The 72,089-nt window shown below is 37.3% G+C and overlaps 2 non-coding genes across 2 annotated transcripts; both read right to left on the bottom strand.

The window, feature by feature from the left end:
* Positions 1–17,684: 17,684 nt before the first annotated feature.
* Positions 17,685–17,792, bottom strand: LOC112725875 (small nucleolar RNA R71). The gene has a single exon (XR_003164956.1). It is a non-coding gene; the product is annotated as a small nucleolar RNA R71 (small nucleolar RNA).
* A 37,830-nt stretch (positions 17,793–55,622) lies between these two features.
* On the bottom strand, positions 55,623–55,726 carry LOC112724472 (small nucleolar RNA R71). The gene has a single exon (XR_003163633.1). It is a non-coding gene; the product is annotated as a small nucleolar RNA R71 (small nucleolar RNA).
* Between the last annotated feature and the right edge of the window lie 16,363 nt (positions 55,727–72,089).

Genomic DNA, 72,089 nt, shown 5'->3' with positions numbered 1-72,089 from the left:
ATTACATCTTGGAGATAAAGAAATATGGATTTCCTAAAGCAACCTGGAGTGCAAGTAATAATAAAGAGTTCACTAAATATAGACCACATCTAACTAAGTTGGTTGGATTTAGTTCGGATATGAAAATTACTTAAGGTGCAAACATTCAAGTGGAAATAGCTACATTGTTGGATTATATCAGTATTATTTCGAACTTATTTATTTAGATTTAAATTTGATTTATTATTAGAGTTTGTTAAAAGATTTAATTTGTTTAGTTGTATCTTTTGGAGTTTAAAATTTAAATCAAATCAAATCTAATCTACTAATATCAAATCTAATTTAAATTAATTATCATATCTTTAATATTTTAAATTTAAATAAAATCTAATATGATCTAATAAGATTAAATATGATTTAAATTTGTTAGAGTTAATTTTGGAGTTATATCTTTTATTTAATTTCATATTTTATTGTTTCATTTTTGAAAGATTTGGCCCACTACTTTTAAGATGATCAATTATGAATCTATTTAAGCAAGTTTGTAAGACGTTTTATGTAGTTTTTAATGAATAAAGTTTATAGGTACTTTTCAAGCAATGCTATATCGACACGTATCCAAAAGGTGGTCATCAAGCTCTGTATTAATGTCAGATGGATCAGAGTCACTTTAGGATTTAATGTGATGGAAGAAGCTAGCTTGTTATGAGCCATTGCTGGAATTGTACCGCGTAACAGGATGGATTGGTCCTAAGATCAGTATGTCCATATGAGCTTATGGAGTGAGTGACTATGCTTTCTTTGGGCCTATTAATTTTTGGAATCCGTTATGCTTCCCTTTAAAAATGATTTCAGGAATATGCATAAAGGATCATTGTAGAAAGGGGAGCACTATGGTAAAGATGTAAATTGGTACAGATTTACAGATATTCTCTCACTTTCATTGTTGTATTGACACGTGGGTTTACTGTTTCCTCAGAAGTTGTCTCAAATTTTTAAATGGCTGGATCATTTGGTTGTGGCTAAGCCAAGCCTCTCCCATGCAACAGTGGTGGTTGTCGTAGGGGTTTTTGAGTAGTAACTAGTAAGAGGTCTTTTTGTTTAAATGGCTAGTCTGGATTGATAATTTCAAAAATTAATGAAAATAAGGTACTTTTGGGTCTACTAGAAAAATAAATGAAATTAGGTCAAATAAATAAATACGAGAACAATACTAACAAAAAATAATAATAAACATGAGAACTATTTAATAGCTATATTTAATTATTTATAGGCTTTAGCCAAAAAAAAAATAAAAAAAAAGTTGTTTCATTTGCAGGCTAAATATTATTAGATTTTATTTATTATTTATATTAGCTTAGTAGCTTTTTTAGGATTAGTTCAAAGAAATAAAATTTAAATATAAAAGGTTCATAAAATGTTTGTTGTACTCTAATTTTAAAAAGAATTGCTTGGTTGCAAATTTTAACTACTATTATAGCATTTTTTCAAATATAATAATTTTTATAATAACTTATTATACTTTACTAACATTAAGGACACTATAATTTTCAAATATAATAATTTTCACAATATTTCTGTTGCATTTAGACATGTTAGAATTTTTAATTTGAGAAGAAATACAAATTGAGAAAAAATAATAATAAAACATCTGAAGAAAAAGACGCATATAATGAAAATTTTAAGAAAAAAAAATTAACTTTCCAAAGTAACGAATTTTAAAACAATATCAAATACATAAACCAAAAAAAAATATCAACTGTAAAAATTTCGAACAAATTAAAATGAAATACTAATAAATAGAAGATTCAACCGACATTTAAAAAATTTATTTAAAATAAAAAATTAAACTTATATAAAGATGTGGTGAAATATGAAACAATAACATCTTTAGAAAGTGTCTAATAATTTTATTTATTTTTAAATATTCAACAATTAAATAAAAAGTGACAAACGAGTTATACCTTAAATGACATAATTTTTTCATGCTCACTTAGAGATTGCGAGTTCGAGTCTCCTTATTTTTAGTAAAAAAAAAATAATTAAACAAAAAGTGACACATAAATAGTTGATGAAACTAACTCTACAATGTAGCATAGGGTTGACAATACATACTTTATCCGTGGCTACCCAACCCCGCCTAATCTGGTCGGGTAGGATAGACTACTCGATCCATTACGGGTATGGTAGAAGGTAGAGATCTAATTTAAAGTATTAATTTTTTATTTTTTATTTTATTAATATGTATGAAATTTGGAATGATTGAATTTTATATTTTCTTCAAAAAAAATTTGATATTTATGCAGGTATGATAGGGTAGGGTTTAGAACTTTAGAATACGGATAGGGTTAGGATTGAGAGATTTCAACTCGCGAGTAGAATATGATAGAGTTTTAATGAAATTTTCAACTCGCGGGTAGGGTTAGGATAAGATCCAAATTCTATCCTACCCTGCCCATTGCTAGTCCATTATAGGACCAATAATGACAGAAAATACATACACATCAAATATTAAACATGATAATTATATGTCATTGTAAAATTTATATAAGACTATCATATTTTGGACAATTGCAGAAGTTATAATTTATTAAAAAAATAATTTTATTCTAAATCAAAAGTTTTTCTTTGTAGAAATAAAAAATTTCTTTTTAGGTGTTCGTATAAATATTTATAATTTTTTTATAATAAATCTTTTTTCTTTAAATTTGAATAAGTAAGTCTTTATAAAAAAATCTTAATATAAGCAATGCACATGTGCATTTAAATTTGAATAAGTAAGATTACAAAAAAAATTAACCAAATTAATTTAAATTTATTGAATTCAATTAGATAAATAACAAATTATTTATTTTATTATATACTTTATAAATTAATAAACCAATTAACCAATATAATAAATTATAATTAATGCAGTATATTTAATTAATTGATATAAATTATAATAAATTATATTGACATTTAAATATCTAATTAAATCAATTAATTGATATAATTAAGTTATCGTAATAAATTATATTTAATGAGTTAAAATAAATAAATTAAAAAATATTGTCCAAAACATCAATACTATCATTAAATACAGAAATATAATTTTTATATAATATAATAGATTAAAAATTCAATTGTCACTTTTTAAAAATCAGTAACATTTAATTTATCAAGAATTAATATCATATTTTAAAAGATTAAATACTAATTTATCAATTATCGTTAGAAAATATCTAAAACTGTCCTATGGACATTACCTAAGTAAGCAAGGGTCTTAGTAGGTTTAAGTGTATTGGAATTTCAAGATACCTGAGGGGTCAGTGTATTTATAAGTGATGAATCAATAACCACCGTTAGAGTAGTTCCACTTCTGGTAGAAATAATCGCCCTTTTATCTTAGAGTTGTCGAGATCTCTTTTTTAGAAGTGGGCGAGAAATATTAGAAGATAATTACAACTTCCTTGGAAGTGTGGATTGGATGACGCGGCGCCTCGGTCCGACCTGTTAGGAGGTCGGTTATAGGTGGGTGCTTTTTGGGGTCTTTCTATTTTTGGGCCGGACTCTATACTTTGGGTCAGGCATGAACAATAATACTTTTCTTTTTTAAAAAGGTAAAAACAAAAACTTTTTAATATTTAATTTTTTTTAAAAGAATCTATCCTAATGTGCAATTGTTTTTTTTTTTGTTTATCAAAAAGAAAAAAAATACATTTTCAAAAAACCAAGATGACCCTCATTTTTTTTTACTGAAATTAAGTTCTTAGATAAAAAAATTAGTAAAAGTTATTTTTAGCATAGTTATTAAACTCAGTTTAATTTTGTTAGCCGAATTGGTAAATCCAGTTTGGCTTAGTTGATTGAATTGAAAATTCGGTCATAATCTTGTTAGTTGAATTGGTAAATCCAGTTTGACTTAGCGTGTGTTTGGATTGTAATTTGTCAAATTAGAGTTTGAATAAAAGTGATTTTATAGAATTGATTTTGGGTAGAAGTAAATTTGTGTTAACATGATTTATGTTTGGCAACTCTATACCAAATTTGATTTATGTTTGGTTTTATGAATAAAATCACTTCTGCATTTGTAGAGAAGAAAACTAGCTAAACAAAAAATTAAAGCTTTCAAGAAATTCTAATTAACATGTTTTTTTCCCTTCAAACGTATTTACCAAACACACTCTTTAGTTGATTGAATTAAAAATTCGGTCATCAATCTTTATTGAATCATTAAAAATAATAACAACAACATTATTTATTACAACTTAATTTTTCAACGACAACAATAACAATAATAACAACATTAATATTCGAATACAAGAAAAAAAGATTCTTTTTTAAATGTGGGGTTATTTTTACATGCATTATCTATAAGTTAATTTGATTAGTATTTAATTAAGTGAGGTTCTAATACTTTTACACATTCAATTAGCATTAAATATTTTAACTTAAAAAAATCTAATTTTATATCAACTTGACAATGAATATATAGTGTTTTTGTTAAAAACGAGTCTTTAATTTTTAGTTAGAAACAATCTTCCACCATTAATTAATTTACATACGATTAAAAAATATTATAAGAGAGTTAAATTGTATTTTTTGGTCTAAGAATCAAAGATAATGTATAATATAAATACATAACTCTCCAATTTTTTATTCCAAATTTTTTCACTCATGTAATTATTTTATTTAATTATAAATAAAAAAAAATCAAGTCAATTTCACTACAATCAAACCCAAAGACCATTTACATATAAACATTGCATAATTAGACTCTTCTTATATTTTTTTTTAGTTATTTTAATACATGTATTAAGTATATAAATTAGATACTATTAGAATTTAAAAGTATTTAACAGATTAATAGAAAAAATAGTTAACTAAATATGTAAATAATTGAAAACATAATGCCAATTTTTAAATATACTTCATAATTGATTAAAAAATATATTATTATTATTATTATTATTATTATTATTATTATTATTATTATTAACAATTTTAAGCATTATATATATATATATATATATATATATATATATATATTTGAATAATATATATGGCATATTATAAATAAATGAATAAATAAATTTGCAAGTAATTAAAAGGGATACTGAATTATGGACAGAGAAATTGTAAGTTGAATTAGAATATGAGCAAATACTACATAGCGGCTAACAAATATGATTATTTTTTTATAACAAAAATTTATATCTATATTCACAGACGTTTTACACATAAAAGCATATAATTTGTATTTATATTTACTAGAATTTTACATACATAAATCAATACAGTTTGCACCTATATTTTTTAGAATTTACATACATAAATTAATAAAATTTATTTGTTAAAATAATTTAATATTTATGCTGGCTAAATAATGACCAAAATTATTAAAAGTTGCTAGTTCCCAAAAATTTCTCATAGAATATTAGTTTATAAATGAATTAAAGAAAGTCATGCAACTTTTTTTTTCATTTTTGAATTATATAAGAAAAAAACTCTCTTTAATATATATTATATAGAATTAATTATCAATTTTTTCCATCAATTAAAAAGTACATATGCCATAATTTTTATAAAAAATAATTATATCAATTAAAATTAAATTCATATTTTAGCTAATTAATATTTTTTTGTCTTAGCAAATTAATTTTATTATTGGTATTAAAAGTTTAAAATTCTTTTTTTTATTTTTCTTGCAGGACTCATTAAGGATTAAAAAAAAAATTAAGAGAGTCAAAGACCAACTTATATATAAAAAAAGGTCCAATGCAACATAAATGGCTTCTCCTTTATTGTGTCTAAGTAAGCCAAGCCACCAACTTTCTAGGTCACTGAAGCTGGCCAAATTGCTTCCCCAACATAAAGATAAAATAGTACACGTGTTACAAGAAGAGTTATGTGATGGGAATATCTGTAAACTAAAATCTGTACACTATAATTCTCCTTGTAGAAAAACATAAAAAGAAGGGGAAGAAGTCATTTAACTTTACACATTGACCATAAAATAATTTACTGTATTTATATAAAGAATCATTTCTATGTATTTATTGTTAAGAAAAAATACTAGGAGACCATCGAAATTTATTATTTTTGGACATTACTTAACCATCAACTAAATTCTTTTAGTCTAGTTTTTTTAGTCTAGCAATCTAATAACATACTTTATCCTATATTTTTGAATATTAATGACAAAGTAATGGTCAAGAACAATATATTCTGATGGTCCCTTTGTATTCTTCTTTATTGTAATATAAACTTCTTTTAATACACAATACACAATGTCCTATTTAATTAGTATAGTAAAAAATAAATAGTTAGGATATAATATTAAAATAATATCTAAAACTTCATATGATTGAGAAAAATAATTCTAAAAATATAAATGACAAATAAATCTTCAAACAATAAAATTAATTAAAGTTTGAACATTTAAGATTAGAATATATAATTTAATTATGAAGTGTCAAACAATTTGAAACATATACACAAAAGCTCAAAATCAAAATGGTTCTTCTACTTGATGAAGAAGTAATATAGATTTGTATATCTGTTTTATCAAATTTTAGCAAATTAAAAGTGGTTCGATATCTAGTAGTATGGGAGCAAAACCTACTCCTCTTTGTGAGTATCAGTTTTACTAAAGTGCATCAAAGGATCTTTCTATCGAGCAAAATAAAATAAAATCGGAAAGATAAACAAAGTAAACTTTGAAAATAAATTAACTGAATTTTAAATGAATTGCATTCGATTTAAATAAAAGATGTTAACTACCTTCAACAAGATGGAAGGATTTTGAAATCAAAAAAATAAAGTGCTGAAACTTTTAAAAGAAAACAAGAAAGGTAAACGTGCTTGAAAGCTAAATTTGAAAAGAAAATAAAGATTACAGGAAATGTAAAAGAAAAGTAAAGACATGGAAGGAATCCTATAGAAAAAATGACTCGAACACAAACTCAATAAGTCGCAGGGGATATGAGTGTGTTTGAGTATTTTTCTGAAGTAAAGTTCCAACCACTTCTTCATCGATCTTTCATCTATCTATTGAAGTCCTTGACCAATCAGATTCAAAAGTAACTTTCGCGTGTTCTAACTTTCAAGCAACTGTTCCCGCTCTTTTATACATGAGTAACTGCCAAAAATCAACTACAAATAATCTTTATTCCTCGACTAAGTACATCGACTAGCTTTTATCTCTCATTCTCCAACAAACCTTTATCGATACAAACTCCATTCCTCAAAAAAACAATTCGTTCTACTTCGACTATGGTGTTTTTTGAAATCAAATATTTTCGATCAACAAATTGCCCCTCTTAAGATTAACGTGTTTTTCGATATCATTTTAAGAATGAAACACTTAATCCTATCTCATTTGATTACGCAACTACAATCAATAAATTTGATTTAAATGAAATTTATTAATTTTTCATTTACTTGTGCCCACTATGGCACATTTCCCATTGCTAGCCATTTCTCTCTCTTCCACTTTGCCTTCTCAATGAAGTTTTTAATTTCAAATTTTAAAAAAAATGAAATATAAAATGGTAGCGTTATTTACCTTTTATTTTCACTTGAGAAAATTCTCACCGTTACACAATATCAACCTTTTGTCTCCCAACTTTCACCTTTCTTCTCAAAAACTTGTTACTAATCCTTTCTGAATTTTCTTGTGCAACTCTTCCCTCCACAACAAAATCAATGATTAGGAATTTTTTTGCATACTCATTATTGGCTTCTCCTTCTGTTCCAAGAACTTTATCTGCCCAAGACAAAGGCAAACATATTGCAATCAAAGCCTTTGAGCAATCTGATTTGAAGGTATTGAATTGATTTAACGATGTTATCATTGAAGATCTTGAGAATTTTCCTAATGACAAAAGGCTTCTCATATCCTTCACTGCAGATGATGACACTTGTAGCTTTGTTGGTCCTTTACGAACTCTGGAACAAACAAAGAAGAATGCTCATTTCTTCCCAAGCGCCAAAGGAGAGGATTTGCTTATCAAGCAAGATCTTTTTATTGCCCCCTTCATTGACCACAAAAAACCCTTCAGAAACAATTCTAAAATCACCTCCCGAAACGTTGATTTCCTTGCCTGGTATCAATGCCTCGAACCAGAAAAAAAGTGATGTCTGGAAAGTACAGGGCATTCATGACCTTCTTCTCCTCTCTCATTTTACACTGACCACTCATCACTAGATGATTGGGGCTGCACTCTGTTTTTGGAATAAAACCACCAACAATTTTCACCTCCCTTGTGGAATGGTGGGGCCCACACTTTTTAATGTTGCTACCATTACTGGACTCCCAACAAACTATCCTGTTGCAACATTTGACACAAAAACTACCAAATCCCAGAAGATAACCGAAAAGAGTTCTTATAGTGGTTTTATCAATCACCATATGGGCCATGGAGATGATCCTGTGACTGATGACGAAAGTGAGGCTTTTTTATATTACTGGCTGAATGCCATCGTCTTTTGCACAAGAAGCATTCAAATGCAAAAATTATTCCTCCCACTAGCCGCCTTACTCCATGAAGGTCACAAGTTCAACTTGGCCAAATTAATCTTAGGAAATCTCCAAGATGAAATGGGGCATTTAGTTGATTGTCTTCGAAAAAGATCTTCGATCAGTGTGGGGGGACTCCTTTTGGCTTTCACAAATCTGGCTAAACACCGTCTTTGAAAAATATATGAAGCAAGATGGGGGCACCATTTCGGAAAAATAACACATTGAAGGCTTTGGATTAGTTCTCCTCCAGCCAAACTTTCAAGGTGCCACCTTGACTGAAGACCTCTTCTGGGCTGTATTCTCATTACTTCATTCATGCAAAAGCTTTTGAAATGAAGAACTGATATTTACCCCTTTTTTATGCGAAAATTGTGGGTCGGCTTGGTTCGAACGCTTCCTTTTCCCCACTAATAATGATGACGACAATGATTTGGCCAATGAAACTTGGGCCAATTTCCTTGCTGCTCAGGTATTTCCAATAAGAATACCTCAATAAAAAACAGAATTTAAAGTGACCCTCCATGCTCCTCATTATGTTGCGAGACAAATAGGTTTCTCCCAGGCTCTTCTAGCTCCTGTTCCTCGAAAAAACAAAGCCCTTTGTCACGTCGATTTCAAATCGAAGAAAGATATCCAAAGATGTCTCGACGTCAACAATGCAGATCTAAGCCATTATTCTTATTTGCCTTATAGTCGTAGTGAGTTTGTCACTAAGTCTTTCATCAAATGGTGGAACGGTTACTATTCTCAATACAATCGCTCCTTGGATGAAATTAAAGAGTCTTCGATTAAAATCATTCAAGGAGTTGAGGCTTCACCCAAAAGAACTCAGAATAGAAAAATTGAAATCACTGAAACATCCAAACAACCAAAGCAGAAAATCCAGAGAATTTCTACCAAATCTGCCAAATCGATAAAAGTAAGGACTCGATTAACTCTTCTTATTGATCCTGTTTATCATCATATATATTTTAGTAAAACTTTGCACTAATTGTACAATCATAATTACAGAGACAATCATCAAGTGAGAGTACTTCTAACGAGAGTCAACAACCCTCAAAGAAACAAATTTCTTCCTACTCGAATGTTTTTTTCTCATCTTCCAATGAATCTGATTCAGATGATTCATCAGAAACTTCTTCATTCCCACATCTCCAACCTTGGAAATCTACCCAGCTATAAATACATAATGAATTAAACTCTAGCCTCATCAATTTTCATTTCATTTCACTCACAACTATTTCTATATTGACAAAGGCTGGGAGGATCAATTAATCAATCTACCCCTTCTTCACCGATTGTGCAAGTCGATCTAGAGGGGCAAGGAGACCACCATTCGAATTCATCCCCTTCCGGTGATAAAACAATTTCTCATCATACGCATGAAACCCAAAAATCACCATCACCTGTTCAGCCAATAACCACCATTATCACTCCTATCCATGTCATCGATTCATCAGTTGTTGAAAGACAACATCCAATAGAATTAGATAAAGAAAAATATCCTTCTCCTCAACCTGTGAATAATTCTACCCTTTATTTTCCAATTGTTACCAATCTTATCATCAATTCTCCTCCCACACGAACTGTTGACTCACCTGTTCGAGATACCATAGAAATAGTGCCGTCTCTACAAGCAAGTCTAGGAATCAAAGTTCCTTCCGGTCCGATGGACTAATTTGGACCGTCTTTCCCACCAAGTCCCAAATCTGCATAGGACACTTCAGCCACTACTTCAAACCCGTCTAATTTTGTTTTGGCTGAGCTCTTAACTATTTTGAAAGGGATTATCGTCGAAGAAGAAGCATATACTTCAATGGAAGAATTTCCCAAACCAAGACTTCCTAAAGAATTTTCCCAAAGTGCCCTCGATCAATTGACCTCTCTTCTAAAGCTGTTAAACCATTTTGCTGAAGAATGGGTTTCACAGAGTGACTTAAACAGTATCTTATCCGACATTTTGAATTCTTCAATTGAATTCTAGGTTCTGCCTCAATTTTTTGCAGTGGTGAAAAAATTTGAGAGGGTTTCTAATAATCTTTTCATTTCTCAAGATAAATTGAAAGAAGTAAAAGAGAGGTTAACCAACATCGAGTGGAATCTGAAGAAGCTGATGCAATCCACCAATCAGTAAAAAAGTCTTACAAGGAATTTGAACCCGTATCACCCAAGCTGCTAACACTCAAGCTTATTTAGCAAGGCGTAAGGAAGAGCTCGAAAAGGAATTAGCCCTAATTCGAGAAAAACAAGCCGCATTGGCAGAACCTTATGCCAAAGCCCAGAAGGAAAAACAAACATTATTCAAAAGCCTTTACAAGATAGAAGACAAACAAGCTGAGATTAATAGAAGATATGACAGAGTGCAAATCGAAGAACATGATGAAATCGAAGCTTACAATGCCTACAACACGGAAAGAAATCAACTTCGCATGGAACTCGAAGAACTGTTAACACTTTATTCCCCACAAGTTTAATGTATTCTCCTGAACAGATCTTCTTTTCTTTTATTTGTACTTCTTTATATAATTAAACATCACTTTCCAGATATCGATATTGCTTCAAATGCTTTGATGAGCGGATAATTTATACGCTTTTTGGCATTGTTTTTACATAGTTTTTAGTATGATTTAGTTAGTTTTTAGTATATTTTTATTAGTTTTTAAATAAAAATCACATTTCTGGACTTTACTATGAGTTTGTATATTTTTCTGTGATTTCAGATAATTTCTGGCTGAAATTGAGGGACTTGAGCAAAAATCTGATTCAGAGGCTGAAGAAGGACTACAGATGCTGTTGGATTCTGACCTCCCTGCACTCGAAATAAATTTTCTAGAGCTACAGAAATCCAATTGGCATGCTCTTAATTGCGTTGGAAAGTAGACATCTAGGACTTTCCAGCAATATATAATAGTTCATACTTTGCCCGAGTTTTGACGACGCAAACTGGCGTTCAAACGCCAACTTCCTGCCCTATTCTGGAGTTAAACGCCAGAAACAGGTTGCAAATCAGAGTTAAACGCCAGAAACAGGCTACAACCTGGCGTTTAACTCCAAAAAGAGTCTCTACAAATGAAAGCTCAATGCTCAGCCCAAGCACACACCAAGTGCGCCCGAAAGTGGATTTCTACATCATTTACTTATCTTATGTAACCCTACCTACTAGTTTAGTATAAAAACTACTTTTAGTGATTTATTTTATATCTCTGGATGTTTAGTCCTTAGACCATGGAGGCTGGCCATTCGGCCATGCCTGGACCTTCATCACTTATGTATTTTCAATGGTAGAGTTTCTACACACCATAGATTAAGGTGTGGAGCTATGCTGTTCCTCAGGAATTAATGCAAAGTACTATTGTTTTCTTATTCAATTCAAGCTTATTCCTATTCTAAGATATTCGCTTGCACTTCACCATGATGAATATGATGATCCGTGACACTCATCACTATTCTCAACCTATGAACGCGTACCTGACAACCACTTCCATTCTACCTTAGATCGAGCGTGTATCTCTTAGCCTCCATTCTGAAAGATCAGAGTCTTCGTGGTATAGGCTAGAATCAATTGGTAGCATTCCTAAGATTCGGAAAGTCTAAACCTTGTCTGTGGTATTCCGAGTAGGATCTGGGAAGGGATGACTGTGACGAGCTTCAAACTCGCGAGTGTTGGGCGTAGTGACAGACGCAAAAGGATCAATGGATCCTATTCCAACATGATCGAGAACCGACAGATGATTAGCCGTGCGGTGACAGCGCACTTGGACCATTTTCACTGAGAGGACGGACGGTAGCCATTGACAACGGTGATCCCCAACATACAGCTTGCCATGGAAAGGAGTATGAAGGATTGGATGAAAGCAGTAGGAAAGCAGAGGTTCAGAAGGAACAAAAGCATCTCTATATGCTTATCTGAAATTCTCACCAATAAATTACATAAGTATCTCTATCCTATTTATATTTTAATTATATTTTAATTATCAATTCACCATAACCATTTGAATCCGCCTGACTGAGATTTACAAGGTGACCATAGGTTGCTTCAAGCCGACAATCTCCGTGGGATCGACCCTTACTCACGTAAGGTTTATTACTTGGACGACCCAGTGCACTTGCTGGTTAGTTGTGCGAAGTTGTGAGAAAGAACTAAAATTATGAACGTGCGTATTAAGTTTTTGATGCCGTTACCAAGGAAGGAACGATCACGATTTTGCGCATCAAGTTTTTGGCGCTGTTGCTGGGGATTGTTCGAGTTTGGACAACTGACGGTTCATCTTGTTGCTCAGATTAGGTAATTTTATTTTAATTTTAAGCTTTTTGTTTTTATTAATTTTATTTTCAAAAAAATTTTCAAAAAAAAAAAAATTAAATTATTCTATGTTCTTCAGAATTTTTAAGAATGAATTCTAGAGTTTCATGATGATCTGTTGAAGTCTGGCTGGCTGTAAAGCCATGTCTAATCCTTTGGACTGAGGTTTCAACTATCATTAGAGAAGAGCTTCTTTGTATTTCTCAGCAATTTAGCTTTTGTATGTAATGATCTGCTAAAGCTTGGATGGCCATTGGCCATGTCTAGTGTTTTGGACCGGAGCCTTCACTGAAAGCTTAGCTGGCTAGTAAGCCATGTCTAATTCCTGGACCGGAGCTTTAGACTAACATTGCATGATTCATGGAATTCTCATTAGAAATTTTGAAATCCTTATTTTTCTTTTTCAAAATAATTTTCAAAAAATCCAAAAAAAAATTAATAAAATCATAAAAACCAAAAAAAATTTGATGTTTCTTGTTTGAGTCTTGTGTCAATTTTTAAGTTTGGTGTCAATTGCATCTTTTTAATTTCATTAAGATTTTCGAAAACTCTTGCATGTGTTCTTCATGATCTTCAAGTTGTTCTTGATGATCTTCTTTGTTTGATCTTTGCAATTTTATGTTTCATGTCTTTTCTTGTTTTTCATATGCAATTTCAATTTGTTAGTGTCTAAACATTGAAAATTTCTAAGTTTGGTGTCTTGCATGTCTTTCTTTTCTTAAAAATATTTTCGAAAACATGTTCTTGATGTTCATCTTGACATTCAAGGTGTTCTTGGTGTTCATCTTGACATTCAAAGTGTTCTTGCATGCATTGTGTGTTTTGATTCATAATTTTCATGTTTTGAGTCTTTTTGTTGTTTTTCTCTTTCTTCATTAAAAATTCAAAAATCAAAAAAATATCTTTCCCTTATTTCACTCATAATTTTTGAAAATTTGGTTTAATTTAGTCAAAAGTTTTAAAAATCTAGTTGTTTCTTATGAGTCAAGTCAAATTTTCAATTTAAAAATTCTATCTTTATCAAATATTTTTTCAAAAATCAAACCTTTTTCATTTTTCTTTTATGATTTTCAAAAATTTCAAAATAATTTTCAAAAATCTTTTTCTTATTTTTGTTTCATATTTTCGAATTCATTGCTAACTTTTAATATTTTGATTCAAAAATCTCAAGTTGTTACTTGCCTATTAAGAAAGGTTCATTCTTTAAATTTTAAAATCCTATTTTTTAGTTTCTTGTTAGTCAAGTAATAAACTTTAATTTTCAAAAATCAAATCTTTTTAATTTCATTTTTAAATATTTTTCAAATTAAATTTCAATCATATCTTTTTCAATTTCAATCATATCTTTTTCAAAATCAATTTCAAAATCTTTCCTAACTTCTCACCCTTTCAAATTTGATTTTCAAATCTTTTTCAATTAACTACTTAACTTTTTAGTTTGATTTTAAAAGTTTTCTATTTCAATCATATCTTTTTCAAAACTACCTAACTAATTCTCTCTCTCTAATTCTCGAAAATCACTAACCTCTTTTTCAAAATTTCTTTTTAATTAACTAATTGTTTTAAATTTTAATTTAATTTCATTTCATTTTTAGTTTATTTTCAAATTTTAACTTTAATTTTAAATTAAAAATAAAAATATTTTTCTTTTCTTTTCAATTATTTTCGAAAATTCTTCTCTCTCACCTCCTCCTAATTATTTATTTATCTACTAACACTTCTCTTCTTAAAAATTCGAACTCTCTCCCTCTTTCTGTGTTTGAATATCTTTTCTTCTTCTACTCACATAAAGGAATCTCTATACTGTGACATAGAGGATTCCTCTTCTTTTCTGTTTTCTTCTTTTTCATATGAGTAGGAACAAGGATAAGAACATTCTTGTTGAAGCCGATCCTGAACCTGAAAGGACTCTGAAGAGGAAGCTAAGGGAAGCTAAAGCACAACTCTCTGGAGAAAATCTGACAGAAATTTTTGAAAAAGAAGGAGACATGGCCGAAAATAATAACTAGGGGTGTTCATAAAAAAACCAAAATGTGGTTAACCGGTTAAAAAACCATAACCACATTTTGGTTAACCAGTTTAATGAAACAATTTAAAAACCATATCCATATTTTTTAGAATTGGTTAACCAAAACCAAATTAAAAAAAACCGGTTTTTAACCGGTTAACCAAAACCAAAACCAAATTAAAATCAAAACCTAATTTCAAAACCAAATTACATACTCTTTCTCTCTTTCTCTCTCTCTCTCTCTCTCTCTCTCTCTCTCTCTCTCCCTCTCCCCCATCCTCTCTCTTTCTCTCTCCCTCCATTCTCTCTCTCTCTCTCTCTCTCTCTCTCCTCTTTCTCTCCCTTCTCTCTCTCCTCCTATCTCTCTTTTTCCCTACTCTCCCTCCACTCTCTCTCTCATTTTCCTTTTTCTCTTCTCCTTTTCTCTCTCCCTATCCTCTCTCTCTCTCTCTCTCTCTCTCTCTATTCTCTGTCCCCTTCTCTCCTTTTCCCCCTATTTCTCTCCCTTTTCTCTCTCTCCCCTTTCCTTCCCCCTCTCTCTCTCTCCCTTCTCTCTCTAACTCATTTTTCTCTTTATCTCCTCTCTCCTTTTCCTCTCTCTCCGCTTCTCTCTCTCTCCATCTTTTTTCCCCTTCTCTCTCTCTCTCTCTTTTCTTTTTCCCGCTTTCTCTCCTCCTCTCTCTCCCCTATCTCTATCTTTCCCTTTCTTCCTCTCTTTCTCTCTCTCTCTCTCCCCTCTTCCTCCTCTCTCTCTCCCCTCCCTCTCTCTCTCTCTCTCTTTCTTTCTCTCTCCACATTGTCTTTCTTTCTCTCTCCCTTGTCTCTCTATCCTTCTCTCCATCTCTCTCCCCTTCCCTCTTTCTCTCTCTCCCTCTCTCTTTCTCTCCTTCTCTCTCTATCTCTCTCTCCTTCTCTCTGCTCTCTCACTTCCTCTCTCTCTCTCTCTTTCCTTGCCCTCTTTCTCCCCCTCCGTTCTCTCTCTTCCTCTCTCTCCTCCCCTTCCTCTCTCTAATCATCTCTCCCCTTTTTCTATCTCTCTTCCTCCTCTCTCTCTCTCTTCTCTCCTTCTCTCTCTCCCATATCTCTCTCCTTTCTCCTCTCTTTTCCCTTCTCTCTCTCTTTCTCTCTCTCTCTCCCCTCTTCTTTCTCTCTCTCTCCTTTACCTCCCCTCTCTCTCTCTCTCTCTTTTTTTTCTCTCTTTCTCTCTCTCGCTCATCTCTCTTTCCTTTTCTTCTTTCTCTCTCTCCTCCTCTTCCTCTCTTCCTTTTCTCTCCTTCTCGTCTTTTTTTATTACTATCTCTTTTCTCTTTCTCTCTCAACCTTCTCTCAATCTCTATCCCGCTTCTATCTCTTTTCTCCTCTTATCTCTAAAGCGAGAGAGAAGAGATAGAGGAGGCGAAGATAGAGGAGGAGAAAGAAAAAAAGGAAAGAGATAAGAAGAGAGAAGAAGGATAAGAGAGAGAGAAGAAGAGAGAGAAAGAGAGAGTGGAGAGAGAGAGGATGGGGAGAGAGAAGGAGAGAGAGACAGAAAAAAAGAAGGAGAGAGAGAAAAGAGAAGAGGGGAGAGAGAAGGAGAGAGGGAGAGGAGGGGAGAGAGAAAGAGGGAGGGGGAGAGAGAGCATGGAGAGAGAGAGGGAGAGAAGGATAGAGAGAACGAAAGGGGAGGGGGAGAAAGAGGGAAAGGGGAGAGAGAGAGAGATAGATAGATAGATAGAGAGGAGGGGGAGAGAGAGAAGAGAAAGAGAGGAGGAGAGAGAAAAATGGGAGAGAGAGAAAGAGAGAGAGAAAAGAAAGAGAAGAGGAGAGAGAGAGAGAGAGAGAAAGAGAAAAAATTATTTATAGAAAATATTGAAAAGAGATAAGAAAGAAAAAGGAACGAAAGCAATGGAAGGAACTTCATTATTTACAAATATTACTCGTATCATTTAGAAAGAAAAAAAATAGATTAAAAAAATTCAATTAAAAAAAGGTTTAAATTTTTGGGTTTTTGTATGTAAAAATATTAATTTTTGTGTAAAAATCAATTTTTACATGTAAAAACCAATTTTATGGTATAAACACCAATTTTTTAGTATAAAAACCGGTTTTTGGGTCAAAAACCGGTTTTTTGTATAAAAATTTGGGTTTTATATGTAAAAATATTAATATTTGTGTAAAAATCTATTTTTATATGTAAAAACCAATTTTATGGTATAAAAACTAATTTTTTAGTACAAAAACCGGTTTTTTAGTACAAAAACTGGTTTTTTGGTACAAAAACCGTTTTTTGGTACAAAAATCGGTTTTTTGGTACAAAAACCGGTTTTTTGGTATAAAAACCGGTTATTTTTTTAAAAACCGGTTTTTATTTTAATAACCGGTTAAAAACCGGTTTTGAATTTCACTAACCGGTTAATAACCATTTTTATCATGTAAAACCAATTTGGTTAATTAACCAATACTATATTTTTGGTTAACCAAAAAACTGGTTTGGTTTTTGGATTAACCAAACCATGAACACCCCTAATAATAACAATGCAAGGAAGATGCTTGGTGACTTTACTGCACCAAATTCCAACTTGAATGGAAGAAGCATCTCAATCCCTGCCATTGGAGTAAACAATTTTGAGCTAAAGCCTCAATTAGTTTCTCTGATGCAATAGAACTGCAAGTTTCATGGACTTCCATCAGAAGATCCTTTTTAGTTCTTAACTGAATTCTTGCAAATCTGTGATACTGTTAAGACCAATGGGATTGATCCCGAGGTCTACAGGCTTATGCTTTTCCCGTTTGCTGTAAGAGACAGAGCTAGAATATGGTTGGACTCTCAACCTAAAGATAGCCTGAACTCTTGGGATAAGCTGGTCACGACTTTCTTAGCCAAGTTCTTTCCTCTTCAAAAGCTTAGCAAGCTTAGAGTGGATGTTTAAACCTTCAAACAGAAAGAAGGTGAATCCCTCTATGAAGCTTGGGAGAGATATAAGTAACTGACCAAAAAGTGTCCTTCTGACATGCTTTCAAAATGGACCATCCTGGATATATTCTATGATGGTCTGTTTGAATTATCAAAGATGTCATTGGACCACTCTGCAGGTGGATCCATTCACCTAAAGAAAATGCCTGCAGAAGCTCAGGAACTCATTGACATGGTTGCAAATAACCAGTTCATGTACACTTCTGAAAGGAATCCTGTGAGTAATGGGACGCCTCAGAGGAAGGGAGTTCTTGAAATTGATACTCTGAATTCCATATTGGCTCAGAATAAAATATTGACTCAGCAAGTCAATATGATTTCTCAGAGTCTGAATGGATTGCAAGCTGCATCCAACAGTACTCAAGAGGCATCTTCTGAAGAAGAAGCTTATGATCCTGAGAACCCTGCAATAGCAAGCCTTTTCCATCATCCACTCAACAACAGACAGAGAATTCTGAGCAGAATCCATCTAATTTAGCAAATATAGTCTCTGATCTATCTAAGGCCACTTTAAGTTTCATGAATGAAACAAGGTCCTCCATTAGAAATTTGGAGGCACAAGTGGGCCAGCTGAGTAAAAGAGTCACTGAAATCCCTCCTAGTACTCTCCCAAGCAATACAGAAGAGAATCCAAAAAGAGAGTGCAAGGCCATTACCTTACTTGGTGTGGCCGAACCCAAAGAGGAGGAGGAGGACGTGAATCCTAGTGAGGAAGACCTCCTGGGACATTCAGTGACCAATAAGGCGTTTCCCTTTGAGGAACCAAAGGAATCTAAGGCTCATCTAGAGACCATACAGATTCCATTGAACCTCCTTTTACCATTCATGAGCTCTGATGACTATTCATCTTCTGAAGAAGATGAAGACATTACTGAAGAGCAAGTTGCTCAATATTTAGGAGCAATCATGAAGCTGAATGCCAAATTATTTGGTAATGAGACTTGGGAAGATGAACCTCCCTTGCTCACCAATGAACTAAATGCATTGGATAGGCAGAAATTACCTCAAAAGAAACAAAATCCTGGTAAATTCCTAATTCCCTGTAACATAGGCACCATGACCTTTGAGAAGGCTCTGTGTGACCTGGGATCAGGCATTAACCTTATGCCACTCTCTGTAATGGAGAAACTTGGGATCTTTGAGGTGCAAGCTGCCAGAATCTCATTAGAGATGACAGACAACTCAAGAAAATAGGCTTTGGACTAGTAGAAGACGTGTTAGTAAAGGTTGAAGGACTTTACATCCCTGCTGATTTCATAATCCTAGACACTGGGAAGGATGAGGATGAATCCTTCATCCTTGGAAGACCCTTCCTAGCCACAGCAAGAGCTGTGATTGATGTGGACAGAGGAGAGTTGGTCCTTCAACTGAATGAGGACAACCTTGTGTTTAAAACTCAAGGATATCCTTCTGTAACCATGGAGAGGAAGCATGAAAAGCTTCTCTCACTGCAGAGTCAACCAAAGCCCCCACAGTCAAACTCTAAGTTTGGTGTTGAACCCCCATATTCAAACTCTAAGTTTGGTGTTGGGAGGTCCCAACAATGCTCTGAACATCTGTGAGGCTCCATGAGAGCTCACTGCCAAGCTATTGACTTTAAAGAAGCGCTTGTTGGGAGGCAACCCAATGTTATTTAATTATATCTATTTTCTATTGTTTTTTTATGTTTTTTTTAGGTTGATGACCATGTGGAGTCACAAAAAACTACTGAAAAATCAAAAACAGAATGAAAAACAGCATTAAAAATAGCTCACGCTGGAGGAAGAACTTACTGGCATTTAAATGCCAGTAAGAAGCATCAAATGGCGTTTAACGCCAGAAAGAAGCATCAAGCTGGCGTTAAATGCCAGAAACAAGCACCAGACTGGCGTTTAACGCCAGAACAGAGCATGGAAGTGGCGTTAAACACCAGAAGCAGGCTACATTTGGGCGTTTAACTTCAAAAATAGGCAGCAGTCTGGCGTTAAACGCCAGTATTGCATACAAAGGGCGTTTTGCACGCCTAATTGGAGTAGGGATGTTAAGTCCTTGACCCCACTGGATCTGTGGACCCCACAGGATCCCCACCTACCCTAACTCTCTTTCTTCACACCTTTTCATAACCCTCTTCCCCAAATACCCTTCACCAATCACCTCAATCACTCTTCCCCATCACCTCTTAACCATTCACATCCCTCCACTCTTCCCCATAAACCCCTCATTCCTTCTTCATTTTCACACAACACAACCCTTTCTTCTTTTCCTTGGCCGAATACACACCTCTCTTCCTCTCCTCCATTTTTCTTCTTCTTCTCCTTCCTTCTTTCTTTTTTTGCTTGGGGACGAGCAAACATTTTAAATTTGGTGTGGTAAAAGCATTACTTTTTGTTTTTCCATAACTATTAATGGCACCTAAGGCCAGAAAAACCTCAAAAAAGAGGAAAGAGAAGGCAATTGCTTCCACCTCTGAGTCATGGGAGATGGAGAGATTCATCTCAAAGGTCCATCAAGATCACTTCTATGTTGTGGCCAAGAAAAAGGTGATCCCTGAGGTCCCTTTTAAGCTCAAAAAGAGCGAATATCCAGAGATCCGACAAGAGATTAGAAGAAGAGGATGGAAAGTTCTCTCTAATCCTATTCAACAAGTCGGGATCTTAATGGTTCAAGAGTTCTATGCAAATGCATGGATCACTAGGAACCATGATCAAAGTGTGAACCCGAATCCAAAGAATTGGCTTACCATGGTTCGGGGGAAATACTTAAATTTCAGTCCAGAAAATGTAAGGTTGGCGTTCAACTTTCCAATGATGCAAGAAAATGCACACCCCTACACTAGAAGGGTCAACTTTGATCAAAGGTTGGATCAAGTCCTCATGGACATATGTGTGGAAGGAGCTCAATGGAAAGTTGACTCAAGAGGTAAGTTCGTTCAATTGAGAATACTGGACCTTAAGCCTGTAGCTAGAGGATGGTTGGAGTTCATTCAACGCTCAATCATTCCTACTAGCAACTGGTCTGAAGTTACTATTGACCGGGCCATCATGATCCATAGTATCATGATTGGGAGGAAGTGGAAGTTCATGAGATTATACCTCAAGAACTCTATGAGGTGGCTGACAAGTCTTCCACTTTGGCAAGGTTAGCCTTTCCTCACCTCATTTGCCACATCTGCAATTCAGCTGGAATTGACATAGAGGGAGACATCCTCATTGATGAGGACAAGTCCATCACTAAGAAAAGGATGGAACAAAGAAGAGATCATGGACCTCAACAAGAGCATGAGGAAATTCCTCACCATGAAATTCCTGAGATGCCTCAAGGGATGCACTTCCCTCCACCAAACTATTGGGAGCAAATCAACATTTCCCTAGGAGAATTAAGTTCCAACATGGGACAACTAAGGATGGAGCACCAAGAGCACTCCATCATTCTCCATGAAATTAGAGAAGATCAAAGATCCATGAGGGAGGAGCAACAAAGGCAAGGAAGAGACATAGAGGAGCTCAAGAACACCATTGGTTCTTCAAGAGGAAGAAGATGCCACCCTCACTAAGGTGGACCCGTTCCTTAATCTCCTTGTCTATTTAATTTTTCTATTTTTCTCGATTTTTGAACCTTATGTTTTGTTTATGTTTGTGTCTTTACTATATGATCATTAGTATTTAAGTGTCCATGTCTTAAAGCTATGAATGTCCTATGAATCCATCACCTCTCTTAAATGAAAAATGTTCTAAAAATAAAAGAACAAGAAGTACATGATTTCGAATTCATCCTTGAAATTAGTTTAATTATTTTGATGTGGTGACAATACTTTTTGTTTTCTGAATGAATGCTTGAACAATGCATATGTCTTTTGAATTTGTTGTTTATGAATGTTAAATTTGTTGGCTCTTAAAAGAATGATGAAAAGGAAAAATGTTATTGATAATCTGAAAAATCATAAAATTGATTCTTGAAGCAAAAAAAAGTAGTGAATACAAAAGCTTGCAGAAAAAAAAAGGGGCGAAAATAAAAGGAAAGAAAGAAAAAGAAAAAGCAAGCAGAAAAAGCCAATAGCTCTTTAAACCAAAAGGCAAGAGCAAAAAGCCAATAACCCTTTAAACCAAAAGACAAGGGTAAAAAAAGGATCCAAGGCTTTGAGCATCAGTGGATAGGAGGGCCCAAAGGAATAAAATCCTGGCCTAAGCGGCTAAACTAAGCTGTCCCTAACCATGTGCTTGTGGCGTGAAGGTGTGAAGTGAAAAGCTTGAGACTGAGGGGTTAAAGTCGTGATCCAAAGCAAAAAAGAGTGTGCTTAAGAACCATGGACACCTCTAATTGGGGACTCTAGCAAAGCTGAGTCACAATCTGAAAAGGTTCACCCAGTTATGTGTCTGTGGCATTTATGTATCCGGTGGTAATACTAGAAAACAAAGTGCTTAGGGCCACGGCCAAGACTCATAAAGTAGCTGTGTTCAAGAATCAACATACTGAACTAAGAGAATCAATAACACTATCTAAATTCTGAGTTCCTATAGATGCCAATCATTCTGAACTTCAAAAGATAAAGTGAGTGCCAAAACTATTCAGAGGCAAAAAGCTACTAGTCCCGCTCATCTAATTGGAGCTAAGTTTCATTGATATTTTGTTATTTGTAGTATATTCTCTTCTTTTTATCCTATTTGATTTTCAGTTGCTTGGGGATAATCAACAATTTAAGTTTGGTGTTGTGATGAGCGGATAATTTATACACTTTTTGGCATTGTTTTTACATAGTTTTTAGTATGATTTAGTTAGTTTTTAGTATATTTTTATTAGTTTTTAAATAAAAATCACATTTCTGGACTTTACTATGAGTTTTTATGTTTTTCTGTGATTTCAGATAATTTCTGGCTGAAATTGAGGGACTTGAGCAAAAATCTGATTCAGAGGCTGAAGAAGGACTGCAGATGCTGTTGGATTCTGACCTCCCTGCACTCGAAATGAATTTTCTGGAGCTACAGAAATCCAATTGGCGCGATCTCAATTGCGTTGGAAAATAGACATCCAGAACTTTCCAGCAATATATAATACTTCATACTTTGCCAGAGTTTTGACAACGCAAAATGGCGTTCAAACCACTGTTAGCAGAACCAGACCGGACCGGTCGGTTCGACCGAAAAACTGGTGAACCGGATCCTATACCGGTTCAGTCCGATGATTGGACCGCACAAGGTTAAGAATCGGTGCGAACCGGTAAAAACTGGTCAAATTCGGTAGCAACTGGTTCGACCGAACCAGAACAATTAAAAATTTCCCCAAAATGAAGTAGTTGGGGTTCGAACCCATCCCTCCAGGAAATAAAAGGTGACTATGCCCACCAGGCTACCTTGTCTATTACTAATATGGATACAAATTAAAATACATATTAATATCTTTCGGTAAATAATTTACTTTTATTTAATTTATTTTAATTTTAATTATAAGCTCACTCATTTTTAAATTAATTATATCTTTATTTAACAGTAATTATAAACTCACTTATTATTTTTTTTATAATTATATAATATCTATTAATATTATTTTTCAATAAATACTTGTAGTATATAATAGTATAATAGATATAAACTAATTAATAAATTATTAAAATTCGAAAATAATACTTATTTTAAAATAAAAACAAAATAAAAATATTTATGATAGAGTAAAATTAACAAAATACTTATTGTTTCTATTCCATATTGTTTAGAATAGCTAGATATTTTTAAAATATTAGTAAAAATATGTATTTTAAATTTTTAATTCTAATTTTTTTACTATATTTTATTTTTTATTTACATAGGACCGGGTTAACCGATTCAACCAGTGACCCACCGGTTGAACCAGTGATCCAGTGACCCAGTAACCTGACCGGTTCGATCACTGGTTCGGTTCTGACAACTATGGTTCAAACGCCAACTTCCTGTCCTATTCTGGAGTTAAACGCCAGAAACAGGTTGCAAATCCGAGTTAAACGCCAGAAACAGGCTACAACCTGGCGTTTAACTCCAAAAAGAGTCTCTACACATGGAAGCTCAATGCTCAGCCCAAGCACACACCAAGTGGGCCCGAAAGTGGATTTCTACATCATTTACTTATCTTATGTAACCCTAGCTACTAGTTTAGTATAAAAACTACTTTTAGTGATTTATTTTATATCTCTGGACGTTTAGGCCTTAGACCATGGAGGCTGGCCATTCGGCCATGCCTGGACCTTCATCACTTATGTATTTTCAATGGTAGAGTTTCTACACACCATAGATTAAGGTGTGGAGCTCTGCTGTTCCTCATGAATTAATACAAAGTACTATTGTTTTCTTATTCAATTCAAGCTTATTCCTATTCTAAGATATTGCCTTGCACTTCACCATGATGAATATAATGATCTGTGACACTCATCACTATTCTCAACCTATAAACGCGTGCCTGACAACCACTTCCATTCTACTTTAGATTGAGCGTGTATCTCTTAGCCTCCATTCCGAAAGATCGAAGTCTTCATGGTATAGGCTAGAATCAATTGGCAGCATTCCTGAGATTCGGAAAGTCTAAACCTTGTCTGTGGTATTCAGAGTAGGATCTGGGAAGGAATGACTGTGACGAGCTTCAAACTCGCGAGTGTTGGGCGTAGTGACAGACGCAAAAGGATCAATGGATCCTATTCCAACATGATCGAGAACCGACAGATGATTAGCTGTGCGGTGACAACGCACTTGGACCATCTTCACTGAGAGGACGAACGGTAGCCATTGACAACGGTGATCCCCCAACATACAGCTTGCCATGGAAAGGAGTATGAAGGATTGGATGAAAGCAGTAGGAAAGCAGAGGTTCAGAAGGAACAAAAGCATCTCCATATGCTTATCAATGAATTTCATAAGTATCTCTATCCTATTTATATTTTAATTATATTTTAATTATCAATTCACCATAACCATTTGAATCCGCCTGACTGAGATTTACAAGGTGACCATAGCTTGCTTCTAGCCGACAATCTCCGTGGGATCGACCCTTACTCACGTAAGGTTTATTACTTGGACGACCCAGTGCACTTGCTGGTTAGTTGTGCGAAGTTGTGACAAAGAACTAAAATTATGAACGTGCATATTAAGTTTTTGACGCCGTTACCAAGGAATGAACGATCACAATTTTGTGCACCATGCTTCCCATTTATCGATTTAACCTAATTGCCAGAATCGATATCTTTAATACGGTATGCATTCCCAGATTACAAATCGATCACCTGAAAGGGTCCTTCCCACACTAAAGCACTTCTCTTTCATACGATGGTTATAACTTCAAGCAATACTATTTTTCTGATGAATCATATTCTCGAGTGCTAAAATGCGTTCTTGATCTAAATCATTCAACTCATGATACATTGCATTCCAATAATCTTCAATCAGTAAATCATCTTGCCTCATGACTCTTAAAGTATTAAGATTAATTTCTAATGGTAACACTGCATCATGGCCATACACCAATTTATAAGGGGACGTATTTCTCGATCCTTTAGGTGAATTTCGATAAGCCCACAACACTTGGCTTAGAGTCTCATGCCAAGTTTGAGGTTTGCGACCAATTTGCTTCTTAATCAAGTTAATTAGAATCTTATTTACTGCCTATATTTGACCATTTGCTTGTGCATAATATGGAGTCGAAGTTACCATAGTAATATTCTTCCAAGTTGCAAAATTTCTAATGTGTTGACCAGTAAACATAGTCCCCTAGTTAGTACTCAAAGTTTGAGGAATCCCAAATCGATGAATTATATATTTTTCTACGAAATCAATAATTTCATTTTGACCTGCCTCTATCAAAGGAACAGCCTCAACCCACTTCGTAAAATAATCGATTGCCACCAGGATAAATTTATGATTCTTCGATGAAGGTGGGTGTGTTATTCCAATCAAATCCAAAGCCCAATCTCGAAATGGCCATGGTTTAATAATCAAATGTAACTCAGAGGCTGGAATCTGCTATATCGCTCTATGTCACTGACACTCTTGGCATGTTTTTGCATAATCAATGTAATCTTTAATCATGGAAGGCCAATACACTTGATCTTGTCGAAGCACCTATTTCATTTTTACTCCAGCTTGATGAGCACCACATATACCCATGTGAACTTTTTCAAGAGCAATGTCTTTATCCGATTGACCCAAGCATCTGGAAAGGCTACCATCAACGGCTTTCTTATACAGCTCACCAGCCATCAATACAAAATTCATTGTCTTTAACTTAATTTTTCGATCAATCCGCATGTTAGAGTCTTTCAAATATTCTGCAATTGGTTTTCTCCAATCTTCATCATCCCATTCATCCAAAGTCAAAACTTCTCTTTCCTCAATGGGTACCAGAATTTGACAAACTTTCGCCAATTTCTCCAAAGTTTCAGGGAATATTCTATATCTCGATGAAATTTGAGCCAACTCATTAGCAATCTCATTCCGAATGCTTGGAATATGAACCAAAGACACTTTTCGAAAAGATACCAATAACTCCCATGCTATCGATAAATACTTTTGTAACTTCTCATTATTACACTTAAATTCCTTCGATAACTATGTCAACACCAATTGGAAATCTCCAAGAATTTGAACATCTAATGCCCCTTTATCAATCAAAATTTCTAATCCCAATATCAAGGCTTCATACTCAGTGACATTATCCGAACAAAGATATTTTAACTAAAAAAGAAATTCTGACGGCATGCCTTTCGGAGAAATAATCTAGATCCCAACTCCAGCATCATCTTTGTGTTTTGAACCATCAAAATATAGTTTTCAACAATCGAAAACTACATTGATTACGTTTGTCCCCTGGTAATTAGGATTGTTTGGTCGATCTAGTAGAAAATCCGCAATGACCTGACCATTCACGGCTTTGGCCGATACATAATACAAATCGAACTATGTGAAGGCAAGCATCCACTTTCCTAACCGACCTCTTAATATAAGATAAGACAACATGTATTTTATCAAGTCAGTTTGTGCAATTACTCTCACAATTTTTGCAACCATGTAATATTTCAATTTCATACAAGCATAATAAAGAGAAAAACACAATTTCTCGATGGGAGAATACCTCAACTCAATACCAGTTAGCACTCTACTCAAATAATAAATAGATCTTTCATGACATTCCTTGTCATCTTGAGCCAATATACATCCGGTAGTATTCATATATGCTACAATATGCAACTTTAAGGGCTTATGAAGGCGAACAGTTGCCGTCACTGGTGCCTTGGACAAGTAAGCTTTGATCAATTCAAACACTTTTTGATGTTCCTTTGTCCATTCATACTGTGATTCATCTTTAAGTTTAACCAAAGATGCAAAAATTCAAGTTCGACCAGAAAGATTCGATATGAATCGACGAAGGTAATTAACCTTCGCAAAGAAAGATTATACTTCCTTCTTTGATTTGGGAGGAAGTAAATCCAGGATTGCCTTAGCTTTATTTTGATCAATAGCAATCCCTTTCTTATAGACTACAAATCCCAAAAAATTCCCTACAGACACACCAAATGCACATTTCAAAGGGTTCATCTTCAACCCCATTCTACGCATTATACTAAATGATTGTTGTAAATGATCGAGATATTGGTCCATTGAATTCGATCTGACCATAACGTCATCAATATAGACTTCCATGAGTTTCCTGAGAATTTCATGAAAAATAGTATTCATTGTACGTTGGTATGTTGCACCAGTATTTTTCAAACCAAAAGGCATTACTACCCATTCGTATGTACCTAATGCCCCACGACATCGAAATGTAGATTTCGATACATCATCTTCTGCAATAAAAATTTGGTTATGCCCCAAATAATTGTCCATAAAACTTAAGGTTTCATTGCATGCTGCAGAATCGATCAACATATCTGCTATGGGCATAAAGTATTCATATTTTGGAGTAGCATTGTTTAGATCTCGAAAATCAATACATACTAAAAGCTTTCTGAACGGGCGGAAAATTGCGGATTAATAATTTATAGAGAAAACAGTGTTACAAGTACAGTTCTTAACCGAGGAAAATTCCGCTTATCAATTTAAAAAGGTTGTCACAAATCAAGAATAAAAATACTAGGAGTAGAAATCCCAGGTCGTCTCCTAACTAGTTGACAAAAGAGTGCTATTTTATTAGTCAGGAATTTTTCCGAGAAATTTAGAGTTGGAGAACGGGAGAATAAAATAATAATTAATTAAAGCAAGAAAAATTAACGAGAAAATTTATATAATTAAAATAAAAGCCTTGACCAGGAGAAGATTAATTAGAAGTTCTATCCTTGTTGAATTTCCCAAGTGTAATGGTAATAGGTTGTTGCTTCTACTTAGTTATCCTTTACTAAATAAAGAAAAGTCAAGTAACTAACCAGCTCTGATTCCCAATTCCTAATCCTTTCCTAAGGAAGAATTAGAGTTAGAGACTAGAGAGCCAGCCAACAACTTCCAATTCCCAATTGACACTTGAGTATTCCAACTCAAGGGTCTCCTTTTAATAAACTCCCAAGTCAAGTTGGGAGTCTAATCCATTGACTTGAATACGACCTTCACAGACATATAAAGGGAATAAAAAGAAGGCATGATAAACTAAATAAAATAATGACTGAAAATTAATTAAAGGTAAAAAGAGTTCTTTGCATTAATAAATCTCAAAATCATAAACATACGTATCTGAACAGGGTTAATGGGTGATTAAAAGAGTAAGAGAATAAGGAAACAAACTAGAATAATGAAAACTTCAATGGAGGTAGTGACTCTTCTCAATATCCAAATCAAAAGCATAAAACTCTAAAACTGTGTATGTGAAGAAACCTAGGGGAAGTAGTGATTTCTCTCTAAGATTTTAATCTAAAACTAAAAACTGTATGAATGAGAATGCGTGTTGAGCCTCTGCTTGTCCCCTGGCTCTAGTCTGTGTTTCTGGGCCGAAAACTGGGTCCAAACTTAGCCCAAAATCGCCCCCAGCGTCTTCTGCATTTTTTGCACGTGGCGCATGTCACGCGTACGCGTCAGGTACGCGCACGCGTCGCCGTGCAATCTCGCTTCTCACGCGTACGCATCAGGTGCACGCATGCGTCGCCATGAAAATCTCCAAATCATGCGCACGCGTGAGCCATTGGTGCGCGTCGCTCCTTGCTGGTTGTCTCCTTAGTTTCTTGTGTTCCTTCCATTTTTGCAAGCTTCCTTTCCATCCTCTAAGCCATTCCTGTCCTATAAAGCCTGAAAACACTTAACACACAGATCACGGCATCAAATGATATATAGAGGAGTTAAAAATACATAATTTAAAGGCTCGGAAAGCAAGTTTTCAATCATAGAACAAAATTAGGAAGGATTTGTAAAATCATGCAATTTATATGAATAAGTGTGCAAAGATTTGATAAAAACCACTCCATTTAGCACAAGATAAAGCATAAAATAGTGGTTTATCAATCTCCCCATACTTAAACATTAGCATGTCCTCATGCTAAGCTCAAGGAGACAAGGGAATGAATGGGGAAAAGTAAGACTCATGAAATGCAACCTATATATGAATGCAACTATATGATAAGATGCTTCTGTCTACTTGGTTAAAAGTAAACAAGTTCTCCAAGACAAACATAAGTCATATTTCACTAATTCAAATCATACAATAAGAGACAGGTAAACTTGTAAGAAGATAGCTCATGAAAGCAGGGAACACAGAATCAAGCATTGAACCCTCACTGGTAGTGTATATGTACTCTAATCGCTCAAGTGTCTAGGGTTAATCCACTCTACTCTTCTCTAGTCATGCTTTCTAAAACTTTGTTCTTCATCTAACCAATCAACAAATATTTAGTATACCAATGCAAACATCATGAGGTCTTTTCAAGGTTGTAATGGGGCTAAGGTAAGGGTAAGGATATATGTATGGCCAAGTGAGCTATAATATGAATCTTTGACTAACCTAAGCTATCACCTAACACACACACACACACACACACACACACACACACACACACACACACACACACACACACACACACTCTATGTATATGAAATTATTCCTAACTACCCATAATTTTGCTTTTGTATATTTTACATACTCATCCATCAAATTTTCTTTTAATTTCACCACATATGCATTGATCTTTTATTAGACTTAACATTGGGGTAATTTTGTCCCATATTTATTTATTTATTTATATTGTAATATTTATTTCTTCTTTTTTTTTAATATAAAAGTAAACATAACATATCAATGCATATGATTTTTCTGATCTCATATGAGTATGCACCCAAATTCCCAATACTTTTGTCAATAAAACACAACACAATTTCATCAACCCAAGTTCCCATAATTCCCCACACTCAGTTGACACACAATCTCTATCTTAAGCTAACCAAAGATTCACTTGGGGTAATTAATTGTTTTTCCGCTTAAGGCTAGTGATGTGGTATAATATAGAACAAATGGGGATTAAAAGGCTCAAACTGGCAAACAAAGGTAATTAAAATGGTAGGCTATTTAGGATAAGTGAGCTAATAACAAATGATGGCCTCAATCATATGCATGCATGCAAATACACTAAATAATGGACATATAGAATGGAACAAAATAAAGATTGCAATCATAGAGAAGAAACACACAAGAATAACAAAAAAATCATGGTTAAATAATGTAACCGTATGATTAAGCTCAAATCTCACAGGTGGTGTGTTCTTAGCTATAATTTATGTTCCAAATTACAATCTTCAAACAAATTTAACACAAAGGTTTTAATTTAAATCAGTGAAATGCTATAAACTAGGGTCTTGAAAAGAAACTCATTACTTTAGCCAAGCAGAACATACATGCAAGCAATTATTATCATGCAATCTATCCTATCTAACAAAAGAAAAAGTCAAATATTGGTGTTAAGAGAGAGAAGTTACCTCTGGAAGTCAGGGACTGACCTCCCCACACTTAAGGCTTGGCACGGTCCTCCGTGCCATCAGTAAGGAGCAAGGTAGGGCTGGAAGCATCGCCTCCGCTGTCTGATTCGCCCTGGCTTCCTGTGCTACTGGATGAAGGGGAGGCCGGGGTGTCCTTCTGTTCTGGAGGTGGGTGAGTACCAACAATGAGTTTCTTCAGGTAGTTGTATCGGCGCTCTATTTGCTCCATCCACCGGTCTTGCCAGTCGAACCTCTCAAAGATCTGAATGAACATCTGATGGGTGGATGGTGCTTGTGGTGTGAATGATGATGGAGTAAAAGACGGAGGAGTATCCAAAGATGGGTCTGCAGGCCGGCTCGCAGAGGGAACTGGTGGCCTGATGTACTTCCCATGTGGGATGTATTGGTCGGCCCTAGGGATCATGACCTTCGTGTCTCCTGCCCGATAGGACACACCTGCTGCAGAGACTAAATTGGAAACCAAGGCGGGAAAAGGTAGGTTACCCGCTATCTGTACGTGTCCCATGGCTTGCCGGATGTATTGGGACAGGTTGAGGGGTTGCTCTGTCAGAATGCACTAGATGAGAACAGCCATGTCCGCAGTGAAGGTGGACTCGTGAGTACTCGGAAAGATGTAGTGGGACATAATTTGTGCCCACACGCGAGCCTCCAAAGTAAGTGATTGGTCTGAGATGCTCTTAGGTTTTGACTGATGCGGCCCATAGATCCAGGTGCTGCCAGGTTGGGTTATAACTCCAAGGACACTGGCCCAGTCGAACTGATACATCTGGCGCTTAAGAGAGGCTTCTTGATATGCATCCAATCCCTTTGGGCTAGGTGGAAGACCCAGTGCTCGTTGTATGGCACTCTCGGAGACAGGGACTTGGTGCTAACGAACATAGACAGTCTGCAGGGTAGGCGAGTAGAAGTTGGAGTAGAATTCAACTACCCATGATAAGTTGGCCTCCCGCGATTGCCTCCTCAAAAATCCCCACTGTCTCCTCTCGATGCGGGGCTCCACAAAATCAACAAAGTGTGTTGGGACAATGAATAGATGCTTATTGTTGTAGTTCCTCTCGGCTAGGATGGGGAACATCTGTTCGCAGTAACAGTTAGCGAACCGTGTGGAGTCCCGTGCAGGAAAGGCGATCTCTACTGCATCAACTTTAATGATCCTCTTCACCCGCTTTGTTGGCGGCTTTACGCTTGTAGATGGAAGCGCCTTAGCCGGTGCCCTCTTGGTTCCTCTCCTTGCTGGTGTCTTGTCAGTAGCCTTCTCTTTTCCTTTCTTGGTACCCATGCCTAAGGAAGAAGGAAATAGGAAGAATGTGAAATATAGATAACTAAAACCAGAAGGTGGAAATTCCAAGTGATAATGAATGCCAAAGAAAAGAGAATAGCTTAAATACATGGTAGCTACAACATGTAGGTAAGACATCAATTAAAAGCAAAAAAGCAATTCATAGGAATTAGATGCAAGAGGGTAAATGCATGCAAGTACTAGGCACAAGAAGCATAATTCAAGCATCAATTAATAAATGTGCCAAATTAAAGAGCACTTGTATGATGACAATTGTGAATGATAATCCCAAATACATGTGGAGTATAAGTGCTGTGAAAAAGAGGCATTCAAGTAAAAGAGTAGAAGAAAATAGGATTCAAAATGCCATAAGAGCTTTTTCACAAACACTTGGTGTGCAAGTTAAAATAGGAATGAAAATAATATAATCCAAATATATATGAGAGCCAAAATTAAATATCAATTATCAAATTACTCCTTACAATATCCACAAGCTCAAGTATAATAAGGTAATACCCAAAATAAAACTCCAATACCAACATAAGAATGCATGAAAAAGAATGCAGAATAAACCATAAATAACTAAGCCAATAAAGATTGAGAAGAAAGATAAATTATTAATATGCAATAATGAAGGAAGAATGAAAGAAGTAGATGGGACGAAGAAAAGAACCTGAGGTAGAAGGTGAGAAAGGGAAAAAGAAAGTAGTGGAGAGTAAGAAAGAATAAGGAAGAAAGAAGGAAGAAAAAAGAAGAAAAGATTAGGAATAGAAGAGAATTAGGATTGGGGGAGGGAAGAATTGAAATCTGGCAGCGTGCTTGTTTAATTGTGCGTCGCATGCGACGCGTACGCGTACAGCACACATACGCGTGGGTCGTGCAGTTTTGGTAGTGACGCGTAGGCGTCTGGCACGCGTACGCGTCCCTTGGGTTGTGCGAATCACGCATGGGGTTGTTACGCATGGGGCCAAAAATACATACGACGCGTGCGCGTCAGGTACTCGCACCCGTGGATCGCCATATTGTGAAACTGACGCGCACGCGTTAGGGACGCATTCGTGTGGATCAATTTGTGCCTCTAGCACAGTTCCAGCGCGAGGGCAGCACAACTCTCGGGTCAAACACCAATTTACGCCGATTTCCAGAGTGACGCGTACGCGTGGGCTAGAAAAAGCACAAGTGACGCGCACGCGTGAGGGACGCGTACGCGTGGGCTTGCTTGTGCGCAAGGCACGTTTCCAACACCACTCCGACCCAACTCTCGGGTCAATTCTTTGGTGGTGCAAACTCACACATGACGCGCACGCGTCAGTGACGCTTGCGCGTCGTCCACCATTTTTTTATGCAGAATGCAGAATGCAGATGATTATGCAGAAATTATGAAGAGTACTGTGAAAAACAAAATAAAATAAAACTAGGAATAAAAAGGGACGATCATACCATGGTGGGTTGTCTCCCACCTAGCACTTTGCTTTTACGTCCTTAAGTTGGACGGTCCACAAGCTCAGTCTTCTTCTGCTGGTGGATCCCCCAAGAGGAAGATCTCGAGCTCTTTATTGTTCTTCATCTTCTCACCATGATACAGCTTCAAGCGATGTCCATTGACCTTGATGAATTTTGAGCTTGAAGGATGACTCAGGTGGAAGACTCTGTATGGCTCGGCCTTCTCTACTCTATAGGGGCTCTCCCACCTTGATCTCAGCTTGCCTGGCATGAGTCTCAACCTTGAGTTGTAAAGGAGAACTAGCTCCCCAGGTCTGAAATGTCTTCTCTTTATATGCTTGTCATGCACAGCCTTCACCTTTTCTTTGTATAGTCTAGAGTTGTCATATGCCTCGAGTCGAAGATTCTCCAGTTCTGCTAGTTGCAGCTTTCGTTCAGCACCAGCCTTCTCAAATCCCATGTTGTATTCCCGCACAGCCCAGAAAGCCTTGTGTTCTACCTCCACTGGGAGGTGGCAAGCCTTTCCATATACTAGGTGGAAGGGACTCATTCCGATGGGTGTCTTGTATGCTGTCCGATAAGCCCAAAGCGCATCTACAAAGCCTGGTGCTCCAGTCCTTCCTATGAGGCTTGACTATCTTCTCCAGTATGCACTTTATCTCTCTGTTAGACACCTCGGCTTGCCCATTGGTCTGAGGATGGTAGGCTGTTGCTACCTTGTGAACAATCCCATGCTTCTTCAGTAGACCTGCTAATCTCCTATTACAAAAGTGAGTACCTTGATCATTCACGATTGCTCGTGGTGATACAAAGAGACAGATAATATGGTTTCTGACAAAGGAGACATCCGTGTTAGCATCATCAGTACGGGTAGAAATTGCTTTCACCCATTTAAAAATATAATCTACAGCTACCAGTATATATAAGAAACCACTAGAGTTTGGAAATGGACCCATGAAGTCAATGCCCCAGACATAAAAAATTTCACAGAATAGCATAAGCTGTTGGGGCATCTCATCCCTTTTGGATATATTACCAAACCTTTGGTATGGGAAACAAGATTTATAGAAGGCAGCAGTATCCTTAAAAAGAGTGGGCCACCAGAATCCACAGTCTAAAATTTTTCTAGCTGTTCTTATAGGGCCAAAATGTCCACCACTCTCAGAAAAATGGCAGGCCTCTAAAATGGACTGGAATTCTGACTAAGGCACACACCTCCTAATTATCTGGTCAGCACCATACCTCCATAAATATGGGTCATCCCATATATAGTATTTGGACTCACTTTTCAGCTTGTCCCTTTGATGCTTAGTAAGATTAGGAGGGAAGGTATGACTAACTAGATAATTAGCTATAGGTGCATACCAAGGAACTACTTCAGATATTGCATGCAAGGTATCAAATGGAAAAGAATCATTGATAGGAGTGGAGTCAGTCTTAATGTGCTCTAGGCAACTTAAGTGGTCCGCTACTAAATTCTGGGAACCACTCCTATCTTTGATTTCTAAATCAAATTCTTGCAGCAATAATATCCAACGTATTAACCTCGGTTTGGACTCTTTTTTAGCTAATAAATATTTTAGAGCTGCATGGTCTGAGTATATTACCACTTTAGTACCAAGTAAATAGGCTCAGAATTTATCCAGAGCAAAAATAATAGCCAGAAGCTCTTTTTCAGTGGTAGTATAATTAGACTGAGCAGCATCTAAGGTCTTAAAAGCATAAGCAATTATAAAAGGATCCTTACCTTCGCGCTGAGCCAGTGCCGCTCCTACTGCATGGTTGGAGGCATCACACATAATCTCAAAAGGCTGGCTCCAGTCTGGTCCTCTCACAATCGGAGATTGAGTCAAGGCGATCTTCAGCTTATCAAATGCTTCCAGACAATCCTCATTCAGCTTGAACTCAACATCTTTCTGCAGCAGTCTGGATAAAGGCAATGCTACCTTACTGAAGTACTTGATAAATCTCCGATAGAAATCTGCATGACCAAGGAAAGAACGGACTTCCCTCACGGAGGAAGGTAAGGTAAACTAGAAATGACATCCACCTTTGCTGGATCTACAGAAATACTAGTATTAGAAACAACGTGTCCTAGAACAATATCTTATTTTACCATAAAGTGACATTTTTTAAAATTTAATACAAGGTTTGAACTAACACACCTGTCTAATACTCTAGCTAAACTATCCAAGCAAAGGGTAAATGAATCACCATACACACTAAAGTCATCCATGAAAACTTCCATACAACTCTCAATAAGATCTGAGAAAATACTCATCATGCATCTTTGGAAAGTAGCCGGTGCATTATACAAGCCAAAAGGCATCCTCTTGTATGCATACGTTCCAAAGGGACATGTAAAAGTAGTTTTCTCTTGATCTTCAGGAGCTATATGAATTTGAAAATAGCCTGTGTAACCATCTAAAAAGCAGTAGTGTGATTTACCTGACAGGCGATCAAGCATCTGATCAATGAATGGCAGGGGGTAGTGATCCTTGCGAGTAGCTTGGTTGAGGCGCCTGTAATCAGTGCACACTCTCCAGGAATTTTGTACTCTAGTTGTCAGGAGCTCTCCATGCTCATTCTTCACTGTTGTGACTCCAGACTTCTTGGGCACCACTTGTACTTGGCTGACCCATTTGCTATCTGAGATGGGGTAGATGATGCCAGCTTCAAGCAGTCTGGTCACTTCCTTCTTGACAACCTCCAAAATGGTGGGGTTCAGCCGCCTCTGAGGTTGACGGACATGCCTTGCTCCCTCTTCTAAAAATACCCGGTGCTCACAAACTTGAGGGCTAATGCCTACTATATCCGCCAAGATCCACCCAATCGCTTTCTTGTGTCTTCTCAGCACACTAAGTAGCTGCTGCTCCTGTTGGGAAGTGAGTTCCCTTGCAATAATAACTGGGAGCTCCTGATTGTCCTCGAGGTAAGCATACTTGAGGTGGGGTGGAAGGGGATTCAATTCCATTTTCTGCTCATGGCTAGGCACTTGATCATCTGGAGCTAGTGATGGGGGTAAGGTATCCTCAGTAAGCTCAGGGGGTTTCCCCACACTTGCACCTTGCTCCATGTGCCTCTCTTCTACTTTCTCTTGCTGAACTGTAGCTATAGTTTCATCAATGATGTGGAAGATGGAATGATCTTCTGGAGGGTGCTTCATAGCTTCATCCAAGTTGAAGCTCACTGTTCTACCATCTATCTCAAAAGAGTAAGTTCCTGAGAAGGCATCCAATTTGAACTTTGAAGTCTTCAGAAACGGCCTTCCAAGCAGGATGGATGATGGTCTTCCTGAGTCGTTAGGGGGTATCTCTAAGATGTAGAAGTCAATAGGGAATGTGAGCCCCTTAATGCTCACCAGCATGTCCTCAGCAATTCCTACCACCGAGATTATACTTTTATCTGCCAAAACAAAACATGCTGCCGACCTTTTTAAGGGAGGGAGCCTCAAGGCATCATATACAGATAATGGCATAATACTCACACACGCGCCTAAATCACACATGCAGTCAGAAAATTTTACACCCTCTATAGTAATAGTAACCATACATGGATCTGGATCACTACATTTTTCTGGTATATCACCCATTAAAGCAGAAATAGAGCTACCTAGAGGAATAGTTTCTAAATCCTGTATTTTATCTTTATTCATGCATAAATCTTTTAGAAACTTCGCATATTTAGGTACCTGGCGAATGGCATCGAAAAGGGGAATCGTTACCTCAACCTTTTTGAAGATCTCCACCATCTTGGGGTCGAGCTCCATCTGCTTTCTGGAATTCCTAGCAAGGTGTGGAAATGGAATGGGAATGGCTTCTCTTGTAACTGCAGCTTCTTTTGGTACTCCATTCCTTGGTTGAGCCTCTTCTTCTTCAACCATATCTTGTACTTCCTCCTCTTCTTCAGCATCCGCTTCCTCAACAATGTCTTCAACATGAATGTCTTCCTTCAAGCTTGGCTCCTCGTGACCCCTCTCTTACAGTGTGGTTTCGGACCTCAAAGTAATGGCATTGATTTCACCTTTAGGGTTGGGTAAAAGTTGAGAAGGTAGTGCATTGGAGCTAGAAGATTGATTGTTTGGATTGGATGGTGGTTCCATCCGGGAGATGAGAGCTTGTAATATAGAGGTAAGACCAATGATGCTTGAGGTAAGTGTATTCTGCAGGTCTTTCTGTCCTTGTACAATAGAGCGAAGCATCTCATCATTGGAAGAGGAAGGGGGATAAGTAATTTGAGGGGCTTGCTGTTGGTTGTTCTGAGGTGCTTGGGCTTGCCTTTGATGAGGTGCCCGGTACGTCTGGCCTTGGTTCTGCTGTTGGTATGGGGGGTTCTACTGATACATGTTCTGCTGATTGTTATTGTTGTTCCACCTCTGATTTCACCGTTGTCTCTGCCTCCTTAGTTGTAGTTGTCCCTCCATCCCTGGTTGGAGTTGTCCTGCCAACCTTGATTGTAGTTCTTACCTTAGTTATAATTGCTGCCTTATTGATAGTATCCTTGATTCAGGCGGTCACAGAAATTATGAGTGGCTGCCAATGTGTTGTCTTCTTGTTGGAGCTGCGGACATTCATCAGTGTAATGAGTATAGTAGGCACATATTCTGCACACTCTTTGGGGAACCAACTATTGACACTGTTGTTGTGGGGGAGGCTAAGGTTGTTGTTGATTCAGCTGCAGCTGCTTCAGTATGTTGGTCATCTCTCCCAAAGTCTGTGTGAGAGCAGCAGTCTCACTACTAGAGGAAACCTCCACAATAGCCTTGGGATGGTTGTTCCTGTGCCTGACATTCCGGGTAGACTCAGCTAGATCGGTGATCAGTTGCCACGCTTCTGTCGCCATCTTGTACTTCTTCAGAGAACCATTACTCGCAGCATCTAATGTAGTCTTATCCTGAGGCTTCATGCCTTGTGTAAAGTAGCTAATCAACACCAACTGGTCAATCTTGTGGTGGGGGCATGAGTCTAGGAGATTCCTGAAGTGCTCCCAATACTCATAAAGAGTCTTTGATTCTCCTTGGATAATGCAGGAAATTTCTTTCCTCAGTCTGTCTGTGACTTCTGCTGGGAAGTATTTTTCCAGGAATTCCCTTTTGAGCAGATCCCAATTAGTAACAAGTTCTTCAAGTTGAGTGTAGAACCACTCCCTTGCCTTTCCCTCAAGAGAAAATAGGAAGGCATACAGCCAGATAGTAGTCTCATCTGCACCATAACGCCTAGTAGTTGAACAGGCTGTCTGAAAATCTTTGAGGCGCTTTATGGGCTCTTGAGCAGTTAACCCATGAAACTTGGGCAGTAAGTTGATTAGCGCAGTCTTCAGTTCAAAATCTACAGCCAGATTTGGGTGACGCGCTTGATACGGTTGCAGTGTAAAATCTGGGGCTCCTGCTTCCTGGAGAGTAATCCTTCGGGGCTCCGCCATATTACCTGCACGTAAATCAACAGATTAGTAGAAGAAGAGCTTATTTCTTCCTCAAATGGCATTTCAGATTCGCCCTCAGATGAGATTGGTGAATTGGTGGTAACCAATTCACTACCCTCAGAGGCTAACCGACGCTGAGCTTGCCTAATACGTGAAATAGTTCTTTCAATTTCAGGATCAAACACAGCTAAGCTCGGATCAGGCAATGAACGCGTCATTCAATGAAAGAAACATATAGCTCATGGTAATAAAATAAAATAAAATATGCAAATATGTAAAATAAAAATATTTACACCAACCAATAATTTAGCACACTATTGCAACTCCCCGGCAACAGAGCCAAAAATTGAACGGGCAGAAAATTGTCGATTAAGAATTTATAGAGAAAACAGCGTTGCAAGTACAGTTCTTAACTGACAAAAATTTCGCTTATCAATTTAAAAGGGTTGTCACAAATCAAGAATAAAAATACTGGAAGTAGAAATTCCAGGTCGTCTCCCAACGAGTTGACAAAAGAGTGCTATTTTATTAGTCAGAAATTTTTCGAAGAAATTTAGAGTTGGAGAATGGGAGAATAAAATAATAATTAATTAAAGCAAGGAAAATTAACGAGAGAATTTATATAATTAAAATAAAATCCTTGATCGAGAGAAGATTAATTGGAAGTTCTATCCTTGTTGAATTTCCCAAGTGTAATGGTAATAGGTTGTTGCTTCTACTTAGTTATCCTTTACTAAATAAAGAAAAGTCAAGTAACTAACCAGCTCTGATTCCCAATTCCTAATCCTCTCCTAAGGAAGAATTAGAGTTAGAGACTAGAGAGCCAGCCAACAACTTCCAATTCCCAATTGACACTTGAGTATTCCAACTCAAGGGTCACCTTTTAATCAACTCCCAATTCAAGTTGGGAGTCTACTCTATTGACGTGAATACGACCTTCGCAGACATATAAAGGGAATAAAAAGAAGACATGATAAACTAAATAAAATAATGACTGAAAATTAATTAAAGGTAAAAAGAGTTCTTTGCATTAATAAATCCCAAAATCATAAACATACGTATCTGAACAGGGTTAATGGGCGATTAAAAGAGTAAGGGAATAAGGAAACAAAGTAGAATAATGAAAACTTCAACGGAGGTAATGACTCTTCTCAATATCCAAATCAAAAGCATAAAACTCTAAAACTGTGTATGTGAAGAAACCTAGGGGAAGTAATGATTTCTCTCTAAGATTTTAATCTAAAACTAAAAACTGTATGAATGAGAATGTGTGTTGAGTCTCTGCTTGTCCCCTGGCTCTAGTCTGTGTTTTTGGGCCGAAAACTGGGTCCAAACTCAGCCCAAAATCGCCCCCAGCGTCTTTTACGTTTTCTGCACGTGGCGCATTGAAAGAGCAGGAAGGATTGATGGTTTAGAGGTTATAATAAACTCTCATTGCAAGTATAGTTACTAAACCAAGCAATCAACCTTTCTTACAAACGTTTTGGTTGTCACAAGTAACAAACCCCTAAATAAATTGATAACCGAAGTATTCAAATCTCAGGTCATCTTCTCAAGGAACTGCAGGGAAGTATGTTCTTATTATTGGTTATGGAGATTGTAAATTAGGGTTTTGAGAATGAGGAGGGAATGATTTAATTAGCAAATAAAGTAAATGAAGAACAAGCAATTTAAATGGCAAGTAAAATAATAAATGACTGTAAATAAACTTTTGGCAAGGTATGAGAAATTAGAGGTCCTATCCTAGCTATCCTTATCAATGATGATGAGAATTGAATCTTAATTCCACTTTGTTAACCTTTACCAAGATAAAGGAAGGTCAAGGGATTAATTGGTTTGATCTTCGAATCCTATTTATTTCCTAGAAAAAGATTGGGATTATTGAAGTTCATTTAATTAACAAGATAACAATTATCATTCATGTTTGAGTTTGATAACTCCTGAGTTACTGATTTCTTAACCAAGACCAAAATGAGAGAAATAAATCTACTGGAATAAAAATGCCTTCAGATGGGAATAACAATAATGTAAATAAGAGAAAGCAATATTAAACTGAAATACCTCAAATAACATTAATTCAAATATGTAATCTGTAACATGGAAGAATTCATAAATTAAATTGCAAAAGTAAATAAAAAGGAATATTGAATCTGATAAAGATATAATCCTGAAAGCGAATAAAATCCTAATTCTAAATCCTAATCCTAAAGAGAGAAGAGAGAGGAGAGAACCTCTCTCTAAACTAAATCTAAATCATGAAAACTAAACTAAAGTCGTCTCCTCCTGTGAATGGATGCATTCTCCCACTTCATAACCTCTGGTTTATGCCTTCTGGACTTGGATTTGGGCCAAAAAGGGGTTCAGAATCCGCTGGGAGCATTTTCTGCAATTTCTGGTGCGTGGCCTCTGTCATGCGTCCGCGTGGGTCACGCGGTCGTGTCATTCGGAGTTTTCCTTGTCACGCAGTCACGTCAGTCATGCGGCCGCGTCATATGTGTTCTGCTCAAGGCGCGCGGTCGCGTCAGTCATGCGGCCGCGTCGCTGCTTCTTCGCGCTTTGCATGCGTCCGCGTCATCCATGCGATCTCGTGGATGCCAGTTTCTTCACAAACTCCGTTTTATGCTTTCCTTCCATTTTTGTATATTTCCTTTCCATCCTTTAAGTCATTCCTGCCTTAGAAGATCTGAAACTACTCAACACACTAATCACGGCATCGAATGGAAATAAAGGTAATTAAAATAATTTATTTTAAAGCATAGGAAACATGTTTTTCACATACATCACATAATAAGGAAGGGAAAGTAAAACCATGCAAATAATATGAATAAGTGGGTGAAGGATTGAATAAATCACTCAGATTAAGCACAAAATATATCATAAAATATGGGTTTATCAACCTCCCCACACTTAAACAATAGCATGTCCTCATGCTAAGTCCAAGAGTAATGTTAGGTTAAAGTGGTGGAATGCCATGCAATGCAATCTGATCTAAATGCAACTACCTAGATGAATGATGCATCATGCAATTCTAAATTTTTTATTCACTTGTATATAAAGCTTGCATGTAGTTGAATTAATTCACATTCTCAAGGAGTCATATATATATATATATATATATATATATATATATATATATATATATATATATAGCCAAATCTTAGATAATGATGAAGCACTTTTACAGTTGAGATGGGAGAGAAAAATATTTTATAAACTTGCAAGGCAATTAATAATTTAAACAGAGATATATGTTAATGAGCTATTGAACCCTCACTGGATTTTGTGTTTACTCTCTAATCACTTAGTGTTTATTGGGTTAATCACTCTATTCTTCTTTTTATTCTTACTTTCTATAACTTTGTTCTTCATCTAACCAATCAACAATTATAGAATATAGACATACCAAAAATCATGAGGTCTTTAGTTAAGGTTGTAATGGGGCCAAGGTAAAGGTAAGGGTATATGTATAAGGCTAAGTGAGCTAATAAGTGAATCCTTAATTAGTCTAAGATCTCACCTAACATACATACTTTCTAAAGCAAAGCTTCTTTACCTATTTTCTCATATTTTCCCACTTTTGATGTTACATGCTCATGTTTCAATGTTTATTATTTTTATCCCATGTGTATTGCTTTATTTCTCATTTGGGGAATTCTTTTGTGTCCCCTTTATTTAAATACTGAAAAAAAATTTTTAATGCACATGGTAATTCAATTAATTTGATTTTACATGAGCATGCTTCCCAAAACTCTTTATTTTGAATTATTTTATTCTTTTCAACTTTTCTACCTTTTATTTTTATCATCCATGTTCCCAATAGGTTTTCCCACATTTAAACCATACATACTTCCTATCTTAAGCTAACCAAGGATTCAACTTGGGATTTTTATTTTGTTTTTCTGCTTAAGGCTAGTAATGTGATTTATAGAAAAAAAAAGATTTAAAGGCTCAAGGGGGCTAACAAGGATGATGTGAAAGGTAGGTTATTTTGGGATAAGTGAGCTAAAATCTAATAATGGCCTCAATCACTCTCTTGGTATGTATTTCTATTCTATAATCGGACATATAGATTAAAACAAAATAAAGAACATCAGAATAAAAAAGAAGGGCGAAACACACATGAATAAAATATTATGGTTTGAATGTAACCATACAATTAAGCTCAAAACTCACAGGCTGTGTGTTCTCTAGCTCAAAAATCATTTATCACTTATGTATGTCATGCAGGTTTAGTTAAAAATTCCCATTATTCTCAATGTAAAACTTATATTGAATGGCTTTAAAGTTCTAGTGTTTCTCCTTGATGAAATGTTGTTAACTAACTAACATGTAATGCTATATATACAAGGTGTGTGGATTGTTTCTATTGTGTTCAAGTTCCTAGTTTACTTCCTTTTTATATTTTTCAATTTAAACTAAGCTATCTTATGCTAAAAAGGGTAAACTATACTAATTAATCCACAATTTCTATAACTTAATAAGTTAGAATTGCTACTAAAACTAAATGGCTAAAATATGAACTAAAGTGCAACATAGAATAAATACATAAAAATAGTAATATATATATAAGTACTGAGAAAATAAAAGTAAAAATAAAAAGAAAAATACAGAAAAGTAGCAAAATAAATAAAAAGAGTATGTAGTGGTTCACCAAAAAAAGAACGCCAGAGATGGCGACCTCCCCACACTTAAAATGTAGCATCGTCCCCGATGCTCACTCAAGCAGGGTGTGAAGGGGTGCCATCACTGGAAGGGTGGGTAGCTGGGGTCTCTGTGGTGGTGGTCTGAGGATCTGGCTGCTGCAGAGGAGGTGCTGACTGGATAGGGATCTCGGGGTCTACAACCTGAATCTGAGGCGGAGCCTCCTGATGTGGTGCTGCCTGCTGGGTGCCTGCCTGCTCTGCCTCGCTCTGTGGATGGGTCTCTGCCTCGTGATCATCCGCCTCCTCCTCAGATGCCTCGGATGGTGTGTCAGGCTCGGAGGGGATGTCGCCAAAGCGTATCATCAGCTTCAGGTGCTCATAGCGTCGCTTGTTGCGACGCTCCATCTGGTCAAGCTGTCGAAACAGGCGGTGCACTAGATGATAGATGGGCTCTGGGGCATGTGGAGGTGCAGTGGTGGTGGCAGGGGTAGCTGTGGAAGAAGAGGGGCCGGCAGATGGTGTGGCTGTGTCAGCAGTAACAGTGAGGAATGGAGGTCTGTAGCCCAAAGCCAGAAAGTTCCTGCTGTGCGGGATAATCTTCTTGCATTCTGCAGCAGGTGGCTTTTCATCAGCATCCTCCCAAGGCACGTTAGCTCGACGGCCTAGCTGTGTAACCAGGTAAGGAAAGGAAAGAGTGCCTCGGACATGGACCCTGGCCATATAGTACCGGATAAAGCGTGGCAGGTACAGGTCCTTACCCTCCATCACACACCAAAGGAGAGTAATCATAGCGACTGGTATCTCAATCTCGTGAGTACTCGGCATAATGAAGTTGCTAAGTATCTGATGCCATAGCCGAGCCTCATCATTCAAGTAAATCCGCTTGATTCCCTTTGGCATGGTAGTGTTTTGACCCATAATCCAAGGAACGGTCGGGTCAAGGGCTATCCGGGCCTTTACTGCATCCTAATCAAATCGCATGAAGCGCATATCTTCCTCGGCTTTCTGATAACCATCCAGCTGATCAGTTTTAGGAAGAAGCTTCAGAACTTCTTCAATGGCCTCTTCAGTGACCAGAATCTGCTTCCCTCTTAGGTTCACTACATCTAGGGAGGTTTTGAAGTAATTGCAGTAGAATTCCCTAACCCAAGATGCATTGACCTCAGTCAGGGGTCTTTCCAGGAAGTACCAACCTCTTTGTTTGATTTGCTCAAAGGTGTATTACTGGAGTTCTTCTGGAATCTTCGAAGTTCTCTCCAGGTATAGGTTCATGGAGGCTGCAAACACCGGATATCTCAGCTCACAGTATCGGTTTGCAAACTTTACTGGATCAGTGGCAGGGATAAGCTGGTCGGCCTTCTCCTGCGGGGTAAAGTTTTTCTCCCGCAAGGAGGCATCATGCATGAGATCTATGATAGACATAGAGGCTTCTCCTCTTTTCCGTTTGCCAATTGTTGCCTTTCCTTTCCCTTTTCTGTGGGAGTCCGACATCCTGAAAAATAGAATTCAAGGATATAATAAAAATAGGAAAACAAGGAGGCAATTAACAAAAGAAGCACATAGTGGCAAAGGAGCAGGAGAGTAATGAATATGAGCTAAGTAAATGTGCATTAAGGATTGAATAGGAGTTAAAAGTTCGAAAAGAAGAAATCACAATCCAAAATGTAATTGAATTCATGTTAAATAGAAAAATTAACATCATGCCATGGTTAGTATGTTAAAAGAAAGTGAAAAACAGAAGAGATGTTTTGAAAGGTTAGTTTGGTTAAAATTGAAAAAGAGTTTAGTAAGTTAACATTAGTGAGTTAGTAAAAAGTGGTTAAAGTAAGTGGCATAATGAAAATAATCCAAGTAACAAGTATTCATAGTTAGAAGCTAGAAGTAACTCATATCCAAACAAGGAAAACAGGGTGATGATGATTCAAATAGATATAGAGAAAGCAAAAATTGGAATCAAACATCAAAATGCAGTTTAGGAACCAGAAAATCAAAAAGGATAAGAAAGCATGCCCTGGCAGTCATGAATTGGTTTGGTTAAAGTAGAGGAAAGCAAAGTTCAAAATGCCAAAACCAAAACATGACTGAAAACATTTTACAGAAATTTGGGCAGCATCCCGGCTAAAATTGGATTGTCCCGGAAAATAAATAGCAATCAAATAGTTCATATGAATCAAAATTGAAGCTGCAATTACATATAATGAATATAAACATGAAAATTCAGTATACAAAGCAGCAAGAAACAAGGAAGTACAGCATATGAACATTACAATCATCACAGCAATAGCAGAATAAAACAAGAAACACAAACAATGCAATTAAACAGACCTAAATCCACTAACCACATCCTAGGCTACCTAACAACCTAAAATCCACTACAACATGCATATCTAACTAGCCGAAAGATGAACATAAACAGAAAAATATGAATTAACTACGAAGGATAGAAGGGTGGTGTTCGTTGGAACCTGGTAGGCGTGAGAGAGAGAGTGGGGCAGAGAGGTGGCTGGGGATGACGGCGGCGGCGTCCGGCGCGGTGGAAGAGGGTGGCGCGGCGGCGGTGGTTGCTGTACAGAGGAAGGGATGGAAAGGGGGTGTAATGGGGGTAGGGGGTAATAGGGGAAGGAAGGGGGGCTTGTGGGTGGCGCTGGGCAGTGACGGCGGCGGCAGTGGGTGGCGGCGGCGTCTAGCGGTGATGGGGGCTGGGTGGTGGTTGGGGGTTGGAGAAGAAGAGAGGAAGTGGAGGGGTTTGGGGAGGGGGGCGCGACTGATAGGGTTCGCGTGACTGGGGGGTTATAAATTTGAATCCACGCGATCACGTAGGGCACGCGGTCGCGTAGTTGGGGCAAAAAGGTGGTTGACGCGATCGCGTGGGGCACGCGATCGCATGGAATGGGAAAAGAGTGATTGACGCGATCGCCTGGGGCATGCAATCGCGTCGCTGGAAATTGTGCTAAATGCACGAATTCAGCGTCGTTTCAGCACAACTCTCTGCCTCCTTTTGGGGTGTTGTGCAATCCTATGCGACGCGATCGCGTCGCTCACGCGGTCGCGTGGGATTGGTATTGTGCAAGTGACGTGATTGCGTGAGTGACGCGATCGCATGGGTCAATTGTGCGAAACGCACAATGACCACACGATTCCAGCCTAACTTTCTGGACGTTGGATCTTTACGCTGATCTCCAGGTCACGCGGTCGCGTGGGAAGTGTTTTCCGTAATTTGACGCGATCGCATGGGTGATGCGGTCGCGTCGTGCACCCTTTTTTTTATGCAGTATGCAGAATGCAAATATGAATGTGATGCAAAACTCCAGGTTCAATATAATAAAATAAAACTTGAAAACAAATAAAGCTAAATAAAAATTGAAAAAGGGACGATCATACCATGGTGGGTTGTCTCCCACCTAGCACTTTTAGTTAAAGTCCTTAAGTTGGACATTGGATGAGCTTCCTGTTATGGCGGCTTATGCTTAAATTTATCCAGAAATCTCCACCAATGCTTGGAATGCCAATAGCCTCCGGGGTCCCAAACTAGGCATGTGAAGCTTCTGAGCAGCTTCAAACAGATTGTCAGGCTCCCGGGGTGATGAATGTCAGCACAGATTCCAGGATCCCAAACTTTTCTTTTAAATCCGCCTTCGTCTTGATCTATACTTTTCCATCCGGGCGGTTTAGAGATTAGATTCTCACCAGGATAACCAAACATTTTCCGAGATCCATCCGATTGATCATGATGCCAATCCGTGTACTTTAAGTTGAAGCGTGGAACCTTATTGAACCTTGTGCACCAGCTCTGAGTACGAGCCATTTCCCGCTTACTCTTAAAGCCGCAGAGAGCTCTAAGCTGGCCATCTGTTTCAAGTAAACCATATTCAAGTGGAAAAATAAAGCTAAAGGTCAAACTTGTATTGGGTGGTAATGGCCTTGGGATAGGTGGTTCCAGTGGTTCTGTGAGTTCTACTCCCTTGTGTTCTTCTGTGAAATTCTCCACTTCTTTGCAAGATTTTTCAAACATATCCATGTCCTGATCAAAGCCATCTATGTCTTCCTCATCACTTAAGTCATAGACTGGAGGTTGAGAGAAATCTACCTCCGTATCATCTTTGTATTCACTTGGGAAAGATTCTTCGATCTCAGAGAATTCACTTACAGATGCAAGCTCATTACTAGGAGAACTTGACTTGTGACTATCATCATCAAGAAAATCTGCTTCTTGGGTTATTCTGTCTGGTTCTTCATGAAAGACTTGCTCTGGGGATTGCGCACAATCCTCCTTAGCATCAATTGTAACATCCTGGACAGAATGCTCCACAACTTTGGATTCCCATGGAGGTTTAGCGTCTCCTAAGTCTTCAACCAACTCTTCTTCTTCAATAATGACAGCTTCCTCTACTTGTTCTAGTACGAAACCATGCTCTGTCTTGTCTACTGGAGTTTCTAGTATCTCCTTCATGCTACGCTCTTCGTTAGATTGTCCACATGGGGCTGTGGGATGTCCTTGAATGTTCGAACGTCTAGAAGATAATTGACTTACTGCTTGCTCCAGTTGATGAAGGGTTGTTTGAAGTCGACTTACTATTTCCTTGAGGCGAACCTCTGATTCTCGGGGTGATAGATTTGGATATGGCACAGGGAAAAGTGGTGGTGTTTGGGAGTGATTGGATTAGAACTGGGGTAAATGAGGATCATACGGTGGTGAATGGTGAAAAGGAGCTTGTGAGTGTGGTGGTTCGGAGTTATGATGAGATGATGGTCTATAAGTACAGGGTGGGGCTTGTTGGTAATTACAAGGTTGTCCACCATGTCTATTTGTTTGGTATGCATTGTAGAATGGTCTTTGTCCATGATATCTTGGAGGGTGTTGTTGCCTAAAGGGTTGATCGGATCCTCTTGGCTCCATCCATCTTTGATCGCTCTGACCTTGATGCATGTTCCTGTTATAACTTCCATTCCTTTCAATAATATTAGAACCAAACTCAAAGCAAACGGGGTGAGAATTCATAGTAGCTAAAAGAAATAAAGAGGGGAAAATAAAAACAAATAAACAAGTAAAAGAAAAATATTTACAATAACCAATAATAAGGCACACAATTGCAGTTTCCCAGCAACGACGCCATTTTGAAAGAGCAGGAAGGATTGATGGTTTAGAGGTTATAGTAAACTCTCGTTGCAAGTATAGTTACTAAACCAAGCAATCAACCTTTCTTACAAACGTTTTGGTTGTCACAAGTAACAAACCCCTAAATAAATTGATAACCGAAGTATTCAAACCTTGGGTCGTCTTCTCAAGGAACTGCGGGGAAGTATGTTCTTATTATTGGTTATGGAGATTGTAAATTGGGGTTTTGAGAATGAGGAGGGAATGATTTAATTAGCAAATAAAGTAAATGAAGAACAAGCAGTTTAAATGGCAAGTAAAATAAATAAATGACTGTAAATAAACTTTTGGCAAGGTATGAAAAATTAGAGGTCCTATCCTAGCTATCCTTATCAATGATGATGAGAATTGAATCTTAATTCCACTTTGTTAACCTTTACCAAGATAAAGGAAGGTCAAGGGATTAATTGGTTTGATCTTCGAATCCTATTTATTTCCTAAGGAAAGATTGGGATTATTGAAGTTTATTTAATTAACAAGATAACAATTATCATTCATGTTTGAGTTTGATAACTCCTGAGTTACTGATTTCTTAACCAAGACCAAAAGGAGAGAAATAAATCTACTGGAATAAAAATGCCTTCAGATGGGAATAACAATAATGTAAATAAGAGAAAGCAATATTAAACTGAAATACCTCAAATAACATTAATTCAAAGATGTAATCTGTAACATGGAAGAATTCATAAATTAAATTGCAAAAGTAAATAAAAAAGAATAATGAACCTGATAAAGATATAATCCTGAAAGCGAATAAAATCCTAATTCTAAATCCTAATCCTAAAGAGAGAAGAGAGAGGAGAGAACCTCTCTCTAAACTAAATCTAAATCATGAAAACTAAACTAAAGTCGTCTCCTCCTGTGAATGGATGCATTCCCCCACTTCATAACCTCTGGTCTATGCCTTCTGGACTTGGATTTGGGCAAAAAAGGGCTTCAGAATTTGCTGGGAGCGTTTTCTGCAATTTCTGGTGCGTGGCCTCTGTCACGCGTCCGCGTGGGTCACGCGGTCGCGTCATTCGGATTTTTCCTTGTCACGCGGTCGCGTCAGTCATGCGGCCGCGTCATATGTGTTCTGCTCAAGACGCACGGTCGCGTCAGTCATGCGGCCGCGTCGCTGCTTCTTCGCGCTTTGCATGCGTCCGCGTCGCCCATGCGATCGTGTGGATGCCAGTTTCTTCACAAACTCCGTTTTATGCTTTCCTTCCATTTTTGTATGTTTCCTTTCCATCCTTTAAGTCATTCTTGCCTTAGAAGATCTGAAACTACTCAACACACTAATCACGGCATCGAATGGAAATAAAGGTAATTAAAATAATTAATTTTAAAGCATAGGATACATGTTTTTCACATACATCACATAATAAGGAAGGAAAAGTAAAACCATGCAAATAATATGAATAGGTGGGTGAAGGATTGAATAAATCACTCAGATTAAGCACAAAATATATCATAAAATATGGGTTTATCACGCATGTCACGCGAACGCATCAGTCACGCGTACGTGTCAGGTACACGCACGCGTCACCGTGAAATCTTGCTTCTCACGCGTATGCGTCAGGGGTTCGCACGCATCGCCATGAAATCTCCAAATCACGCACACGCGTGAGCCATGCGTGCACGTCACTCCTCGCTAGTTGTCTCCTTAGTTTCTTGTGTTCCTTCTATTTTTGCAAGCTTCCTTTCCATCCTCTAAGCCATTCCTGCCCTATAAAGCCTGAAAACACTTAACACACAGATCACGGCATCGAATGGTATATAGAGGAGTTAAAAATACACAATTTAAAGGCTTGGAAAGCAAGTTTTCAATCATAGAACAGAATTAGGAAGGATTTGTAAAATCATACAATTTATATGAATAAGTATGCAAATACTTGATAGAAACCACTCCATTTAGCACAAGATAAACCATAAAATAGTGGTTTATCACTTTCCATTGTTTTTTATTACCAGAAAGATGTTTAATACCCATTCAACGTAACGAGCAGTTTGAATGAATTTTGCTTTGCTCAATCTTTCAATCTCTTCTTTAATTTTTATATTGATCTCAGGAGCAAAGCATCGAGGTGCTTGCTTTATTGGCCTAGCAAATGGTTTCAAGGCTAACTAATATTCTACAAGAAAACGATCGAGACCAGGCATCTCATGATAATTCCAAGCAAAATAATCTTTGTATTCGATTAAAAGATTCAATAACTTCGTTCGAAACTGCTCATCAAGATTCTTACAAATATAAGTGAGTCGAACATCATTATCGGTCCCCAGATTAATGTCTTCAAGAGGATCTTATGACTCAAAACCTTTTGCAACATCTTCACCATCAACTTAATATTTTTTGAAACTTAGAGGATCCAAATCATAAATGCAATCCAAATATAAATTGATGGGCTCATTTGAAATAAGACAAACTTTATTATCAGACAGATCGACTATCGAATCATTTTCAGTACAATGAGCTTTGCCTACATCAATAGAAGCCTGACTAATAACATTACTACTAGAAATGGGAAAACAAGAAGAAATTAAACCATGCCTAAATTCGATTTGAGGAATCAAATCTGTTCTACTAACTAAAATATCTAAATTAAAATTCCTACGTGTTTCAACTTTATCAGTTGAATCACCTTTATTTTTTACAGAATGGAAACTACTTATGTAATTATTTAAAGTTACCAAGTAATTCAAAACATCCTGTTCCACAGCCATGAAGACATGTCTTCGAACCACCACTTTCACAAACCACTACTCCCAACCAGTGGGAAGGGCATCAAGCTATTGGTGATGAAGCTTCACGTTTAACCTTTCTAACGTCAAGAAGCAACCTTCGCAGTTGAAGGAGTTGAACACCCTGTCGATATTTAAAGGCTTTAACTTATCATTATATATTTTGAAATCGACATGTAGTTGTTCAACATACAAACTTGAATCTGCCTTGATCACTTCAGGTTTTCCTTCATCCGTCCACAAAGGGACACTTTGATGCACAGTTGAAGGTACAAGCCCAACACCGTGGATCCAGTTACGTCCCAGTAACGTATTGTAATTGGCCTTCGAAGATACTACCACAAAGAGTCACCAACCCTTTTGCAGGAGTAGATGTTCGACTGTAATCTGTCACAGAAATATTGGTAGGAATCAAATCATCAGGATATTTCCCTACTATTATTAGCATTCTCTCTGGCAATAGACTAATTGCTGTTCCCCCATCGATTAGCACCTTGTTTATGCTAATCTCACTCATATAAGCCGTAATATACAGTGGACGAAGATGGGATTTTTATTTCTCAGTAGGCTTCTGGAAGTAACCCAACTCATCCTCAGTTTGTATGAATGAGAAAATCTCCTCATCTTTCACATCATAATCCTCATACGGATTTCCTTCATACTCCCCTAAGTACTCAGTTGGAATAATCGAAATGGTACTTACCATCTCATCGTCACCCTCTTCGAAACACTCCTCGTCTAGATCAACATCTTTTTCTTTACCATCCTCTGGGGTTACCATCACAGCTTTACCCTTGTCGAACTTAACAGGAGATGGAATCTCCTTTGGGACCATTTCCCCATCGACCGGGAATACCACGCGGGAATGAACAGAAGGAGTTGCCTCATTGGCTCTATCACTTAAAGTGCCCTTTGTACCTGACATCCACCCCTTCCTCTTTGGTTTCCTCTGGCTCGACCCCGAGAATAAGGGTAACGGCGATGATAGAAATCTCGATGACCCCTTTGTGGGTTACCCTTGTATTATGCATCTCTGTTATGAAACTCCTGACAATTTCGTATCCATTGCACACCCAGAGACTGCGAACGGCTCAATGGGGCAGAGAAATTTCTATGAGGGACACCAGAACTCTGACCTTCTAACCTTCGAGATGGTTGCCTTGTCGAACCTGTTCTTCTTTGTGAGCTAACTCTTTCTTCATTCTTTCTTTCTCAAAGACAGCTGCAGCTTCAACATCGAAGACAGCATTACATCGAGGGCATAAGGTTAAAGTTAGCAGTATCAAAGTCATAGGAGAAACCAATGATGCCAAGGCATCTTAGGCTAGTTTCACTAGCATTTTTCTGTTAGTTTTAGTTGTTTTATGCATTTTCTTGAGCTTAAAGTAACCAAGAATGGTTAAATGAATAACAAAGCAATGAACCATCCAAACAGTATGATTTTGATGCAAATTCCATGAGTTTTTAGTTATATTACTTGAATGCTATGAATGGAAGATTTCTCATGAAATTTTGCAAGACTTTGATGCAGTTGTTTGGATGATTTCAGGGAAGAAGAGGCTAGGCAAGGAAGCAACAAAATCAATAAAGGAAGCCTGAATATCACATGTGGAGTTTAAGTTCCAGTTTAAGCTTAAACTGGAACTCAAACTACCAAGCCATATAATGCTGGGAACTATCAGTGGCGTTTAAGCTCCAGTTTAAGCCTAAACTAGAGCTTAAATGCCAAAATCATGAAAGCTGAGGAAAAGCTGAAAGTGGCGTTTAACCTCCAGTTTAACCTTAAACTGGAAGTTAAACGCCAGAAATGAGAAATGCACCAGGGAGCCATTTCCACGTTTAAGCTCCAGTTTAAGCTTAAACTGGAGCTTAAACGTGTTCGACCATTCTCCTCCAGGGTTGTTTTCTTCATTTCCACGTTTAAGCTTCAGTTTAACCTTAAACTGAAGCTTAAACGTGTTCGACAATCCACACTCCAGACTTGCCTTCTTCCATTTCCACGTTTAAGCTTCAGTTTAACCTTAAACTGAAGCTTAAACGTGTTCGACAACTCCACACTCCAGACTTGCCTTCTTCCATTTCCACGTTTAAGCTTCAGTTTAACCTTAAACTGAAGCTTAAAACGTGCTTGAATTATACCACCTCCAGGAGTGTCCAACGTTTAAGTTGCAGTTTAAGCTTAAACTGCAACTTAAACGCCACTAATTGAAAAGGTTTCTGGGCCAAAGATATTGCAGTTTAAGTTAGCATTTGAGCACAAACATTAACTTAAACGTACTCTGGTATGAAACCCAATTGAATATCATGGTTTATGGGATTGGGCCTGAAGAATTGATGAGTCTGGAATTTCAAATTGTTGAGTCATGTGTCATTACTTGATTATCACTAAGTTGGCTCAATGAATGTTACAGAATTGGATCAGCAGCCTCATCAGGATTATGGATCATAAACCCAAAGCAAAAGGAAATCAGGGAAAGGCCTCAAAGCCCAAGAAACACAACAGAAGCTCAATTTAGAAAGTGTATAAATAGGATAGAATTTAAGTTGGTTGACACTCGGGGGGAATTTTGGGGGATCACTTTTTCTAGTTTTCATACTTTTTGTAATTGAATTCAGAGCTATGACTCACTAAACCCCCTTTCATTGGGTTAGGGAGCTCTATTGTAATTCAATGAATCAATAATAGTTTTTATCTTCTTCTTCAATCTTTTCTCTTGAATTTTTGTTAGAAAGCTTCTCGATCTAATTCCATTGGTTAGTTGTCTTGGGAAAGAAACTATCCATAATTGGAATCCTTCGGAACCTTGGGAAAGGAATGGAGGATTCATGCTAGAGAAGCTTTCTCACAGTGAATTGGATTGGGGTTTGGATGGATATTGTGACATGTAATCCTACCAAATTGTGGTTCATGAAACTGTGTGGTATAATCAGTGATCGAACATCATCTCTTCTTATGAACATTTAAACCAAGGGATTGGGAATTTGTTTGTTTTTAGAGAGAATTGGTGAGCCAAGGGATTGGGATCCAATCATATAAGATTGCCAAGCAAAATTCAATGAATGCATTGGTTGAGGAAGGGATAAAAAAAAATGTTTGATTCGGAGATCTCAATATCTCCTGAAACCCAATGAATTCCCCATTTCTGATCTATCACTTCTCTTTACATTCTGCAATTAAATTCATGCAATCACCCCGATCCCTTTTTAATTTCAGCAATTTAGCTTCTCGCTCTTTAATTCATGCAATTTTACATTCCGCAATTCTCATCTAAATCTTGATTCCGCTCAACTAGAACACACTTCTAATCCGAATTGCTCACTCAACCAATCCTTGTAGGATTCGACCTCATTCTATTGTGAGTTTTTACTTGACGATAACCGGTGCACTTGCCGGAAGGAATTTTTGCCGATCGTGCAATTTCTTAAAATCGTAGCATCAAGTTTATGGCGCCGTTGCCGGGGATTGGTTTTCGATTGACAATTCTCAAATTGGAAGTTAACTAGATTGAGCATTTTTCTTGCTTTGTTAATTCAGTTCAAGTTACTTGTTGAATTTTAATTTCTGCACTCTGTTACATGCTTTCTTTCTTTATGCCTTTAAATTCAAGCAACTAACTCACTGACTCACTAACTATTTGAATTAATTCCTCAACTGCTCTAACCATACTCTTCCATTAACCAAGAGTATTTCACTTGTTTGTTGCCTGTGCTGTGTTTTTGTATGACAGGTAGGAGAGGAGAGACATCAACTCCTCATTATACCGAACCAGAGAGGACCCTTCATAAACTTAGAAGGGAAGCAAGAGGGAAGAGAGTACTGGGAGAAGAAGAATCTGAAGGAGAATCTGAGGACAATTTTGAGGAAGCTCTAGATCTCAACATGGATAGAGAAGTTCACAACCATGAGAGAGCTGATGGAAACAATGCCATTCCCGAGAGGAGGGTTCTTGGTTCATACATAAACCCAACCTCTGGGAATTGTGGTAGCAGCATTCAGAAACCACCCATTCAGGCCAACAATTTTGAACTCAAACCACAGCTAATATCACTTGTGGAGGATCATTGTTCATTTGGTGGGAGTGCTAATGAAGATCCAAACCAACATCTCACAAAATTCCTGAGAATTTGTGACACTGTGAAGTCCAATGGAGTCCAGGAAGATACCTATAAACTGCTCTTGTTCCCATTTTCACTTAGGGACAAGGCAGCTAAGTGGCTGGAATCATTCCCAAGGGGGAGCCTAACAACCTGGGATGAGGTGGAAAGCAAGTTTCTGGCACGTTTCTACCCCCCATAAAAGGTCAATAGGCTTCGATCTGAGGTTCAGACTTTTAGACAACAAGATGGTGAAACTCTCTACGAGGCATGGGAGAGGTTCAAGGATTTGACAAGGAAATGCCCACCAGACATGTTCCATGACTGGGTGCAATTGCATATTTTCTATGATGGACTTTCTTATGAATCAAGGAAGGCTGTAGACCATTCATCAGGAGGTTCATTGAACAGGAAAAAGACTGTGGAAGAAGCCATTGAAGTGATTGAGACAGTGGCTGAGAATGAGTACTACTATGCTTCAGAGAGACACAACACTAAGGGAGTCATGGAGCTGAACCATGTTGATACAATTTTAGCCCAAAACAAGGTGTTTGCCAAGCAACTAGCAGAGCTCACCAGGAAATTAGAAACAAAGCAAGTGGCTGCAATACACACACAAGATCAAGAGGAAGTAAGCACTGAAGGAGGTGATTGGGAAGAGGCCAATTATGTAGGAAATCAACAAAGGCAACCATATGATCCACATTCCAACACTTACAACCCAGGCTGGAAAAACCACCCAAACTTTGGGTGGGGAAACCAGCAAAACCAACATAACAAGTCCACATACCAAAACTCCAACCAAAGATCATACCAAGCCACACAAAACACTTACTCCCAACCATCATATCATGGCCAAAATAATCAACCTACCCAACCTAATCCGAACCAACAATTTCAAGATCAATTAAACAGGATAGAAGGAATGCTGGCAAACATGGGTCAGGATATAAGTGAGTTGAAAAGCTTTAGGGATGATGTGAGATCTACCTTAAGGAACCATGGTGAAAAACTCAAGAGGATGGAGTCTCAAGTAGGAGAGCTATCTCAACAGGCCCCCAAGTCAACTGCAGTGTTCCCTAGTGACACAGAAAAGAATCCTAAAGGGGAACAAAAGGGAGTGAGATGGGAAGAATGCAAGGCCATCACCATATTGAAGGAAGTCTCAGAAGAAAAAGGAATCAGACCCTCAGAACAGGAGCCAGAAATCTTGAAGGAAGGTGTGGAAGAAGCTAAGCAGGAAAGTGAAACTGAGCAAGCCAAGGAACTGCAAAAAGGCATGCTGGAAACATACCAACCAAAAGCACCATTTCCTCAGAGGTTAGGAGGAGGTGAAAAAGGGAAAACCTATTCAAGGTTTTTAGAGACATTTAAGTCTCTCCATATCAATATTCCCTTTCTTGAGATTCTCCAGCAGATGCCTACACATATCAAGTATTTAAAGGAATTGCTGAGCAAGAAAAGAGTTTTGAAGGGAGGACAAACTGTAATAATGAACAAAGAATGCAGTGCCCTCATCAAGAAGGACATAGTCTCTAAGAAAACAGACCCAGGAAGTTTTCATATCCCCTGCATCATAGGGGAAACAAAAATTTACAGAGGATTCTGTGATCTAGGAGCTAGCATAAATGTGATGCCTCTGACTCTTATGAAGAGGCTACAACTGAATGAGGTGAGATCCACTGATGTAATCATACAACTGGCTGACAAAACTCAGAAGCAAGCTGAAGGGGTAGTTGAGAATGTGCTGGTGAAAGTGGGAAATTATTTCTTCCCCACAGACTTTGTCATTTTGGACATGGAGGAAAGCTACCTACACCCTATCATTCTGGGAAGGCCATTTCTAGCCACTGCTAGAGCGCTCATAGATGTAGAACAAAGAGAGCTAATCTTGAGAATACATGATGAACAGCTCATTTTCAATGTTTTCAAACCTGCATCTGAGCCTGAACCAGAACCTGAAAAGCCTAAGGATGATAGTAGCCATCTGTGTTTGGAGGAAAGCAATCCAGCAGCTGAAACTCTGAAACAGTCCTTGGAAGGCAAACAAGAATTGCAAGAGTTAAAGCCACAAGAATCAATAGAAACAGATCAGAAGGATCCTCCTGGCATAAGGGTCAATGAAGAAATCCTCAAGAGAAAGGGAAGAATTGTAAAGAAATTGCCAAGAGGGTGGAGAAACAAGAAAATTCCCACTGAAGGTTTCTCTCCGGGAGATAAAGTGATATCAAGTCATTATTTGCTAATCCCACCTGGCCTCAAAACCATTCCTTCCCAGCTCCCTCAAGTGTTCACAATCAGGAAAGTTCTTTCTATGGAACATTTGGAAATCATGAAGGAATCAAATGGGGACGTTTTCATAGTGAGAGGAGAGGACATCAAGCACTAGAATCCATCCTAACAAGGGGCAACCGTCAAGCTAGTGACGTTAAAGAAGCGCTTCATGGGAGGCAACCCATGTTTTAGTATCCTTACTCTTTATTGTTTTGCTTTGCATCTAATAAAGCATGGTTTCTTATGCATGAACTTGAATCCTCAGGACAACTGTTGAAAGAGTGCACTAAACATTGCATGTAAAATACAATTGGTCTCTAAGTTTGGTGTGCCTGAAGGCACCCCAAATTTTATTCAAATTGTATTCAATCTTTCATTCAAAGTGCACAACCAAACATTAAGTTTGGTGTTCCTCTTTGAACACAGTTAATGAAAAGCAAGAAGTTCCTCTGGATTTAGAAATTCATGACAAGTATACCATTTGCATGTTTTAATACTTTGATTTCAATTACTTTAGGTAGTAAAATTGTTTAGGATCAAAGAGCCAAAGTGACTATGATTTATTAGAATTATGCACATTCATTAAGGACAACCAACATGGATTTCATGTCATCAGGAGACATTACCAAACACTAAGTTTGGTGTCCAGTAATAAGTGTGCATAAATACAAGAGTCACAGCTATAAGCTCAGGAAGTCAATCATTGATTTACAATTCAAAAAGAAGGAAAAACATGTACAAATACTATTCATTATTCACATGGACCGAAAAAAATGATATCAAAGTTGTTTGTTTGTGCAGGTACAAAAGGAAGGATAAGAATGGATGAAAAAGACAAAGGGGGAGGTACGGGTTTGGTCAAAAAGGGAGTTCACAAGTCTTTGAAACTAACACATGGGAAAAGGAAATTCTGCATGAAAAGATAGCTACATGTACAATTTAATGCAACCAGAATACTTCCAAGAAAGTGAAAAGCAATTCGTCTTTCTCCCTAATTCATATATTTACCATCAAGCCATCCTTCACAAATCACCCTAGCCGTCCATTTTTCACTTGCATGCACTATAAAGAACCACTTGGGAACGAGTTCCACACCACCAAATCTCCTTCTTGCACATATTCTTTCATCATAGCATAACTACCTCTTGCCGAAAACAACCTCACCACACTTCTAACAACATTTTCTTACTTCACCTGGTCAACCTCAGCTTGTCACTTGCCAAAACTAAAGAACCAATGGCAGCCTCATCTAGCCACAAAAGAAGAAAAGACAAGCAGCCAATGGAGGAGCCAATGGAGGAGGAAAGGGAATTTGATGCATGGAAATACAAATCAGTTTTCCATGAGATTCAGGCCGAATGGATGAGACCTAAAAGGATACTAGCTGAGATTCCCTTTGACCTTGGAAAGGAGGAGTTCCCAAGTGTTTGGGAGAAGATCAAAAAGAGGAAGTGGGAGCTCCTGACTAAGCCAATCACTAGAATCAATATCAACCTAGTGAAGGAGTTTTATGCAAATGCAGTAAGGGAGGATCCAACCGAGGAACCCACATACAAAAGCTATGTGAGAGGGGTGGAAGTTGACTTCAGCCCCAAGGCAATCATGAAAACTCTTGGCCTGAAAAACATACGTTTCAGCCAAGCAAGTTATGAGGATAGGATGATAGGAGAACCTGACTATCAGACTATTGCTGAAGACCTTTGTGCCATCAGAGCTGAATGGGTGAGAGGAACAAAAGGGGCTCCAAGAATCTTGAGAAGGGGAGACCTAACACCTGAAGCTAAAGGGTGGTATGCAATAGTTAGGAGATCCATCCTACCCACTGCAAACTCTTCAGAAATAATCCCTAAAAGAGCCATCTTGCTACATTGCATTATGATGGGAGGAGAGATTAAAGTTCATAAACTCATTGCTGAACAGATACAAGAGTTTAGTGAGAAAAGTGACCCTGACTCCTGGCTCCACTTCCCTAGCACCATCATCAGACTATGCATCGAGGCCCAAGTACCACTTGAAGATGCAAGACCTAATTGGCTACATCCTGGAATGGCCATGACTGCTCACAGAATGACTCTTGGCCCAATTGCTCTAAGACATACAAAAAGAAGAAATGAAGCAGAGCAAGAAAGAGAAGAAGAGCAAGAAGAGCAAGGAAATCCAGAAAGAAGGCAACAAGTTCCCAGAGACCCCATGGATATGAGCAGAATGCAGGAAATCATAGAAGGAATGTCTCAACAATACATGAGGTCTCAAGAGAAGCAAGAGGACTTTCACCTAAAAATGATGGACATGCAAAGGAACTTTGAATCAAGATTCCTAGATCTGCAAAGGGAACAGAATTTACAATTACAGGAATCCCTCAGCCACATAGGCCAACACCAAGATGACAATATCTTGGCAATCAAGGAAGCCACCACTTTGCAGAATGCAAGATATGCAGTTCAAGCTGATTACAACATCAGTTCTCAAATCAAGCTTAACTACATAGGGGAACATCTACACAAGATGGACCCAGCATTCCCAACTTTTGATGAGTATTTCAAGGGGAGGAAAGAAGGAGAAATGAAAAAGGCAGTGATCCTTGAAGAAAGAGTGGAAGAAACAATGAAAAAAGCTGGATTCTGGACAAAGCTCATAAGAAAAGACAAAGGAAGTACAAGTGGTCAAAGAGAGACAAGAAGCAAGAAGAAACAGGACCCCAAGAGTCAAGAAGAACCAAGCAACAAATGAGAGGTGGTCTTGTTCCTTAATAATCAAATAATAGTTTGTGAAGTGTCTTTATGAGCTTTCTTTCATTTTAAGTCATTTAAGTTTTATGTGAAATTTCTAGTATGTTTGTCTGTTTACTGCTTTGAATAAAGTGAATGCCTAGATATTTGGATATAACTTCACCTTCTTAAACAAATGCTTGCCATGCTTGTTCTGTTTCCAAAAATAAAAGAAAAATTTGAACAAAAGTAGCTTGGCTCAATTAGTGACAAATCAAGTAGAATTAAGTGGTGGTATGCATGCTTGATTGTTTAGTCAGATCACTGGAAATTGAGTGTAGAATTATCATTTTTGTGTAGAAGTTTGAATACTGTCTATGGATCTTGATGAATAAATGTCTTTGGCCATGAAAAAGAAAGAAAAAGAAGAAGAAAAAGCCACTGAAAAAGGGCAACCAAAAAAAAATTTTGAGAAAATAAGCTAGGCACCAATGGTTTGAACTTCTGAGACAAATGCCTGTGGTGTTTATGTATTAAGGATATGCTTGGATGAATAGGTTCTGAGGAGTGTTTCAACACTTGGTAACTTGGGTTAACTAACCCGGGATTATCAACCAAAAGTCCATTATCAAGAGCAACCTAAATACAAAACATTTAGTCACACAAAGAGGTGCTGGGCACCAATGTCTCAAGAAGAAATGTGAACTAAAATGCCTGTAGTGGATATGTGTAGTGCACTGATAAGAAAAAGAAAATGCCAAAGGCTTGTGCAACACATGACACTAAGCAAACAAGGAGCAAAGGAGCTCTAAGAAAAAGAAAAGAAAAACAAAGAAGAGAAAAGTGCCAAGGACATAAGAATAACAAGAGGCCATAGCAGTGTTTGATGGATGCAATGAAAAAGTGATAATCTTACCTGATAAGAATGAAAAAGTGATGCTGCAACTTTCTGCATAAAACCCTTTTGATGAACTTCAAATGCTTGCTAATATAGCCAATGTAATTGCTTTCTGTTTCATACTTTCCTCTCAAATAACTCAGGACTTGCTTAGGGACAAGCAAGCATTAAGTTTGGTGTTGTGATGCCAAGGCATCTTAGGCTAGTTTCACTAGCATTTTTCTGTTAGTTTTAATTGTTTTATGCATTTTCTTGAGCTTAAAGTAGCCAAGAATGGTTAAATGAATAACAAAGCAATGAACCATCCAAACAGTATGATTTTGATGCAAATTCCATGAGTTTTTAGTTATATTACTTAAATGCTATGAATGGAAGATTTCTCATGAAATTTTGCAAGACTTTGATGCAGTTGTTTGGATGATTTCAGGGAAGAAGAGGCTAGGCAAGGAAGCAACAAAATCAATAAAGGAAGCCTGAATATCACATGTGGAGTTTAAGTTCCAGTTTAAGCTTAAACTGGAACTCAAACTACCAAGCCATATAATGCTGGGAACTATCAGTGGCGTTTAAGCTCCAGTTTAAGCCTAAACTAGAGCTTAAACGCCAAAATCATGAAAGCTGAGGAAAAGCTGAAAGTGGCGTTTAACCTCCAGTTTAACCTTAAACTGGAAGTTAAACGCCAGAAATGAGAAATGCACCATGGAGCCATTTCCACGTTTAAGCTCCAGTTTAAGCTTAAACGGGAGCTTAAACGTGTTCGACCATTCTCCTCCAGGGTTGTTTTCTTCATTTCCACGTTTAAGCTTCAGTTTAACCTTAAACTGAAGCTTAAACGTGTTCGACAATCCACACTCCAGACTTGCCTTCTTCCATTTCCACGTTTAAGCTTCAGTTTAACCTTAAACTGAAGCTTAAAACGTGCTTGAATTATACCACCTCCAGGAGTGTCCAACGTTTAAGTTGCAGTTTAAGCTTAAACTGCAACTTAAACGCCACTAATTGAAAAGGTTTCTGGGCCAAAGATATTGCAGTTTAAGTTAGCATTTGAGCACAAACATTAACTTAAACGTACTCTGGTATGAAACCCAATTGAATATCATGGTTTATGGGATTGGGCCTGAAGAATTGATGAGTCTGGAATTTCAAATTGTTGAGTCATGTGTCATTACTTGATTATCACTAAGTTGGCTCAATGAATGTTACAGAATTGGATCAGCAGCCTCATCAGGATTATGGATCATAAACCCAAAGCAAAAGGAAATCAGGGAAAGGCCTCAAAGCCCAAGAAACACAACAGAAGCTCAATTTAGAAAGTGTATAAATAGGATAGAATTTAAGTTGGTTGACACTCGGGGGGAATTTTGGGGGATCACTTTTTCTAGTTTTCATACTTTTTGTAATTGAATTCAGAGCTATGACTCACTAAACCCCCTTTCATTGGGTTAGGGAGCTCTATTGTAATTCAATGAATCAATAATAGTTTTTATCTTCTTCTTCAATCTTTTCTCTTGAATTTTTGTTAGAAAGCTTCTCGATCTAATTCCATTGGTTAGTTGTCTTGGGAAAGAAACTATCCATAATTGGAATCCTTCGGAACCTTGGGAAAGGAATGGAGGATTCATGCTAGAGAAGCTTTCTCACAGTGAATTGGATTGGGGTTTGGATGGATATTGTGACATGTAATCCTACCAAATTGTGGTTCATGAAACTGTGTGGTATAATCAGTGATCGAACATCATCTCTTCTTATGAACATTTAAACCAAGGGATTGGGAATTTGTTTATTTTTAGAGAGAATTGGTGAGCCAAGGGATTGGGATCCAATCATATAAGATTGCCAAGCAAAATTCAATGAATGCATTGGTTGAGGAAGGGATAAAAAAAAATGTTTGATTCGGAGATCTCAATATCTCCTGAAACCCAATGAATTCCCCATTTCTGATCTATCACTTCTCTTTACATTCTGCAATTAAATTCATGCAATCACCCCGATCCCTTTTTAATTTCAGCAATTTAGCTTCTCGCTCTTTAATTCATGCAATTTTACATTCCGCAATTCTCATCTAAATCTTGATTCCGCTCAACTAGAACACACTTCTAATCCGAATTGCTCACTCAACCAATCCTTGTGGGATTCGACCTCACTCTATTGTGAGTTTTTACTTGACGATAACCGGTGCACTTGCCGGAAGGAATTTTTGCCGATCGTGCAATTTCTTAAAATCGTAGCATCAACCAACCATGTTAACACCAAAACATGGTTCATCAAAATTAGCTCCAGCATCAAAGGGATTGGAATCAACTTTCATTTCCTTCTTTCCATTATCAAATTTCAACCTTCCTTCCATAATTGCTTCTTGAATTAAGTCTTTGAAACGGACTCAATTGTTAGTCCAATGGCTGGTTGTTTGATGAAACTTACAATAGGGTTTCTCTTTTAAATCTTTTATCGAAAGCAATATCCTGCCCTCTGGCAAGACCAACTGTTTATCTTTAAGTAACACATCAAATATTTGATCGGACTTTGAAATATCAAAACTATACTTTTTTCCACTCTTATGTCTTGAATCACTCGATTTATCAACATTTGAGACTTTCTTAAACAAAGAACAAACATAAGGTGGCCTTTTCTTTAATTCTGCCAAATCGACTTCTGTTTCAAAATCAGATTTCTCACTCGAGAACTCCATTGTGACATAGGACACTTTCTCCCTTCGAGGAAAAAATTTACTTTTCAACTTTCTTTCATTTTTATACTTTTCTTTTTTTTTTTTTCAGAGAATTTCTACCTGGCATACCTTTTTAGCCAAATGGGCCAAATCAAGTATATGAATGTTAAGCATTTTTTGACGCATATAAAAACCTAACCCCATAGTTGCTATCTTTACTACCTCACTCTTTGGGAGAGATACATAACAATGACTCCGAGTATTTTTTAAACGAATCATGTAATCATCAATCATTTCTCCATCATCACGTTTCAAACCCACTAAGTCAGTCATTGTTATGTTTAATTCCTCTCTATAAATTGAGAGTGAAAAGTACTTTCCAACTGTTTCCAAGTCATCATCGAATTAGGCTTCAGATTTGAAAACCAAATAAATGCATTCTTTGTTAACAAAGAACGAAAGAACTTCATTTTCAAATTCTCATCATTGGCCAGATTGCCTATCTCAACCAAATATCGAGCAATATGCTTAGTAATCGATTCACCAACTTCTCCAGCAAACTTTGTAATTATTTTAGGATTTTTTACCTTCGAGACACTTCTGCCATTTGAACAATAGCAGGAAAGACAGAAATAAAATAGGGTTAATTCATAAAACCCACATTAAATCCAACCTTATTAAGCACATCTTTCACAAATCTCATGATCTGATAACGTTTACCACCTTGATTGGCTCGCAATCGAGCCAACACATCATCAATGTTTTGGCCACGACGAACTACTCGAGGATTTTCCCTAAACAAAAGTGCATCATCATTTTTATTTTTAAGCAAATTTTTAAAACCCTCATGGTTTCCCTCCAAATTTTGCCTACCACCCTCATCATAATCGACAATTCGAGCGATTCGCTCTACTTGCCTTGCGAGATGTTCAAACTTTGTCTCATGATCCACCATCATAGGATTCAAAAGTGTAGTCATTTGTTGGGTCAACAAATTGATCGAATCATGATAACTTTCATCAACATGTTGTCAAAAAGCTACTATCGAGCCAAGACTACTTGATGTTAAACCCACATAATAATCTCGAGAATACTCGGGATATTGTTGTAATGATTGAAATTATTTTCTCCAACTGTACTTCCAAATCATATTAGAGAAACAAAACCACCTATTCGAGGAGTGTAACCTGGAGGAAGGCCATAAGGTGGCCAACCAGCAGTTACTGGAGGCTGTGATTGTGGTGGGTTACCACCTGGGTGTGTATGACGCCCATTATTCCCTATTTGGGAATTAGTAACCACTGCACTTTCATTCAACACATTCTTTTCCAGATGTGAAGTTACATCCGCCGAAGATTGTGCAATTATAGGCACACTATCACTTGCAGATGAACCCCCATTAATATTCAAAACATCGACTGCCATACGACAATCCTTCCACTTCTTAATTGCATACACTATGGCAACACACAATCATTTGACACACATAAACTTCAAAACTGTCCCACTGGGCATGCCAATTTGTTTTATCAATTTTTAGCAAATCGAAAGTGGTTCAATATCTAGTGATTTATGAGCGAAACTTACTCCTCTTTGTGAGTACCAATTTTACTAAAGTGCATCAAAAGATCTTTCTATCGAGCAAAATAAAAGAAATCTGAAAGATAAACAAAGTAAATTTTGAAAATAAATTAACTGAATTTTAAATGAATTGCATTCAATTTAAATAAAAGCTATAAACTGCCTTCAACAAGATCGAAGGAGTTTGAAATCGAAAAATAAAGTGTGGAACTTTTAAAGGAAAACAAGAAAGGTAAATATGATTGAAAGATAAATTTGCAAAGAAAATAAAGATTACAGAAAATGTAAAGGAAAACTAAAGACACGGAAGGAACCCTATAGAAAAAATGACTCAAACACAAACTCAATAAGTCGCAGGGTATATGAGTGTGCTTGAGTGTTTTTCTGAAGCAAAGTTCCAACCTCTTCTTCATCGATCTTTCATCTATTTATTGAAGTCCTTGACCAATCAGATTCAAAAGTAACTTCCGCTTGTGCTAACTTTCAAGCAACCGTTTCCGCTCTTTTGTACAACATGAGTAACTGCCAAAAATCAACTTCAAATAATCTTTATTCCTTAACTAAGTACATCGACTAGCTTCTGTCTTTCATTCATCGACAAACCCTTCTTGATACAAACTGCATTCCTCGAGAAAGAAATTCATTGTACTTCGACTATGGTGTTTTTCAAAATCAAATATTTTTTTATGAACAATATCATTTTTAAATTAATTTACTATTTTTTATTATTTGAAATTTTTTTATTGTGATATTATTTTATAAGGATTCTCATATAAAATACACAATAAAAAATCTGGAAGCATCCCTATTTGGAAGAAAGATATCTGAATGAAGTGTTTATATTATGACCAACCTTGGTGTAGGTCTGACGTGGCGGAAATTGGCGAGTTAAGAAATTTTTATAAGAGATACGTTGCAAGTACAGTTCTTAACCAACCGAAAATCCACTTATCAATTTAGAAGGGTTGTCACAAAATTAAAATTAAAATCAAAATACTGGGAGTATGAATCCCAAGTCGTCTCCCAACGAGTTGCAGAAAGATGTGCTATTTTATTAATCAGATATTTTCAAAAGTGGTTTGAGTTGATAAACAGGAATTTAAATTAGAGAATTTATGTAATTTTAAATAAAATCCTTGACTGGGAGTAGATTAGTTGGAAGCCCTATTCTTGTTGGAGTACTCTCAAGATTAATTGATAATTGAAAGTTGTTCTGCTTAGTTACCCTTTACTAGGTAGAGGGAAGTCAAGCAAGTTGGAAAGCTGTTTCTAGTCACAAGTCCTAATCCTCTCCCTTGGGAAGGACTAGTGTCAATAACTAGAGGGCGATCCAACAATGAATTATAATTTTTCTCTTGAGTAATCCAACTCGAGGGTTCCTTTCAATCGTCCCCCAATCAAGTTATGGAACTACTCGCTCATTATGAATGTAAAATTCACAAAATAAGGAAGGAAAATACTGAAAGTCATAATAAATAATAATCAAAAGGATCAATTAGAAATAAAAATAGTTCTTGTATAAATAAATTCTAGAAATAATCCAAGAGTAACTCTAAGTAAATAAAGAACATGAAAGAGTAAGTGACAAGTAAGGAAACAAACTAGAATGACGAAGTCTTGACGGAGGTAATAACTCTTCTCAATGTTCCAATCCAAAAAGCAATAAAATCAAATCCTAAGAATTATGAATATGTGGAGAGAAAACCTAGAGGAGAGGTAAAATCAGATCTAAAACTAAAAATTATGTGGAATGAATGTTGTCTTCTGGTCTCTGCATGTTCCCTGGCTCTAATCTACTTTTCTGGGCCAAAAACTGGGTCAAAATAGGGCCCAAAATCGCCCCCAGCGAATTCTGCAGATTCTGCAGATCGCGCATGTCACGCGATCGCGTCATCCAGGCGTTCGCGTCATCTAGCGTTTTGCCTAGCCACGCATGCGCGTCGTCCACGCCTTCGCGTCACTGGTGCAGTTTCCAATCCGCGCGGTCGCGTGAGCCATGCGTCCGCGTCACTGCAATTTCCTCTATATCGCACGGTCGCGTGAGCCATGCACCCGCGTCACTTCTCGCTGGTCATCTCCTTAATTTCTTGTGTTCCTTCCATTTTTGCAAGCTTCCTTTCCGATCTCCAAGTCATTCATGCCCTATAAAGCCTGAAACACTTAACACACAAATCACGGCATCGAATGGAATAAAGAAGAATTAAAATACAAAATTAAAAGTCTCTAGGAAGCAAGTTTTCAACCATAAAGTATTTTTAGGAAGGAATTATAAATGCATGCTTATTTAATGAATAAGTAGGTAAAGATTTGATAAAACCACACAATTAAACACAATGTAAACCAATAAATAATGGTTTATCAACCTCCCCACACTTAGATATTAGCATGTCCTCATGCTTAGTTGAAGGAGATAAAATAAATGAGTAGGAACATGTAAAACTCATGCAATGCAATGCAACCTATATATATGAATGCAACTATATGATTCTTGTCTACCTGATTAAAAGTGAATAAGCTCTTCAAGACAATCACAAATTAAATTCCACTAATTCAATTATTATACAGTAAGAACAGATAAAAATGTAAGAAAGTAGCTCATGAAAGCAGGGAACATAGAATTTAAGCATTGAACCCTCATTGATGATGTATGTATGCTCTAATCTCTCTAGTGTATAGGGTAATTACTCTATCCTTCTCTAATCATGCTTTCTAATTTTTGTTCTTCACCTAACCAATCAACAACATTTAATATACTAATGCAAACATCATGAGGTCTTTTCAAGGTTGTAATGGGGACAAGGTAAGGGTAAGGATACATATATGGTTAAGTAAGCTTATAAATTGAATCTTTAATTAACCCAAGCTTTAACCCACACATATGTACATTCTATATAACTTAAATTTCATACCTAGCTACCCAAAATTTCTCTTTCACATTCCTTACTCATGTATCAACTTTCATTTTAATTTTATCATACATGCATTGATCTTGGAATTCTTAACTTAACATTGGGGTAATTTTCGTCCCCTTATTTAAGTATATAATATTTTTGGATTTTACTATTTTTTTTATTTTTTTTATATAAAATAACATAAAAATAAACATAGCATATTAGTACACATAGATTTCTAATTCTTGTAGTTTCACATGAGTAGGTACCCAAATTCCCATTATCTCATCATGACACATTCCCTAATTATCTTTTGTTCCCACAATTTTCCCATACTTAATTAACACACAATTCTATCTTAAACTAACTAAAGATTCAATTGGGATATAAAATTGTTTTTCCGCTTAAGGTTAGTAATGTGGTAAAATGCAGAACAAGTGGGATTTAAAGGCTCAAAGTGGCTAACAAAGGTAATTGAAAGGGTAGGCTTAATTTGGATAAGTGAGCTAAACAGATAATGGCCTCAATCATATGCAAGCATATAAATATATTAAACATTGGACATATAGGATGAAACAAAATATAAATTACAATCATAAAGAAGTAAACACACAAGAACAGAATAATTATGGTTAAATAATGTAACCATGTATAAAGGCTCAAAGTCTCACAGGTTGTGTGTTCTTTAGTTCAAAAACCATGTTCCAAATATAACTTCAAGCAAATTTAACACAAAAGTTTAAATTAAAATTAGTGAAATTTTGTTCTAAAAAATAGGGTCTTAGAAGAAACTTATTGTCTTTTCAATCAAGTAGAACATGCATGCAACTAATCTATTACTATGCAATTATCCTATTTTACAAAAGAAAAATTAACTAAATATCCTATTTTATTGGTGTTAGGGAAGAGAAATTACCTCCGGAAGTCAGGTACTGACCGACCTCCCCACACTTAAGGCTTTGCACCGTCCTCGGTGCCATCTGTCAGGAACAAGGGTGGGCTAGTAGCAGTATCTCCACAGTCGGGACCGTCATGGCTCCCTGTGTTGGTAAAGGAAGTGGAGTCCGGGGTATCTGAGTCTCTGTATTTTCCCTTAAGTAGCTCCTTGAGGTGTGTGAATCGGTGCTTGTTATGGCGCTCTCTTAGCTTTGCTTTGTGTTCCTGCCGATCCAACCTTTCAAGTATCTGATGGAGCAGTTGAGTGGTTGTAGGTGCTTGTGGTGTCGAAGGAGGAATCTCTTCAGCCGGTTCAGTAGGCTGGCTGCTAGTGGCTGTTGTAGGTCTGATGTATTTCCCGTTAGGGACATACTGATCAACCCGTGGAAGCATGGCTTTGGTGTCCCCAGCTCTATAGGAGACTCCGGCGGCTGGGAGAAGATCTAAAACCAAGGCGGGAAAAGGTAAGTTACCCGTAATTTGTACGTGTCCCACAGCACTCCGGATGTGTCTTGGTAGGTTTAGAGGCTGGTCTGTAAGGATGCACCACAGTAGAATGGCCATGTCTGCAGTGAAGGAGGACTCGTGAGTGCTTGGAAGATGTAATGGGACATAATCTATGCCCATAATCGAGGCTCCAAGGTAAGTGCGGAAGCCGATATTCCCTTAGGACGGGAACGATGGTATCCGTAAATCCATCTGCTGCCAGGTAGTGCGATAACTTTGAGAACAGCGTCCCAGTCAAATTGGTACATCTGGCGCTTGAGTGCGGCTTTTTGAAATGCGTCTAGTCCTTCTGGAGTAGGGGGAAGATCTAAAGTTTGTTGAATGGCCTCTTCTGTAACGGGGACTTGCTTCTGACGGACATAGACAGACTGTAGGGTCGGTAGGTGGAAGTTGGAGTAGAACTCGACTACCCAGGAAAGATTAACCTGCTGTGGCTGTCTCTGTAGGAACCCCACTGTCTCCGTGCAATTTATGATTCAACAAAATCAGCAATATGGTTTGGGAGGATAAGAAGGTATTCGTTGTTGTAACTCCTTTCTGCCAGGATGGAGAACATCTACTCACAGTAGCGATTGGAAAATCGTGTAGTGTCTTTTGCTGGGAAGGCTTTCTCTTTATCATCAACCTTTATAATCCTCTTAATTCTTTTTGTTGAGGGTTTAACTACAGTTGAAGAAGGCTCTGCCACTAGTGCTTGTTTTGTTCCTCTCCTTGCTGTTGATTTGGGAGCAGCTTTCTCCTTGCCTTTCTTGGTGGCCATCCTGAAAGGGAGAAAAGAGAAAGTATGTCAAAATGTCAAAGGGTAGAGCAAGGAAGAGGATGGTATGGGTGGTAATCAATGCACATTAAAGATGAATGAAGTTAACACATGGTCATGACTGCATGTGAAAAATTATCATGAGGAATATAGTAAGTGCATAGGGTGACAATTAAATGCAAGGTGTTTATTGGCATGCAGGCAAAGGCATGAGTAGCATAGAGCAAGCATTCAATGTCCATGTTAAATTACCACAGAATTCAAACTAACAACCTGTTTAGAATAGCAATTATATTCAATTAATAAAATATAAAAAGAGTTTTGTGAAAAGCAGGCATTTAGAGGAAAAAGAAATCCAAAAATAGTGCACAATGCCATACGGCCGTTTTCACAAACACATAGCATGCATGGTAAGTAAGCTATTGAAAATAATAAGGGGAACATGCAAGCAACCCTTTTAAAAATTAACATAAAATTTCCAAACAAGTTCTTAATAATCCACAAGCAAACTATAGGGAATAATAATGACCCTACTAAATATCTAACACCAATTAAAAGAAAAAGAAAGAAAAATAAAAATATAGATAATACAAGTAAAAAGAAAAAGAAAAGAAGAAGAGAACATAAATTAAGAAGAAGAATAGAAAAGTAAAGAGGGAAGAAGAAAAGAAAAACCTTGTTAATGGTGATGAGAGAGAGAATAGAAAGTGAGAAAGAAAGAAGGAGGAAGAGAGGGAAAGAAAATAATGAGGGGGAAAAGAAAAAAGTAGGATTTGGGGAAGGGAAAGATAAGATATTTGGCAAATTAGGATAAGTTGTGCGGCGCAGGCGATGCGGACGCGTGGGAGACGCGTTCGCGCGACTTGCGCTTAAATGAATTGACGCGGTCGCGTCGGTCACGCGGACGCGTGACTCGTTTTGTGCTACTGGCGCGAGGGCAGCCTCGCCTCGCATAACTCTCTGTTCAAAACTTATTTTTGCCAAAATCTAGGGTGACGCGGTCGTGTGATCGACGCGATCGCGTGAGTGGCCACTATAGAGATATGACGCGGACGCGTGAGCCATGCGTCTGCGTGGTAAGGTTTGTGCGTTCAGCACCAGTCCAGCACCACTCTAGCACAACTTTCGGTCGTGCACCCTTTCTTACGTCAATTTTCAGGTCACGCGTCCGTGTGGGTGACGCGGACGCGTGGGAGGCATGTTTCCCATGTGACGCGGACGCGTCAGCGAAGCGGTTGTGTGGGGTGATTTGTGCCAAAGGCATGCCTCCAGCCACGCTCCCGCGTGACTTTCTGTTCGATTTCGTATTCTCTCTGAGCTACCTGCGACGCGGACGCGTCGGCAATGCGGTCGCGTCGCGTGCGAATATTTGAAAATTTTTTTTTAAAATAAAAGTAAAAATATACAAAGGCAGATGCAAACTAAATGTGCTAATAAAGAGAAGAGTTATTAGAAAAA

The sequence above is a fragment of the Arachis hypogaea genome, chromosome 11 (assembly GCF_003086295.3).
Source record: "Arachis hypogaea cultivar Tifrunner chromosome 11, arahy.Tifrunner.gnm2.J5K5, whole genome shotgun sequence".
Lineage (NCBI taxonomy): Eukaryota > Viridiplantae > Streptophyta > Magnoliopsida > Fabales > Fabaceae > Arachis > Arachis hypogaea.
The sequence above is the reverse complement of the archived record's forward strand: the minus strand, read 5'-3'. Positions and strand labels throughout refer to the sequence as shown.